General features: G+C 32.0%; 6 protein-coding genes across 7 annotated transcripts; 1 reads left to right on the forward strand and 5 right to left on the reverse strand.

The window, feature by feature from the left end:
* The first annotated feature begins 2070 nt into the window (after positions 1 to 2070).
* LOC132719788 (uncharacterized) lies at positions 2071 to 6062 on the forward strand. The gene is made up of 2 exons (XM_060703721.1): positions 2071 to 4083; positions 4685 to 6062. Exons 1-2 carry the CDS (start codon positions 3597 to 3599, stop codon positions 5413 to 5415), a joined length of 1218 nt encoding a protein of 405 aa, XP_060559704.1. The 5' UTR covers positions 2071 to 3596; the 3' UTR covers positions 5416 to 6062.
* Positions 6063 to 8542: 2480 nt separating this feature from the next.
* Positions 8543 to 18070, reverse strand: LOC132719865 (adhesion G-protein coupled receptor D1-like). 2 transcript variants are annotated; one of them, XM_060703908.1, is made up of 11 exons: positions 17995 to 18070; positions 16823 to 16973; positions 16135 to 16204; positions 15870 to 15936; positions 14756 to 14841; positions 14226 to 14352; positions 13689 to 13730; positions 13443 to 13511; positions 11314 to 11356; positions 10926 to 10996; positions 8543 to 10654 (listed from the first exon to the last, which is right to left on the reverse strand). In XM_060703908.1, exons 2-11 carry the CDS (start codon positions 16911 to 16913, stop codon positions 10487 to 10489), a joined length of 834 nt encoding a protein of 277 aa, XP_060559891.1. In that variant the 5' UTR covers positions 16914 to 16973; positions 17995 to 18070; the 3' UTR covers positions 8543 to 10486. The 2 variants fall into 2 exon arrangements, with proteins under 2 accessions (XP_060559891.1, XP_060559821.1); XM_060703838.1 differs by lacking the exon at positions 17995 to 18070 and having other exon boundaries at positions 16823 to 17984.
* LOC132720008 (adhesion G-protein coupled receptor D1-like) lies at positions 18054 to 23042 on the reverse strand. The gene is made up of 7 exons (XM_060704021.1): positions 22275 to 23042; positions 21469 to 21556; positions 21010 to 21121; positions 19367 to 19410; positions 18958 to 19084; positions 18530 to 18633; positions 18054 to 18100 (listed from the first exon to the last, which is right to left on the reverse strand). Exons 2-7 carry the CDS (start codon positions 21522 to 21524, stop codon positions 18067 to 18069), a joined length of 477 nt encoding a protein of 158 aa, XP_060560004.1. The 5' UTR covers positions 21525 to 21556; positions 22275 to 23042; the 3' UTR covers positions 18054 to 18066.
* On the reverse strand, positions 21970 to 28917 carry LOC132720418 (sushi, von Willebrand factor type A, EGF and pentraxin domain-containing protein 1-like). The gene is made up of 13 exons (XM_060704592.1): positions 28907 to 28917; positions 28372 to 28424; positions 27626 to 27799; positions 27249 to 27422; positions 26842 to 27015; positions 26435 to 26611; positions 25693 to 25803; positions 24932 to 25023; positions 24312 to 24515; positions 23838 to 23909; positions 22844 to 22940; positions 22275 to 22415; positions 21970 to 22031 (listed from the first exon to the last, which is right to left on the reverse strand). The coding sequence occupies exons 1-13, from the start codon at positions 28915 to 28917 to the stop codon at positions 21970 to 21972; spliced, it is 1542 nt and encodes a 513-aa protein (XP_060560575.1).
* A 70-nt stretch (positions 28918 to 28987) lies between these two features.
* Positions 28988 to 32176, reverse strand: LOC132720508 (sushi, von Willebrand factor type A, EGF and pentraxin domain-containing protein 1-like). Its single transcript, XM_060704695.1, has 5 exons — positions 31975 to 32176; positions 31536 to 31709; positions 31018 to 31191; positions 29702 to 29875; positions 28988 to 29342 (listed from the first exon to the last, which is right to left on the reverse strand). The coding sequence occupies exons 1-5, from the start codon at positions 32174 to 32176 to the stop codon at positions 29149 to 29151; spliced, it is 918 nt and encodes a 305-aa protein (XP_060560678.1). The 3' UTR covers positions 28988 to 29148.
* Positions 32177 to 38307: 6131 nt separating this feature from the next.
* Positions 38308 to 43175, reverse strand: LOC132720601 (sushi, von Willebrand factor type A, EGF and pentraxin domain-containing protein 1-like). Its single transcript, XM_060704797.1, has 6 exons — positions 42983 to 43175; positions 41818 to 41991; positions 41304 to 41477; positions 41043 to 41216; positions 38663 to 38837; positions 38308 to 38475 (listed from the first exon to the last, which is right to left on the reverse strand). The coding sequence occupies exons 1-5, from the start codon at positions 43173 to 43175 to the stop codon at positions 38782 to 38784; spliced, it is 771 nt and encodes a 256-aa protein (XP_060560780.1). The 3' UTR covers positions 38308 to 38475; positions 38663 to 38781.
* Between the last annotated feature and the right edge of the window lie 23795 nt (positions 43176 to 66970).

A 66970-nucleotide genomic window follows, 5' to 3' on the forward strand; every position in this document is an offset into this window, starting at 1 on the left:
ATAGTAGCATGTCATAATTATCCAGCATCTGAAATTTCTCGGCAGACATCTGAAATCCCTTGCAACTTGTCTTGCTGCTTTATTTTGCTTTTATCTATTAAAATGTTGCCTGTGATAGATCAACTAAAATCAGTGTCTGATGAAGGCATTATTAACCTAAGCGTTTTATCTCAGCAGCTTTAAATGTTTCAATATTCATCAATACTTAAATCAAATGTTAAGTCATGTGCAATAATTCCCCACGTAAGTTAGCTGAATAAACCTCAATGACCGGTTAAATCAAAATAACATAGATGAGAAAATCGGCACGATCATTTTATCGACATGACTCTAAATTCACAATATATGATTGACGAATGTTCTTTCTCAGGGTCAAATCAACACACCTTTTATTAAATATTACTATTTTGTGCTATATTGCAGAAGTTGGGAGTTCTGGTTATTTATGACGCTTTAACCGCTTGAAATTTGAGACTGTATGTTGTTAGTATATTAAGTCTTTATCTTAAATGTGTTTAGTATCTATTTCCTGAATAGCTCAGTAGGTAGAGCGCAGGACTAATAATCTTGATTTCGTGGGTTCGATACCTACTCATTTCACTAGCATTATTAATAATTTTGTTGTTTATTTGATGTTTACATAATTTTTCATGTTCAACAGAGAGTTCTTTTCATTTTCATTCTGGGATATTCTTTCTCTTAGTAATTCAGTATTCTAGTTCATTTGAGTTGTGGGCAATTGAATATGAACTATGAGTTAAACTTCAGGACATTTGTTCAATTTGAATCGTTCATAATTGTGAGTTAAATTTTACTTTCATATTTTTTTTGTATTTTCGTAAATAACTGGTTTTTTTTCTTTAATTAAAACTTGTAAAATTAGTTGCTGCGTTATCTTCACTGTTGTGTTTAGCTCGTAACAATGTTATTTAAACTATTTAACGTATGGCGTGACAGGCTTTAAGGATTATCTTAAATGGCTTGAATTGAAACCATTTCCTGATAAAGGAAGCAAATATATTACTGAATTTATACCAATTAACAAAATTAATTATAAGAACGACTTTTATATCTTCATCTTTAGAAATTCACTCTATTTTATTATATACTTATATAGGAAATATTAGGAAATGAAATAAAATGCGTATTTTTATTCCGTACTTTCACTGTAAATTTTTTTTTCCACTGCACTAAAGCATATTTTCCGTATTTTGACTGGTGTCTTGCCGGACTACTTTCTTCTATATTCATATCAACTAAATGATATACAATAAGAAAGAACGAAATCGATTGTATAACTATTTGATAATCTAAAGAAACATTTTTTAATAAAAAAACAAAAACTTTCTGTCCTAATCAGTTGTATGCTTCAAAATCAGAATTATGAGTTTCTTCTGCATAATGTCACAAGAAAACAATATGGAATTGGAAATTAAAATAGACAAAGATACAGATGAGTTTTAGAAAATGATTAATTACATTTGATTTAGGCAGCCATGGACATACAGCAGGATGACATGTCAGTACAAGAAAGTGAAGGATGAACCCACAATACTGAGCAGAACATTAAATTGCTGCAGAAGTTATTGAACTTTGTGGGTTAGAATAGGCCCTGCTGAGGAGTTATCTACACATGTGAGTAACTTTATCTTATAACATTAGGAAAAAGCATGGACAGGAATACAACCCAAACTCTTCTGTCTTTTGAAAGTTTGTTGGAATCATAAGCAACATATTCTTTAAATTAATTTGCCATACATAATTCTTCATAAAATGTGACGTATTTTGTCAAACTGTTTAAAGAGCTACATACATTATACTAGCAGATGACTACTGCCGCGTGTTCAGAATCAGTTGTCGCACCTTTGTAGATTAAGTAAGATCAACTCTTCGGCTATCAATAAAGCTTGAAATTATCCGCTACAATTGGCATTATGCGAAATCTTGTATTTTAATAATGCTTTTTATAAGAGGGGAGATACTCATGTCTTATTATAATGTTCATTGGGTTATACTAGTTTCCTCCCTTTTTGAAGCCTCTTGAAAGGGTAAAAGCTTTTCCTATTTGTTCGAGTATTTTCAATCATAATGTTTAATTTAAACGATCAAAATATTGTAAGTTTGTGTTATTATGTTATACGAATATACTATTCATATTGACATGCTATTGAAATAGTTTATTTGCATGTGAAAATGCTGAAAATTTAATTTTTATTTTTCATCGTTAGAGCACATGTTCCAAAATGGAAAAAAAAATGGCTGCCAAAAAAAAAAAAAAAAAAAAAAAAAAGATCGTAATATAACACCAATATGCTTTAGCCGATAGAAGGGTAATGCACAGGAAAATTAAATTTATCATGGAATGATTAATTATGCAATTCGCACACCTGAATATGGGATAGGCCTAAATGAAATTGCATGTAGTTGATGCACTGAAGACGATATGTCTTAATACCGGATATGAGTCATATCCGCGGATATGACTTTAAATAATTGATATGACTTATATTTAACACCGAATGTTAGTATAAATTATAAATTGCATGTTTTTATTATTATTTATTTAATTTTTGTTGCATATATTTGTATGATAATTCCGATTTCCGGAGTTATAAATATATGCACTAATGTTTGACTTGCCAATACGCCATATGGGCGCGCAGTCAAAAAATTTTTTTTTGTGCCAATGGGCCTTTATATTATGCCACATGGGCTTTTGTATGCATATATTTGTATGATACTTCCGACTTCCGGAGTTATAAATATATGCACTAATGTTTGACTAGCCAATACGCCATATGGGCGCGCAGTCAAAAAAAAAAAAAAAAAAAAAAAAAAAAAAAAAAAAAATTTTTGTGCCAAATGGGCCTTTTATATTATGCCAAATGGGCTTTTGTTATACATTATATTTGCATGATACTTTCGATTTCCAGAGTTATAAATATAAGCCCTAATGTTTGACTTACCAATACGCCATATGGGCGCGCAGTCAAAAAATGTTTGTGCCAAATGGGCCTGTTCAGTATGCCAAATGGGTTTTTGTATGCATATATTTGCATGATATTTTCGATTTCCGGAATTATAAATATATGTTCTTATGTTTGACTTACCATTCGCCATATGGGCGTGCAAAATAATAATAATAATTTGTGCCAAATGGGCCTTTTTAATAATGTGCGTGCAGTCAAAATTTGTTATAAATCCCAAATGGGGTTTTTATCATTTTATTTATATATAGATATTTATATATATAGATCTAAATATATTATTTGTATGAATCTATAAATTTGGAGTAAACAGTATAATTCTATTTCAAGATATATTTAAAATCACAAAACAAAAATGTTTTATGCCAAATGGGCATCAATTATAATAATCAATAAATTCTGTATGATTAATATAGTTACTTTAAAGTAAATTAATATGTATTTAATTTTGACTCCATTAATGAGGTCCATTAATAATATTGTATGCCAAATGGGCTTCTATTCAGATTTATAATGTGTTATGCGTTGCGCACATTAAATGGAGGTTTTTATAACATTTATTGAACTTGTAGTTATCATAACATTTATTTTGATTTCATAACTGCCAATATGCCACGTGGAAGAGGTGCCTCACGTCGTCGTGGAAATCTTAGGCAACAGGTTGATCATATGAGAAACCAGACCCGTTCACAATCTCACCCTAGGCATGTTTCACCTTCCCAACCAGAACCACAGCACAGGGCAAACTTACATGACATGGTCAGCTTACAACAAGCACAAGATACCCCCACGTACCCTCAAGCTGTACCACAACACATGAATCAAATGCCAGTTTCATTAAATCAACCATCGGTTTCGACCATGCCACAGCAAATTCTACACCAGCAACAACAATTTATTCCTACAAGTACATTGTATCCTTCATCAGGAGCTCAGGCACAATACATGATGCAGTTTCCTGGTGCCCTGCAACCACAGTCACATCTACGCATTCAGCAACCTCCGGAACAACTGCAGTCTCAACTACCTATGGAGCAACAACTGCAACCTCAGCCACCCTTGGAACCTCAGCCATTATTTGAACCACACACATACGGTAACTTTAATTCTGTTTCTTCTGATATTTCTCTCCATGTTTCAGAAAATTTAAAACAGAAAATTTATAATGGAGAATTTTTTGAACTTTCTCAACTTCTTTCAAGTAGCTCAAAAAAAGATCAAGAACTACATATTTCATTTAGTAACGATAAGATTTCAGTTCTTCCAAAAAAATCTAACCAACAACAAGTTGTTTCAATAGAACAGTGGACAGACTGTTTTTTAACTTTTATGTACATTTACACAAACCGTCACCCGGACCAAGCTAAGCAACTTTTGCATTATATGCACACAATTCGTATGGCATCTAAGAGACATAAGTCTGGGTGGTTAATATATGATGAGCAATTCAGGCTCCGTAAGTCGAAACATCCTTCTTCAAGTTGGGCAGTTATTGACATTGAATTATGGATGCTGTGTTTGACAGCACCAGTCAATCAAACTATTCAGCCAGTAACTTTGAAGCCTTGCTTTGAATTTAACAATTATTATAAAGGTTTTTGCCCAAAATTTAAATGCCCCTACCGACATAGATGTTTGAAATGTAAAGAATCTCATCCATCCATTAATTGTATAAAATCAGTTTCTGGAAATTTCAGGGAAGGACAAGCCAGTCCAAGAAGATTCGTTGCTCCACAGAGAACTGTGGGCTTTAGGCCAAACACCAGTAAACAATGATTTATTAAAATTTCACCTAGAAGGCTATGATAATCAATCAGATGCAAAATATTTACTTGATGGTTTTACTTTTGGTTTCAAGCTCCAGTATTCTGGTCCAAGACTTCCTATAAATTCAAAAAATTTAAAATCTGTTTCCTATTATCCAGAAGTTTTAAGGGATAAACTTTTAAAAGAAAAACAACTTGGTCGTATCTTAGGCCCATTTAATAAAAAGCCATTACCTAACCTTAGGATAAACCCAGTGGGACTTGTGCCCAAAAAATCAGGTGGCTGGCGTCTTATTTCAAATCTTTCTCATCCTAACGGTTTTTCTGTTAATGATTTTATTGATCCGGATGTATGCTCTGTACAATATTCAAAATTTGATAATGCCATTGAAATTATACAAAGTTTAGGTATTTCTTCCCTCATTGCTAAAAAAGATGTTAAATCTGCTTTTAATTTATGTCCAGTCTACCCTGGTGACTTTGATTTATTAGGTATCTTTTTTGATGACACATACTGGATTCAAAAAATGTTGCCACAAGGAGCATCTATATCTTGTGCAATTTTTGAAAAATTTGCAACATTTATACAATTTTGTGTTTCAAAAAAGGCAAACTCTAATAATATTGATCACTTTCTAGATGATTTTTTTCTTTGCTGCTAAAAATAGAAATCAATGTCAAATGCTTTTAGATGCTTTTGATAGTATTTGTTATGATATGGGAATTCCTGTTAATGATGAAAAAACAGAAGGCCCAACCACGAAAATGGAATACTTGGGTTTCGAAATTGACACTGCTGAGGGCACCATTAAAGTACCATCAGATAAAATTGAAAAAGCTAAATCCATGTTAGAAGAAGCTTTATGTTCCAAAAAAATAACTTTGAAGAAATTACAATCAATGGTAGGTCTTCTTAATTTTTTCTCAAAAGCTATTCCATCTGGAAGGGCATTTAATTGCCGCTTTTATGCAGCCATGTCTCAAGTTAAGAAACCATACCATTTAGTAAGACTTTCTTTAGGCATGAAAGAAGATATTAGAATTTGGTTGCTTTTTTTATATAATTTTAATGGTCAAACCATTTTTAGTGACCTTCTATGGACACCTGACAATCAGCTTGAATTATTTACTGATGCTGCAGGTTCAAAAGAATTAGGATGTGGGGCATATTTCCAGGGTAGCTGGGTTTATTTCAAATGGCCAGATTTTTGGAATAATGAAACCATGAGGGACATCACTTTTTTAGAAGTTGTCCCTATCTTACTAGCATTTTTAACTTGGGATTCCAAATTGAAAGGAAAAAAAGTTATTTTAAGATCAGATAATCTTTCTGTCGTTGACATCATCAATAAAAAATCTTCCCGCAACTCTAGAGTTATGTATCTCATTCGTCATTTAATGTTAGCTCTTTTACTAAATAATGTACAAATTAAGGCCAGACATATATCTGGAAAGAAAAATCAAATTTCTGATGCTATTAGTCGATTTCAGTGGTCAACTCTATGGAATTTACTCCCAGAAGGAGCCTCAAGAACCCCATCACCAATCCCAGAATCCTTCCTTCAACTCTTCAACCAGAAATAGGCAGGTTAATTCATGCATCTTTGTCTGAAAACACCCATAAAACTTATAATAGCGGAAGAAACGCATTTGACACTTTTCGTATTAACATGCATTATGGAAGATGTTGGCCCCACCGTTATGGCATGTTGTTGAATACATTGCCTATATGTCACTAAATAATTATGCTTCTAAAACAGTAAATTGTCACCTTGCAGCTGTAAGTTACTATAATAAGATAAATGGTTATCTTGACGTAACACAGTCTTTCATTGTAAAACAAATGCTATCTGGTTTAAATAGAATTCAATTCCATAAAGATAACAGATTACCAATCACAATTAACTTGTTGCACAAATTACTTCCAAATTTGAAACATGTCTGTTCATCACAATACGAAGCTTGCCTTTTTTCTGTTGCTTATACTTTAGCATTCAGTGCTCTTTTAAGAGTCAGTGAATTAACATTATCAAACAAAACCGATTTATGTAAAGCTTTAAAATTTAAAGATATCCAAATCACAGCAACTACTATAAGGCTGTTCTTGCATGGTTCAAAAAATGACCAAATTGGCGAAGGTGCTGAAATTTTTATTCCAATCACTTATAGAAACAAATTTCTCTATGATGCCTTGCAAGATTATTTATCTTCTAGACCAAAAATTGATGGGCTTTTCTTATGCCACTTTGATGGTTCACCAGTTACATCATATCAGTTCAACAATATCCTGAAAAAAGTTCTACTTTTTTCTGGTGTTGGTACCACATTTTATAAATCCCATAGTTTTCGAATAGGTGGAGCAACTTACTTACATTCTATAGGAAAAACTGATGAGGAAATCAAAATATTGGGTCGCTGGAAATCAAATGCATATAAAAGTTATATTCGCTTGAATATTCCAGATCTTTACATATAGTTAATTCATTAAAAGAAATTTAAGATTATTTTTAGATCCTTTTCAAGTATGGGTGATTGGATCATCAATGATCCGAGATGCTTCGCAAAGATCTCAACTCAGACCAGATGGTGTTAATCTTGGCTTGGAGCACATCAATGGCTCAATCCTGTGGGATTTTCAGCCAGGCATGAAACTTGATCACTTTTTTTCAAGGTTACATAATTTAATTTTAACTAAACCTTTGCCACATATGGTTATAATTCATTGTGGTGGAAATGACATTGGTCAAAACAGCTTATCTTATATCGTTAATTATTTAAAATATCTTATGAAAGAATTGTTTACCACTTATCCAAATATTTTGTTTATTTGGTCGGGAATTATCCCTCGCATTGCATTTCGTAACGAATTTAATCATTCAAAGCTTGAAAAGGCAAGGAAAAGAATAAATAGTTCAATAGGGGGATTTTTTATTAAACATGGAGGTGGTTATCTACAATATCCCCAAATAAAAGAGTCTTCCCCAGAATTATTTAGGGATAGTACCCACCTGACAGACCTAGGTGTTGAAATTATGCTCAACACATTACAGGGTGCAATTTTTCCTTTGCCACATCTTCCAATAGTATACTCTGCTAATATTTTTACAAGATTTTGTCCATGGTTTTTATTTGACAACGTCCTGTTTCCGCTTTGCATAAGTTTCTTTATGGCGGGACACTCGTGCATCTTGATTTACTCGTGTCTTGGCATTTGCCAGCACGTTGTCTCTTTTTCAAAATATAAAAATTCACTTCCGACTGTCCGGAGTGTAATCAGCCATATGGGCTTTAGTAAAATTCACTTCCGATTGTCCGGAGTGTAATCAGCCATATGGGCTTTTAGTCATATTGTAATCATTATACTATATGTATTTCCGATTATCCGGAATACATATCCAGCCATTGGACAAAATTCTGCCAAAACCATAGTAAATAGTTTTTAATCTAAAAACTTGGGTTGTTATATATCTTTCCTATCTTAATAATTGGCATTATGCGAAAAATTGTATTTTAATAATGCTTTTTATTAGAGGGGAGATACTCATGTCTTATTATAATGTTCATTGGGTTATACTAGTTTCCTCCCTTTTTGAAGCCTCTTGAAAGGGTAAAAGCTTTTCCTATTTGTTCGAGTATTTTCAATCATAATGTTTAATTTAAACGATCAAAACCCACCCTAGTTAAATTTTAAAAAGTTGAAATATTTGTGTTTCTTACAACAATAAAGTCCGCAATACAAAAAAGAATAAAAGTGACCCAAAAAGATACAGTAAAGAAAATATTTATCTGATTCTTTATTGTGTAATACATCATGGTTTATAAATGATTGAAAAAAGTATAAATGAATATGGACAAAGTATTGGCACATTAAGAATTACAAGTAGTAAATTGTCATGAAACAAAGAAGCGTATATTGAGATTGTGTTAGTAGGTAACAAGAAATAAGAATACATTTTATAACCATATTAATCAGAAACAAATACCAACAGGAAACATAAAGTATCTGAAAAATGAATGAGTGCAACAACATAATACCGATGACGTCATTTCATGATCATTCTAATACGATTACACGTAAATGCACGCAGCCACAAAACATCACATATATCATAATATATAGAATTCGCTTACGTTTCTTATTGAGGAGAAATGTATATGATTTACACAAAACATTTATTTTTTCTAAATCGCCATATTAATAACAAGGTGAAACAAGGCAGTTTGAAGGACAGCTCAAACCCCTTCCGCAGCGGACATGAATGCGTACTTCTTGAGCTTTAACAAATCATGACCTTGATAGTAATTATTTGTGCCAAATTTTATGAAATCTTCCATGAAGTCAAAACATTACAGAGAACATTTTACATTGACCTTGTGGGTAGCAACCTGGATTTTGGTGATAATAATGGTGATGGTTTCTACCAAAATCTGGAAACAAAGTCATCTTAAAAATAGTGCAGCGTGTTTGGAGTGGACACGAAATATAGACTCTTTAATACTTGACCTTTTAGAATGACTTTGACCTTGAGGGTAGCAACCCAATTATTGCTCTCATAATGGTGATCAATTCAATATAATTCAATAGCTTTATTGTACAAAAGGCCTCCGTACGCAGTGTATACAATATACAATACAAATAAGCATTGCTGGAGATATAGTAATCGTCAAATTTCTAATACAATTATAAAGTAAAATTTGAATATAAATTATTCAACGCATTTAAGGAAATTATCTCTTTCTTTGCATAATGAATATACATAGCAACATTACATATCAATGACTCGTCTTTAGTTACTATCAAAGAGTAGAACTTTTCAATATTCGGATATTGATAAAAATACAATGGTATATAGTAATAACGTAAAGTTGCATATAAAGAACACACGATAAGAAAGTGATATCCGTCCTCTAACATTGATTCACAATACATACAATCACGATGTCCTCTATCAATATTAAAATGTCTACCCTTTTCAACCATTAAGTGATCACTTGTGCCAAGTTGTTTCAAAAGATTTTTTACCAGTTCAATATTTATGGAGCGGACTTGAGATTTAGACTTTTTAACACTTGAACTGTAAGTGTGATTTTGACCTTGGGTTTATCAACCTAAATATTGCGTTCTGCACATCGTCTTAAAATGGAAATCATTTCAAACGTTGTTGAGCGGAGACAAAAGTGTTACGGACAGACATACTGACAGAAGGACGGACGAACTGACAGACGGAGGCTATTCCTATAATCCCCTTACCGCTACGTGGAAGAGGATTATTAAAGACATGTTGTGTAACTGGAAATGGAAGAATTAATAATTTTAAATTGAAAACTTTATAAAGTTTGATAAAAATGAATCGTTTACATCTTGTAAAGAGTAAAATAAATGATATTTTATATAATCACACAAAACCTTTTACCAGACACTTTGATGCCGATGCCTTGGCTATGAACAGAGCTTTCTATAAGACTAATTGGTGGTAATTTGGTAATGGGCCACTTTATACAGCACAGTAATTTTAGACTCTTTATAAAAATTGAGGAAAACATTAATACTCGCACAATTCAAATAATATATACTAAAAATGTACAAAGCAACAACAAGGATATTGACAATGCTTTAAACGGTTATGTTATATAGATAAAAAAGCAACATCAAAGCAGATACACATGTTAAAACACTAAACTTTTTTCATAGTGGTTTACATCTACACAGTCTTGCAGAAAATAGATTAGCTTCTAAGTGACCACTGGATTTCTGTAAGGCGTTGACACTGGTTTTGAAACAAAGCTAGTTAATTTGTCACGTGATTCAACAGAAAATGTAGCTGCTCGCCTACCATTTCCATAAAATCCCAGCGGCGTTGCAAACTTTACATCCGGCGACGGGTATCGAGTATTTATCATCTAAAGTAGGAAGAAAATGTTTAAAATAAACAAACGATATTAAGTGAAGATAAACAAACGACATTTAGTGTGGAAAAAATGCAAAATAATCGGAAACATAACAAGACATAGAAAATATTAAAAATAGACGAAAATAAAATGTGAAACCAATCAGAGCCCCATCAATGTGAAATGAAATACAGGCTAAACATGATATAATAGTCTGGCAATTTTATTTGAACAAAACAAAAGGTGCAAAACATTGACAACAATAAATCTAATAATAACAAACCTTATCCTTCCAACCATCACTGTCGTTTTGAGTAGTAAAATTGCCACTATCAATAAATGATTTCCTCGGTTCTGGATAAACAAAAATTAGAATATAATAGTGTTTCTTAAATGCACTAGATTTATCTACAACAACAAAAACATCCAAACAGATACGGTGTTCAAACGATTTACAACGGAACAACTGCAATGTTTACACGACCAATTTTTGAGATGATGTAAGATTAAGACAACAAGTATGTTATGCAATAACATGAACTGTTATTTTCTATCTCCTTGGAACGTGAATCACCTTGAAATGTATAATAAACCATTTTCGGTTTACGAAAGTTAGCCTGTGTTGGATCTAAGAAATTCAAAACATTAAAATGAGACGTCACACTGTTTACCTAAAAAGTCTTTTGACTTCCTTTCATCTATCGAAGTACTCCTCTGAAAAATAAACAAAATTGATGGACTTAAAAGCAACCATCTCCTGTAAACAATAACCTATTACATTATGTATACAAAGATCGGCTTTTCAGTTGTCTGATATCATATCATATCCAAACGAACATATCTGTGCTATTATAGTTTTTATACGGCATATCAAATCTGGAATTGAATACGACGGAAGCCGACATTTCTTCAGCTTGTAAACTTTTTCAAATATTTGGCCCTTATCTTTAAAAAAGCGCATGGTAACGCTAAATTCAAAATTTCCTAAGAAAAAATAAAGACGGCAACTAAAGTAGACTAATTGACTTTCATTTGCGAGAAACAAACAAACGGTGAAAATTCTCTGAAAATCTATTATTAGGAAAGAACAGTAAATATACTCTGATATTAATATGTTCTGTTTCACAAAAAGTAACTTCTTCGCTAATCAGTGAAATACATTTCAAATCTACTTATGAAATAAACTGAAATTTACCTGTTATTTACTACATAAAATTATTTTTAGCCAATCAGATAATAGCATTTCAAAGCTTTCTATAGATCATATAATAAAACATATGTATAATAATATAATATTCTTTTTGCTAATATTTATATATCCAAGGACTTTAAGAGGACATTATTTTTATCTTTTTTAAATGGGTCAAAAACAGAAAAGGCCGGGTTGCATTTGCATAACAAATATCATGATGCTGAAAAAATTTGCCACTGATCATCAATGTCGAAAGTTTAACTTAAAGTCGGTAAAAAGGATGTGGATAAGCAATAGACCTGAAATAGAATCCCACGGTATGGGATCATGTGTCAATGCTGTATGCCAAATATCAAAAGGCTGTGATATGTAGTTGCTGAGACAACTGTTACGAAAATTTCCTACCATTGACCATTAATGTCGAAAATTTAACTAAGTCGGTAAACAGGAAGTGGATAAGCAATAGACCTGAAATCAAATTCCAGGATATGGGACAAGGTATCAATGATGTATGCCAAATATCAAGAGGCTGTGATAAGGTGTTGCTGAGAAAACTGTTACGAAAATTTCCTACCATTGACCATTAATGTCGAAAATTTTACTAAGTCGGTAAACAGGAAGTGGATAAGCAACAGACCTGAAATCAAATCCCACGGGTATGGGTCTACGTATCAATGCTGTATGCCAAATATCAAGAGGCTGTGATAAGAAGTTGCTGAGAAAACTGTCACGAAAATTTCCTAACATTGACCATTAATGTCGAAAATTTAACTAAGTCGGTAAACAGGAAGTGGATAAGCAACAGACCTGAAATAGAATCCCACGGTATGGGGCCACGTATCAATGCTGTATGCCAAATATCAAGAGGCTGTAATAAGTAGTTGTTGAGAAAACTGTTTCGAAAATTTCCTACCATTTATGTCGAAAATTTTACTAAGTCAGTTAACCAGAAGTGGATAAGCAACAAACCTGAAATAGAATTCCACGGTATGGGACCACGTATCAATGTTGTATGCCAAATATCAAGAGGCTGTGATCAGTAGTTGCTGAGAAAACTGTTACGAAAATTTTCCTACCATTGACCATTAATGTCGAAAATTTTACTAAGTCGGTAAACAGGAAATGGATAAGCAACAGGCCTGAAATAGAATCCCACGGTATGAGACCACGTACAATTCTGTATGCCAAATATCAAGAGGCTGTGATAAGTAGTTGCTGAGAAAACTGTTACGAAAATTTCCTACCATTGACCATTAATGTCAAAAATTTAACTAAGTCAGTTAACCAGAAGTGGATAAGCAACAGACCTGAAATCGAATCCCACGGTATGGAACCATATATCAATGCTGTATGCCAAATATCAAGAAGCTATGATAAGTAGTTGCTGAGAAAACTGTTACGAAACATTTTTCCCCGCCCGATTGCCTGTTCGCCCGCTGCCCGACATTCACCATACTATAACCCGGGTTTGCACCAGTGCAACCCGCCCAAAAATTCGATATAACCTCCAAATGTCTTGAAGAAAAAATAATTAAGTGTAAAATTAAGTTTGTATATATACGACATTGTTATAAATATAATACATTGTTGTAAATATTTTACGCTTACCAACATGCTTTTCAACATTTCTTTAACCGATGATCTCCGTCTATTTCTAAGCTGAATAGCCGTCTTTACCTAAAAAAAAAATTTGAATAACTTTCACCATTGAACATTGTTGTCTTCTCCTGAGGTTTATAAAATGATATGCTGATAAGCCAATACCATATCCTTGTTTAGTAATTCTATTAAACATTATATTTTATAATGATCCTAAATTTGTTTAATTTATGGTTAACGAATGCAATTACCTACCTGTTCATTTAGGATGCAATGAAATAAAAATATAAAAAATCCCTGAAAAAGAAAGAATAACGATTTAGAATATATTTAATATTTAATATAAGATAACATTCTTTTCTGAAATAAAATATTTTAAACAGCTAACCAGACACTTTTAAAATTCAACTGTAAAACATATGCAATATATTTAGTTACTTATTTTTTCCTTTTTACATAACATTATTGTTTTTTAACAATACTCCTAAAAGCAAATCTTAGAAATAAATAAGTGTAAATTTTAAATACATTTAAAACCATGTATTGGACACGAATTGATTATGCCTACTAGAAAAAAAACTGGAGAAAAGCGTAACTGCAAATTAATGTTCAGAGAGTAAATTTACAACTTCATGTTTGTACTTTACAAATGTATCTGGTAGTCATGATTAGATATGAACGTATTATATCATTTCACATATATTTTTATGAAGTTTATATTTTTTGCTAAATGGCCAAGTAGCAATAAAATAGGGAAAAGACGCATTTCTCTATCACCACATATTAACCTACCTGAAGTCCATTTAGTATTGCAAAAATATACTGAATGAAGTAAAAGCTATCATGCACGTAGAATATTCCTAGAATCCAGGACACCCCCATAACAGGAAGTAACACACACAATGACCGGAAGCTTGTTCTGCATAAATAATACATAAGATTTTTATCAGACAAGATGGTATCGGTATTATTATCTGTTCATTGTAGAGACTGATATGAAGTAATAATCTTACTTATAAGAAACTTAGTTTACTCATTTGAAACACATGAACTAAACAACCACTTTTATGTAAACTTGTTTTATTTACCTGTAATTATACTAACATATATTGATTTAGGTGTGAAAAAGATGATAATCTGAACACAACATGTGACCCCCTTCGACATGAAAATGCATACATTTTTTACGAGAAGGACACAAATGAAAGTTATTAATTGTTCATATAATTAAACTGATACTCAACATTTTCGATCTTTATGTTTTTGTGAAATATACATTTCCATTCAAAATATAATTTGTTGCAGTTGTGAGTAATATTTACTTTATTTTTTCCGAAGCTGTCTTCGTCTCCATTGCTTTTGTTTTGAACATTTTGCGAATCACAATAATTAAGCAAATTCCATTGAACTGAAATAAAAATGAAAGCCGCTTTGATTTATTTGAAATGAAATGCACTGAAACATGACTTGCCTCACTTCTAGTTATTTGAAAACATTTGGCAAAAAGGATGCTGCATTTTCACACAAAATGACTTATTTAGGACATTGTGAAATTTGTCCATAGGACACTTATGTCCCTACTTCATTGGCTCTCTAAGTGAATTATTTGAATACTCCTTTGCATATTTTATAAAAGTCAAATGGTTTCGCAATCCTATGATTTCACGTATTGATTAAAAACGTATTTCATGTGTAACAGTTAACTTGACCTAATGATCCCAAAGTCAAAAGGTGTCCCCTTCATGTCTTTGGCAATGTAAATGAACTTATAGCAATTAATAAGAGAAATGTGCACATTACTAGGTTCATAAAACTTAGCATTATTCCTACTCAAGTTATCAAAAGAACGGGTAATTTACAAATCTTGTCATAGTGAACTTAGCCTTTGACCCTATGACATTTAAATCAAAAAGGATTATATACTATTCAAGATCATCTTCCACACTTATCTCTAGTCATAGCTTATATGCAACCGTGACCATAACTGTTAAGATGTGTAATAATAAGTCATTATTAACCTCAAATTAAATAGTGTCTATTTCAAAGCCATAACCAACATACAAACAAAAGCTTTTGAATGTGATGTTAACAACAACTGTTAACTTGACCTTTGTCATACTTAAAAATCAAAAGTGGTAATTTCCTTGTTATGCTAACCACCATACCGATTCAAAATACTGTTGGAAAAAGCGTTTTCTTTTTATAATTCGGACAAGCTATCAGTAGTCAAGGCCATAGTGTCTGAACTTTGACCTATTGAGCGAATAAATAAATAGGGATAATCTTCTTGTCTTAACCAATCTCCACACCAAATAGACTCCATCTCAAATTCTAGCTATCAACGTTTCTAACCTGTAACGTCAAGATTGACCAGTTAAAGGCACGTTATAATGTTATTTAACAACGCATACACATTGAACTCTTGATCATACTTACAGTAATTATACATAATGCAGGCCCAACAAAGGACCAAATCAAGCCATTTTCAACTGACAACCAGCAACTAAAATAAATAAATAATGCGTTGCAAAGATATTAAAATCAACCAAAATCTAATAATTATTATCTGATAACAATACTATGTTTATTCACATCAAACTTTTATAAATTGCATGAGATATAAACAAAATTGATTTTAAAGTATTTATCAAGAAATTACAAGTCTTGTTTTTAATTGTTTTAAATAAAAGTAGTTTCTTACAAATTGTCGTTGCCATAGCCTTCAGCTTGTGTAGCACCGAGAGAAATTACCACAATAATGGCAGGTATCACTGTAAACACAATAACATGTGCAAAACAAACACTTATATTACCTGTCAAAAGTATTTAAACAGATTTTAAATGATTACTGTTGGGAATAACAAAGCTGATATAAAGTGAATCAATAATGATAGGGCTTGTAAATATCAAAGAAAACATAAACATTTGCAATGAAAGTGCAGCAATGACATTTTGTTGCTGATTATACAATGGTATTGTTAAGTGTTGAAAAAGAAATGTTATAATAGTATAATGTATAATGACCCCTGACGAGATATTTTTCGATAAAGAATGTTTCAATTGTTTCTTTATTCAGATGTGAGACCATCTACATTGACTATTAAAGCTACGATCGATCTACGGTTTAATTACAGACATTTACGGACATTTATTTTAAGAAATATCTTGAATTTTTCGATATCAATATGGTAGAACACTCGAAAGAATTGAAAAACAAAAGGAAATGGCTCACTACCATCATCAGATTCATTGATGAGAAATAAAGTAAAATAATACAAAGTTCTTACTTATTTTGTCTTTAGTTGAATTTCATTATTTAAAATTATTACATAATATTGTAAAACCTCAACAAAAATTAAATTAAAATCAGAATTTAAATTCGGATTTACCCCAAGCAAATATAAGCATGATTCGTATTCTTGACTTTGTTTTGAACACATATAGTACAGTGATAGCTATTTCAATGCCTTCCACCAGCATAATGCAGAACACAACCAAATATATATACTGTAACACAGCAGCAATGACAGCACATGCGACCTGCAGGTAAATACCTCATTTAAACATATATGTATATAACACTGACATCAAAATGTTTGAATACAGTTACACGCCTCAAGATAATTTTACAAATTAATAAAAAAAATCAAAGCACATTTAAATGAAATATCCATAATTCAAAACACACCTTGCATTCATATTCTTATTAGCATACATTTTATCCCCTTACTACAAGTGTATGGGTTATGTTTGCAATTTTACCTGCTTAAAGTCATTTTGTGGATATTTAGTTAATTCACTTCATTTGCACACTCTCTTAACAACAAGTAAGCACATTTTTCATTTCATTTTTAATAACAAAAAAACAACTAAAATAAATATGGAGACGTTTTGCTTTACAGATTTATATATAAAGAAATAAATATGCAAATTTCTACAAATTGATCTGACAATAACTATGAAGTCGTTTCGCGTCTATTATAAAATAAATAATCATGCAAAATTTCAAAAAGCAGTATGTACATGCAAAAACAACATTCAATTTTTATATAATTGATATAAAACATAAGTCATTATCACATAAACGAAACAATACATTTATTACTTGATATGTAGAAATGTCAAACGCTGAAAACATATACAGATATCTAAGTTACATTAGATAATTTACAGTTTAATCGTACGTATGCAAGAACATATTATATAAATTAATACATTGGTAAATTTTAGGAAAGTTGTGATCGTACAAGGAAATACAATATCTTCTCAGTTGAAGCTAAGTTTTAAGCTTTAAAGCATGACTAATGTGCATGCCTTAAAAGAATTAATTCAAATATTTCCCTAAAGCAGAGCTAAAAATATATAAACCTAATATTGGTGACTATGTTCTTGGTGACTATGTTCAATGAACATTTTCCCCTTAAGATCTTTGCTATCATTAATGTGCCTTTAATAAATAAATTAATATTGAGAATCTGGTTATCTTATTATATATAATATATGGATAAAGGTTTATTCAAATAGATATCGTATTTAAAAGTCACGATTAATAACTTCTTACACTACTTTCTGTCCTGTCGACTCCCGCCAAAAATAGAATGTAGGAAAGTAAAAGGGCTAACACACAAATTTATCAAGGGGCAGTGGTGCGATCATTCCGCAGATACCTTTGGTTCAAAAGAAAAGGAACATATTTTATTTAAAAAACATGGATGTATGCTGTATCTTAATAATTTTATCGAGTTGAAACAAAACAATTATAACATATGGTTATAATATTATAGAATACTTACGAATATTCAGCGGAATATGTTAAACATACATTTTGATTTCATTAATACCTTGTTATAGTTATATTGAATATTCACGATACATAAAAACCATGGTGTTTTTTATTGAGGTGTGTACATAACTTTCTTAAACAAACTAAATAAATAAAACTTTTACACAATAGTTATACGTGCATGAATCCACACATCAAAAATCAAAACAACTTAGAAATAAGAAGATAAAAGAAAATTAATTTCTTAGTCTTGGATTTTGATCTTAGTATTGGATTTTGATACATTAGACCCCTAGTAAAAATTAAATCTTACTTCCAAAAGAAAATGTAAACGATAAGGGTAACTGTTAAACATGCTATTGAGATCCCGATACCGGTTATAGAAATTATTCGGAGTGCTTTGAATGCTGCATCTGCCTAGAAACGTAAGAATTAATGTGTTATACAATACATTGCTTAATAACGTTCCGTGTTCGTGATAAACAGTTATCTAGAATAATTAAAGTACATTTATACCAATACGGAGTTTTAAATGTGTACTACTAAATAATGGAGTAATATCTTAAACTAAAATAAGTACTGTGCAACTTTCTAATAAATGTCTGATGTGCATACATCTCATAATGTTATTTCACCCATATTATTTTTAATTATAACAGGTAAAACCCTTTGCTTGATATCAGGCAACAAGAACATAAGTGGATAAAACAAGTTTGAACATCTAAATACACACAAACATACCTCCAAGAAAGGGCTCATCAAAACAGCAAAGTTGGTCAGATGGTCACATAGACAAATTGTGTAGTTAGTATTTGTAGATTTTACAATACACCCATCTGAAGACCAAAAGCCTTGTCCAGTGTTACCACTTTAAAAGAATAAAAACATTATGATATAATAAAAAGAAGACTTCAGCAAATTTCAGTCATAACAAAAAAACATCAAACATCCTAAAAGTTTGTTCCTAGAATTTTGAATTTCAAATGCTTACTTACAGAACTAACCGTTTTAGCACCTGCTTAAAGTATATAAATTTGTTATCTTCAAAACACTTAATGATATCGACACAAAAGTCATTCATAATATTTAATGTAATTTGTTAAACAATCCATGTGTTATATCGTATACATTCATATCGAAGCTTACTTACTTTGGAAATTCCCAATACGAACACAATGGATTGGAGAAATTAGTCTGAAATATGACAGGAACATCTTTTTTAAAATTTGAATTGAACGAGCCTTTGGTTTACATATATATAATTCAAGGGTCAAAGAGAGAATTAGCATCAGTTTTGACAGCCTAGAAGTAAAGGTTAACAACATCTTGCAGGATGATTCAAATGAACAATGGCTATAATATTAACTATGATTTAAGTCTATTAATTAAGTGCATGGCATTGGGAACACTCAACGTGTCATGCATGTAAAATGCTACTAGGTGTTTTATGAAAGACAAAGTCTTAATAAACACTAATCATATAAATGCTAAAGTATTGACGAAGATGACCCCAGTTGATATCAAGACAATATTTCAGTTTAAATTACTTGTAAACACGAAATGTCGAACGACACATATGCCCCACATTTTAGCCTTTGTCTCACATTAATGATAGTTTTGTTATAGAAACTTGCCATAAATGGGTACATGGAAGTGTTCAATTAAGGCAAAAATAAAAAATAATGAAAACTTTGTGATTATAGTTTTCAAGATAATGTGCGGAAACCATTCTGTCATTTTAGGCACCTGTGACAACTAGTGACCCAAAATCAATAAGGGTTATCTACTACTTATGACCAATCAATATTAGAAAAATGAAGACTTTGTGATAAGATAATAAGATGAAACCATACTATCATTTAATAATCCTGTGACCTTAACCTTTGACCTAGTGACCCAAAAATCAAAAGGGTCATGTACTAGTTATGACCAATTACAATGTGAAATATGAAGACTTTATGATGACTATTTTTCAAGATAATCAGCGGAAACAATTCTGATATTTAAGGCACCTGTGACCTTGACCTCTGACCTAGTGACCCGAAAATATAATTGTGTCATCTACTGAATATGACAAATCACTATGTGAAAATGTAGAGTTCGTGATAAAAAGTTTCAAGAAAATCTGCGGAAACCATGTGGACATTAGCAAAACAATATACCCCTCTTCTTCGAAGGGGGGGGGGGGGCATAATTATGTATATTAAAGATACAGAAAAGACATAAAGCACAATGTATCTTAATGAAAGGAGAAAACAACATTTACATTGACTTAAACTGTTTTACATTAAAGTGTTTCAATCTTCAATTGATGATAATCTTTTATTAAGCAAAATACATCAACTTAAAATCTTTAAGTAAAATTCTTGAGACGATGCTTTTCTTGCAAATCAAGCAAAATTGCCGTTGCAAGGAAAACCTCTTTAACATCTCTCGTGTAAAAAAAAGTAACGTGCATTAAATGACGACATTCCCGCGTGCCGTTTTTAAATGAATTAAGTTCTAAGAGTGATGTCATTTTTCCGGTATGAATTAAGTTGTAAATTTATATGCTATAAGAAGACAAAAAGTGAGAAGTTAATGCGAGTCTTTCTTTAATAATTTTTTTCTGAAATATGATACATATTTTGTGCTGTACTGGAAGCCGTTGTAAGATCCTTATAACATATATTATTGCTTTTAGATACGCCTTGTATATAGCCATTATCTGTGTCGATATATTTTTTACAAGAAATATTTTTATGATCTAGTGTTTTACAGCTTTTCCAATTTAATAGACTTTAAAGTTCCTACCATGTCATGAGTAAAATTCAATTGGAGTGGTGGGTCCAATTTATCCGACACTCGTGGTGAAATTGTCAACGAAAGAATGGGTGCATTTATAACATCATCAGTATCCTCCGCACTGTAACAAAACAAATATTTGGATTCAAAAATTAGTTTGAGATATACAACATATATATTAAAACATGTATTCATACTGGTAGGTATTTGTAAAATATATACTGATAGTATAGGAAAGGTAATGATTACAATACGATATAACAAATCCTACTTTTGAAATAAACAAAACGTAAGCGTCAAATAGAAGTGTATATTATAATATAACACATTCAAGTACAACTTAATAAACAACGTTTGAATTGCATGCTTTTAGACGTATTACATAGCTTGCCTACATTTCATTTAAAAATTGTGTATTTGATCAAACAAATATTACACAAAAGTATGTTAAAAAAAGAAAGCCATTACTTGTTATTTGTATTGTTCCGATTGTTTGGCAAGATTTTCGACAAATCTCTATACATGACGGCTGTTGTAGCGTATTGCACTGATGTATCTGAAATAGAGTAGAATGTGCTGTTAAACATTTTTGAAGTTTATATATATTTAATTTTCGAAAAAATAAATAAATGAATGCATGGTCGATGTCTGCGGAAGCGGTATATCTTTCCTTTGAAAAAGAAAATGTTACTTAAAGAACGTCAATCAAACACTATTTAAATTTTTGACTTTATTTCACATATTATAAGATATAACCAATGAACTTTCTACGTTTGAACTATGTCATGTTCCAACTGAAATCACTATTGGATCAAGGTCAAAAAGATATCCTCATCAAATGCATATAATATCTCATATAGCCTTGTTTCCATGACATTGTTCAGAAAATCCGATTTAAATGCATATAAAACCTATATAGCCTCGTTTTCATTTGCATTTAAAATTATCTATATCATGTGCATATCGTACTCAGTCAAGCCTCAATTTTATTTTCTTGGTCAATAAATCATTGTACTTGAAGTAGCAACTTTCTGACCAAAATGTCAAAAAATAATAATGTGAATTAAAGCGGTCATTATAAATTGCTGAGAACTGATTGTTTTGGACCCGCACTCGGCTCTTTACTCGTCTAAAAGAACTCTGTATTGTACTCAACATTGTATCATAAACTAATAATAGTATAAACAAAATGAAAAAGTAAATATGGAGTTATGTGACGAAACGAATATTTAACAAATAAATGTATGAAGTATATAGGTAGCCTGAAAAAATACTTTTCAACGCGGCTGCTTCTAAGCGTAAACTGCTACTGGCCTGTTTAAACCAGTCGGTGTTTGCATCATCTTTGTCCGACACTGTTTTGTCTGGATCCGGAAATGATACACCTTTGTTAGAAACTTTCTTTACATCAATCGCTGTAAATGTACAAAATCAATGTTATGTGCATACTTTTGAAAATGATTTTCAATTAACACAAAATGGTAAGTAGGATATTGTGCCTGATGTTTTCTGGTCACGTATGAAACTGTTTAAAAATCTGGAAACAAAGTGATTCGCGGTTTCGATGATTACCTGCAAATGTCCTTAGTAAAATAAGAGAATATTAAATGTATCAAACAGACAACACTTCGTTGTATTTATGAAAAGGTCTATTATCAACACAATTTTATCTGTTTAAGTAAAATATAATAATAAATCCATTGGCTTTATTTTCTGCATGTATTCTAAGAATATTTTGAAAATAGAAAAACGAGTCTCTATGCCTTTTATCAAGAATACCCAAGATAGACAATAACAAGACTGGCTGACTTCGCGTATACTTTTGATAAATTTTTATACTTACGGGGAGTGTTCAAACTTAAACGCATCTCAGCACGTAAAATATGATTATCTATAGGTTTCACTTCTTTATTTTCATTTTGTTCTCTCAAAGTAAATACCTCAAACGGATACAACGTATACAATGTTTAAGTGTCCTAGTCCAATGTTTGAAATATGATAAACAAGATCAACAATGAAAGGCGGCGTTCAATGAACGAAACCAGTGGTAAGATCCCCAGGCGGACCCCAAACAAAAACAGGACATGGCACAAGGCAGAGCACGGATACTAATAGTCTTTTTAAGTACACTATGAAGACACTGGAATATTGAGCTGAACAAATTTTCGGCCTGAAATGTGTAATTAGCAAGTCACAAGGGGCAAGGTCAGATGAATACGGAGAAAGGGTAAACACAACGATCTTTTCTGCTTCAGAAAGTTTTGCACTTATAAGCGCTTTGTGCGATGACACGTCGTCATCTAGCTCTACCAAATTGGCTCTCGTATTTAAAACATACCAATATTTTTCTTTAAACCAATTAGGGTGCCTGGTTTAATTTTCAAAACCAAAATTCAAAATTTGAAATTATCGGGAAACCCTAAACCCAAAGGGAAAATAAAACTCCCTTTTAAGCACTTTTGGCTGACTCGTTTTTTCCTAAAAAATTTTGAAATTTTTTGGGGTTGGGTAAAAAACGTTTGTTTTAAAATTTTTCAATAACCCAAAAATATGCTCTTTTAAAAAAATCTTTGTCGTGAAAATTTTTCTAAAGGGGAAAAATAACAAACTTTAAATAAAAAATTACAGACAGGCTTAATTTACTCCAGAAAATTTGAAAGTGCAATAATTTTTTGGGCTTGACACTTTTCAGTTTTACTAGGGCTAAATTTATTATTTCCAAAAAATAAATACCAGTTTTGTTTGATATTTTTTGTACATTCATGTAAATTAGTCAATCATTTTAATTGGATACTTAAATATTGTATACAAAGGACGTAAACTCGTCCAATACATACCGACTGAGAAATAGACTTCCAACTCTCTTGATTGGAATCATCGACAAGATTACTCGCAATTTCTAGGAATTCCTACCGTAGAAAACAAAAATTGATTTAACATAGCAAGGAAAATTATCAAGCTACACTCTATGAAACAATTATGTTTAAGTGAGAGGAAATAGAGTTACACCAATCTTATTTTACTGTATTATAATATTATAATTGCTTTATTAAATAACAATAGTTATGTTAGTTGTTGTTTGTTGTTAGTTTTGAAAATTCAACAATTTCAATTGCATACAAAATTAAATACCTTTATCCGCAAAGATATATATGAAAATTCAAATAACAAATTTCATTAGTGAATCCAAATCTTTACCACGATAGCTCTCGTTCTCAAGATAAATCTCATTCAAATGTCTTAAATGTCTTATAATTAGATCTTACATGCTACTGATACTAATTTTAATAAAAATTGTACTCATATCATACATCAGTAATGTTTTCATTTATGATTCCAGAAGAATTTGCCAACACATCCGCTACTGTCTCAAGCGATGAAGATAGAACTCTTAATTCGCCATCAGTTAAAGTATTGTTGTTATCAGTTGTTTCATTTACTGTTGTCACTTTTAAAATTTCCTCCAAGACAGTATCAACTTCATCCCCGGTTGAATTTTTGCTCAGCTTTAATACCTAAGTGTACATAATAAGTCAAATAACACTAATTCATTTTGTATGGTTTTTAGTCATTTGGTAAACTCCAGTTTTATTGTTGATGTAGGACATTGCAAGACATAAGGTACAACTTTATTCTGATTAACGACACACCTGGGCGGCTGGGTAGACCCTCTAACCTTCAATAAGCTAACTAGATAGCAACTAAGTAGTGGTGAATTTTTTTTTTTAATTTATTTATATAAACAGTTTGTAGAAGGGCTAACTTCAATAAATAAAACGCATTATTTTAGTGACATAATAAATGTGGATAGTTTTCAATCTTTAAAAATAAAGTCATCAAAATAACAATGGAAGAAACAATTAACATACAAAATTATCAACGTTCCTGTCGCTTAACTATAACAAGAATAAAATTGTATTGACACACTTACCTTTTCATTAACTTTTACTATCGATTCACGAACACAATTATATTGCGGCAAGTTCCACACTCCGCCAGCACCACATGTCCTAGATATCGAACCTAAAGATTTGTTGTACTTAATTATATGTATATTATTAATCAAGCTACAATACTTTGGATTTTAAGGCAAATATATGAAATACGTTAGCAAGATATTCTAAATCAGCTAATTTTTCTATTATGCCAGACTTAATTTGGATGGCTCTTAATCTTTAGAAAATAACAGATATCAGAACAACAATGTAATAAAAAATAAATAAAACCATCAACTTTTTTGTTACTTACTGAGACTTTGGATAGTTTTTATTGATAGAAAACTAAGTGTTTTAGTAAAAAGGAGAGACTGTAAACTATACATGTATAATATAAGGTCTTACTTACAATATCTGCGTTGAATTATTATCAAAATAATTAAGTAAGATCGATAAGAGTTTACAATGAATGCTAACAAGTATTACTGATTTGTATGTGTGCTGTTTAGTGTGTGCTTTATGTTCAAAATATGTATAGTTATAAATCCTGCTGGTATTTATAAATTGGAAATGTGGATGTATGGGTGCGGATGTGTGTGCGTGCGTGCGTGTGTTTGTGTGTAGAAAAAACAACTCTTTGTGACCATGCTTTTGTATTATCTGGACAGAAGTTTATTATATGTTATGTACACTTTATTACGGTATGATCAGAGAGAAAAAATAAATTATAAAGAAATAAAAAAAGTATAACTGATACCTGTAAATCCGCTTTGGCAACTTTCATTCCTAATATTTCCAGATATTGTTTCTTTCCAAGTTAGTCCTCTACTGTCTACATTCTCCTTACAAGTTTTAGGTGTTTGTACTTCTACAGGATAATGAAGAGATAATCATATGTAAATTCGTGTAAGATCTAAACTAGTAATAAGGTCTAGCTAAGAATAACGAAAGCAGATGATTAACGCTCTAGAGAATTAGCAATCACAGACTGTAATATGTCCAATGAATGTCTGCATGTTTTTCGTAGTCAAATATGATGTTGTGCAATTGATGGTCTCAGACTTGATTTCATATTTACTATATGAATATTACTTCCTCGAGGAATTGGTAATTTGTTAAGTTGTTCATTCTTTACAGTTTAATTCGTATTCGAAATTATTTCTTTCAAATTTATTACGATCAAAGTTCATATTGAACATGCAAGCTTATTTTTGACAATAATGATGGTCGTTTGCGGCAGCCTGCTTAACTTGATTTGCATAATATCAATTGCTTATAACGCCAGACTAAAGTGAAAATATAATATTGCATAAAACAAAATTAATACAATGTGACTAGAAAGAATTCAACTACAAAATGTTTTCCTTGAGGTGAAAGAACCGCCAACAATCTATTCATTGTGCGCCTCTATCAAAAACATACCATGAAAAATACTTTTTAATTGAGTTTGTTTATATATATAACTAACTTCATATTTAGTTTACTAAAATATGAGCTACCTTTTAGCAAACAATCAGGCTTCGTTTTACTCCATTTTCCGTTTGCATCACATATTCGAGTTACATCACCAATAATATCAAGACCTTCATCACATGAATATGTGGCAGTTGAACCATATGTTGTACCATTAGAAGTATTGATAGTACCATTCATTAGATCATCTGGTCTGCCACAATCTGATTTAAATAAATAAGTGTCTTGACCAATTTCATAGAAACATTCATTTAAAACCTTTACATTATGGTAGAAATTTAAAAAAAAAAGTCGACACTTAGCTTAATACAGATTATAAAATTAGGTGTTGCAAATTATGTTTTCAAGAAAAAGGGATTATGAGTGTTTTCTATGTTTCGTACTTCAAAATGTTTAGTAGATTTATTCACTTTGTATTGATACAAACACAAACCTATTATTGAACAGATAGTCGTATCCCAAGTCCCATTTCTACGACATTGTATAGCAGTTATACCTGCAGTATATCCCGTGTCACAGTCAATACGAGCTATTGCACCAAAAGAATAATTTCTTTCTTCTTGTAAAGTTATTTCCCCGTTTTCTATCGTTGGTGATGGTTCACAAACTAATATCATAATGTAACAAAAATAAATTCAAGTAAATTCTTGTTCACTGTTCAAATCAAATAGAATTTTTTCTTCTTTTTTTAAATAACGTTGGGATATATAATAGATTAATCTAGAGGAAGGTTAAATTACAATATTTTTCAAAAAAGCTCGGTTCAATATTAAAATAGTACGAAGCCTTCACTACATTTAAACAGGTAAAAAATAAACAGTAAATTGTAAATGTTATTACCAATTAAATCGCATGTAGCAGTATCCCAGAACCCGGTATCACGACACTGTATGGTTGACACAGAAAAATTATAACCAGTCTCACAGGTTATTTCCGCTAATGCTCCATATGTAGTATTTTCTTCTTTGAGCAAAGCTACGTTTCCATTAGACACTTTAGGGGCCACACTACAATCTAAATTATAATTAAATTTTAAGACAATTACATGTAAGAAAATATTTTCTTTAAAAAGCTTCCTCGTAGTTATTCTTTTTCATTATAACAACAAATAGAAACAACACATCTTCTTTAAAAATTCAAAATATTTTCTTTTCCAAAGAAAAAAGTTTGTCTTGAAGTTTTCTAAATTACAAAATAAGATATGATCAAAAACATACCTATTAAAGTACATGTTGCATTATCCCATTCTCCTGTATCTAGACACAGTATAGTATCTACTGTCGCGTTATATCCTATTGAACATGATACATTCGCTATCGCTCCAAACGTGGTATTTCCATCTTGTGTAAGAGTAACTTGTCCATTAGCGATGACCGGAACAGCCTCACAATCTTAAAATAAATACCATGCATGCTCTATCTTTCCTTATTCTAAACTGATGTGTGACAACAGGAATGAGTTCAAAGTAATAGACAAAATTTTTCGTGAATATGCTGAAATCTAGAATATTTGAATACCAACCCAGCTCTTACCACGCGACCTGTCATATACAATTCATCACCACTTGCGCAAATTATTAAGACTGTCAAGTCAGAAACAAAATGTAATTCAACTCTCAACCTGATGTTAGTCTTTGGCCACTCAGTTTTGCCCGAGACATGTCGTGGTCCAATGATGGTTTATCCTTTTATAAAGTGGATCGATGAAAATACTTGTATATAGATAATGTTTCTAATTGGGACTCGAAATAAGATCCAATTTTTGACACTTGAAATCCAAAAATGTCCATACATACACACGCACGCACGCTCCAACGCACACACGCATACACGTACATACGTCCGTACGTATGTACATACATACATACATCTTAATAATTGATTTCACAAACAATAAATAAAAATTCAAAATATCAGAGGTATGAGAGCATCCATCCGTTATATCATAATAAATAGTTATTCACTCAATATTTCACACTGTTGGGTTTCCCATTTTCCAGTCTCTACAAAAGGACACCTGATTTGTCAGTAGGCACTTCATTAATTTTGCGAGTATATAATGGTCGTCATTTTATGCTTCGTAAGTTTTCCTATTTTTTATTTTAAAACTCCAAGGTCACTATAATCAATAAAGTATCACGATAGTGATACAAAATGATAATATAATGCGTGAAAATTTACCAAGTAGATGACATTTAGTTGTTTGCCATTGTCCCGTTTCTAGACATTGTAATATGCCTATGCTTGCATTGTAACCTGTATCACAGCTTACATTTGCAAGTGCGCTATACGTTGTGTTATTTTCTTCTAATAAAGTAACAGATCCCTTTATAACAGTAGGCACGTCTCCACAATCTTAAATTATAACATATATAAGAACAAGAAGAAAACATATTTTGGATAAAATTTCGACACACCGCTTTACATAAATTATAACTTGTACATTATATTACAAGTTGTGTTAGCAAATTTGCCAGTATCACGACATTGCATGATTACCAACGTCGCATTTAAGCCAAATGTTCACAAATTACATTTGCTTCAGCGCCGCAAGTGCTTATCACATTTCCTTTAAAATTTTATTGTTAGGGGTTTTATAGAATTAGTTCCTATATTTCAATATGTCAAAAAGTATATTTTAAGTAATAAATGATATTGTGATTCTCTGTCAGTGGAGTGTTTCATTTAAAAATCTATTTCGCATGAAACTCAAAACGTTTTATATAAAAAGAGTGAAGAAACTAACACGAAAACTTCATACTTATAATTTTACATGAAGTATTATCCCATTTCCCAGTACCACGACACATTATGGTTTCTTTAGTCGCGTTATTGCCAATATTGCACGTCACTTCAGCTAAAGCACCGAATGAGCTATTTCCGTCCTCTTTCAAAGCAATGCTTCCATTATCAATTGGTGGAAGTATTCCACAATCTGCAGGAAAGTAGATAAATATAAAACTTTGATTACTTTATTTTATATTCCTCTTGAATATTGAAATAAAATACGCTTTATTATCGGAAAATGAGAAATGGATAGTTCTAAAAGTTGAACGTACATATCTATTAAGGTACAAGTATGTGAGTCCTATAAATAAAAGATATGTCGCAAAACCTTCAATCAGAGATATTGTCAAGATATTAATTCAAATAATTCAAAACAATGGGGAAGTACATGTTGCATTAATACGTGTTTATAAACTAAAACATGAATTTTAATGACAATGGCATAAATGGAATCAACTCAAGCTTCCAAAATTATTTCAAGTGATCAACATTAAAAACATTACATACCAATTAAACAACATCCAACGACATCCCATTCCCCTGTTTCGCGACATTCGATTATATCAAGAGTCTCGTTGAAGCCATGTTCACATACTACCTCCGCCAAAGCTCCGTATGTGGTATTTCCTACTTCTTTTAGGTCAATGGTTCCATTAGATATCGTTGGGACATCTCCGCAGTCTGCAAATTTATGAAATAACCATGATAATTACTGTAACCCAACTAATATTAGCGACAATATACTATTCGCTATATTTGATGACGGCAATAAAACGCAAATATAAAATTGCAGGATTATGTCTACAAGATTTCGTCAAAAAAATGTAAAAAGAAATTATGGTTTACATATCTTGTCTAGACTCTGTTGATAATGACTTACACGAGCGAATATTAGAATTTCATGGGGACATGTTTGAGCACAACAGAAATGTAAAATACATTGTCGTAAAAAATAAAAACTCAATTTATTAAAGATCCTGTAACACAATTTTTATGGTTTTAATTCATAAATATGATGTTCAAATTAAGATTTGTCAATATTGTTAGTTCTAATAAGCATTATTTATAAAGGTATTACCTAATTTAACATTTCATGTAAATAAAGGGAGGTAATTAGAAATTCATTTTCTATAAATTTTAAGTTAAATTTTCCAATAAGAAATGAATGCATGTTATTTATTGATTCAATATAATGTGCACAATATTTGCAGTACACATTTTACATATTCTTCGATGTTTGAAAATCGTTTTATTTGCATAACTATATACATATATATTATTGTGCAAGTGTGGTATACACATAATAACAATATCAATCACAAAACGTACAGGATCTTTAATAAATAGGTTTCTATTTACATCGAAGGCAGTGTCATAATCAGAATTTAACATACGTGCACATTATGATCATAGTGTCAATCACGAACGTACCGGTATACTTCACGGAACATGAATTTGATTTTTTTAAATATCTTAACGTTTTTACATTAATAAATATATATTAATTGTTGACTTAATTTACATATTTTCATCACACTCTTACTAAATGTTCCGTAGAGTAATGATATCATTTTAATACCAGTACATTATTTCAAATGCCAAGTTAAAAAAAATAGTTTATAAAACAATGTTTGAAATAATTCTATACAAACATAAATTGAAATAATAACTCCGCATCAGTCGTCTATTCGAAGTTGCTTACTAAAATGACAATTCAGCATCGGTCGGATATTTCACTTAAAATTATATTTTCCGTTTGAAATAATAATAATATGTTTAAATTAAAAAGAAAGAAATAAGGAAAGAACACGTAAGCTTCATACTTATAATTTCACATGAAGTATTATCCCATTTCCCAGTATCACGACACATTATGGTTTTTAAAGTCGCGTTATGGCCAATGTAGCACGTCACTTCAGCTAAAGCACCGAATGAGCTATTTCCGTCATCTATCAAAGCAATGCTTCCATTATCAATTGGTGGAAGTATTCCACAATCTGCGATAAAGTAGATAAATATAAAACTTTGATTACTTTATTTTATATTCGTCTTTAATATTAAAAAATGCGTTTTATTCACAGAAAACAAGAAATGGAAAGTTACAAGTATGTTCGTCCTATGGCTAAAAACATATGTGGCAAAACTCAGAATAAGATATTTTCAATATATTTTAATTTGTTAATTCAAAACAATGATAGAAGACGTCATGTCTTGTGAATACATGTCGAACATGCAAATATATAATTATTACGACAATGACATCAAGGGAGACAACTCAAGCTTCCATAATAATTTCACAAGTTTAGTATAACTAGTGATTAACATTGAAATCATTATATACCAATTAAATAACATTCAACGGCATCCCATTCCCCTGTATTGCGACATTCGATTATATCTAGAGTTTCGTTATAGCCATTTTCACATACTACCTCCGCAATAGCTCCGTATGTGGTATTTCCTACTTCTTTTAGGTAAATGGTTCCATTAGATATCGTTGGGACATCTCCACAGTCTGCATATATATGAAATCACCATAGTAACTTCTGTAAACAATAGCATGCATATCTTCAAGCTTGATATTTCCCGAATAAGACATTTTTCTACATTTTGTTAAAATCTTAACATTTTAATTGTCTATAAATCATTTACAGCATATTTTGCACTAAAACAATTAAATGGTAATTTCGTTCTGCTTTAAACATTCGAAAATAAAATAAATTAAAGGTAAATTAAGACCCAATAAATTTGGACAAGATGTTTATTATATATGTATAAACCTATTAAGTAACAAGCAGGAACATCCCATTCTCCGGTGTCGTGACATTCTATAATGTTTATGGTTTTATTATAGCCTGTGTTACATGTAACTTCAGCTAAGGCGCCGTATGTAGTATTGCCTTCATCTATAAGTGTTATGTCTCCATTCGATATTACTGACACGTTTCCACAGCCTACAAAATCATTTTTGATGTAATACATTGATTTTATTTAGGCTTGGATTTCTTCAAAAACATATTTTACATTTAGATACAATTAAAAAGTTAAAATGAAAAACTTCAGTTTGTTTTCATTCTGTTCGTTATATAATATTTTCGTATTATAACAAAGCTTAACGTTTCAGTAATTCGTGTCCATATTACTTTTCGTATCGTGTTTTAATACTACGAAACAGTCTGAAAAAGTGAGATGTCTTTGTCTCGAGTAACTTATTTGATATAAGAAAAAGAAATGTAAGCAGTAATAGTGTTATTTTACACCTACCTAAGGAACAATGATAAAAATGTCAAACTTCAGTTGAAGTCTTGAACAGGATCAAGTCAAAATTTGTTTTCACAAATTTAAACTATATCATTGATTAATAAAAGTAATAAAAAATACAAAAATCGTTTAAAGCGTTCAAAAAGTTAAAAACAAAAAATTATCTCCCTTATTAAATCGAAATTAAAGCGTACCCCAGACCCCGGAAACCCGGAAATGTAGGGAACCAAAGAGGGTTTAAATGGGCCAGTTCACGGGTTTTATGTCCCCCAAAAGACCAAAATGTTTTTTTAACAACATCAAATAAAGCCACTTTTCCCCGTTGAAAACCCTCAAGGAACCGGTCCCGAAATCATTTTACATATTTGCAAAAAAAACCTTTTCAATAAATTTTTTATTTTCCCTAATGAACACCCTAAAAAAGTAAAAATTTTTTGATTTTTAAAATCTCCCGGACAAATACTAAAAAATTTCGGGTCTATCTCCCCTTAAAGAATTTTTTAAAGAAATTATGAAAAAACTGAAATTTAATATTAAAACAAAAAACCCCAAAAAACACTTTCCCAAACCCTTTGTGTCGGGGTAAAATATGAAAAAGGGAAAAAGATTTGAATAGAGTGGACTAGATGGTATGGTTTATTGTTACAGTATTTTACATGAGTTTTGTTTAAAATATTTAAAAATTATAAAACTTATAATTTATATAAAGTTTAACCTGATATCATTTTACGAAAGCAAATGCACTTTTCTTTCAATTTCTGTCCTGTTCTTTAGATCAAAACTATTACGAAATTTTCAAAAACTGTGTACTTAGGAATCTCAAATGGTTTGATATTACTTAAGAATCGATGTACCTATTAAATAACATGTTGTATTATCCCATTTTCCTGTTCCTAGACACAGTATAGTGTCTACTGTCGCGTTATATCCTGTTGAACATGATACATTTGCTATCGCGCCATACGTGGTATTTCCATCTTGTTCAAGAGTAATTTGTCCATTAGCGATGACCGGAACAGCCTCACAATCTTAAAATATACCTCAAAATGAATTGCATTTTGAAAATGGTCTGACAATAATGTTTATTTCATGTATATTTTTTTTTTACATATATAATAAAATGTGCATGATATTTTAGTTTAAAGATTGTATTACTAAGACAAGTATTTCAACTATAATAATTTCTTCATCCATTATTTTTAAATGATTAAAAGTTACCTAATATTTTACACTGTGGAGTTTCCCATTTTCCTGTTTCAAGACAAAGTATTGTTTCGGAGGTTGCATTGTAGCCACTGTTACATATAACTTCGGCTTGTTTACCATATGTAGTATTTTCAGATTCTTGTAATGCCACAATCCCATTTAAAACGTCTGGCACAGCGTCGCAATCTAATCAGTAATGAATATTTGTATGTTCAATCAAATTTATGTGTTGACAACCCATGTGCGAAATTTCAGATTATTCGGAAACTCTGATTTTCAAGAATAATCAATTTCATTGTTTAAGATGACCCAAAACTTAAATTAAAATTTGGGATAAGAATCGCCCATACAATCGATTTCAATTTGATACTGGGTATATTAAAGTTTGCATGTTTCTCCGTTTTAAGTGCAAAAGTAAAAATCTGATGAATTTAAAATTATATATTTTATTATTGATTTTTTAATTTGTTTGATACTTTAATGGAAATTCTGTCTGAGCATATGCCGACTTTTAAGTTTAAGTTGTGGAGAAAAATTCAGGTGCCCCTCCGTATTTCATTCAGGCACGAGCGGACCTACATCATGCAAGCAATGTTACTTTCTAACGTAACTAAAAATGTGTCCATGGACCACGGGTGCCCCTATTATCCATTATTTTGTCAAATCTACTGGGCTTTAGGGCAAAAAACGTGACACAAGTTTGGGAAAAATGTTTTTTTAAAAAGACCAAATCACAAAAAAAAACCAAAATATGAATAAAAACCCACAAACAAAACCCCAAAGGGGCCAAAAACATAAAGCTGCCCAAATTTTTAAAATTACAGGAAACCCCAAGGGCAAAAAATTTTTGAGCTATGCATGAACAATTATATAATTCATTCTAAGTAAAGATCAATAACTCTAATAAATCAGAAAAATCCTCTTGCAAAATCACAAGGTGCACAGCTTCATAGTGATGTTGATAGTCATTTATTTTTAAAGTTGGTTGATTTCAACTCAAGCACTTAAAGTACACATAACACTACGTTTTTTGAATGTTTTTACTACGTCAATGGCAATTACTCTACAAATACTCTATAAATCCATAAAACCTCAAATTGCATAACTACGTATGTGACCAGCTTTTCTGTAAAGTTTCATGACTTTAGATCAAATACTTTTGAGATATATCGTACATGTTCACGTTAAGAATAGCAAATTCGTACTACTAGAAATTCAGGGGCAAGTAGAAATGTGACCATAGGACACGGGTGCCTCCACACTCCATTACTGTTTTGTCAATCTTATGACTCTATGTCAAAAATGTTTTGGGCTACATGTGCCACAAGTTAAAAACTAAAAATCTTTTACTGAGTTAAGGGCAAAAACTTTACAAATACTGAATAAATCTACAAGCGAACTCCAAAGTGCATAAGTACATATGCTGACCAACATTCTTGTAAACTGTCAAGCTTACAGGTCAAATACTATTTGAGCTATGCATAAATAAGTTGAAAATTGCAAATGTATACTAAGACAATGGCAATAACTTTAAAAAAATCCACGGGCAAAATCCCAGGTGCATAGCTTCACAGTGGCGTTGATTTATTTCTGTAAAGTTGGTTAATTCTAACTCAATCACTCAAGGAACAAGTAACACAACATAATGAGACGGTTTTAACTAAGTCAAGGGCAATAACTCTACAAAACTGGATAAATCCACGTGCACAACTACACATGCTGACCAACATTCATATAAGGTTCATGACTCTAGGTTAAATACATTTTAAGCTAAGTACGACACAAATTAAAAATTGCAAATTTTCGCTAAGTCAGAGGCGATAACTCTGACAAAACAAATAAATTGAAAAGCGAAAACCCAAGTGCTCGACTTCACATGCTAATTAACATTCATATAAAGTTTTATGACCCTAGGTCAAATACTTTTTGAACTACGTGTGACACAAGTTGAAAATTGCAAATATTTACTAAGTCAATGACTATAACTCTGCAAATACTAAAATAAATCCACAAGAAAATACCCAGGTGCACAGCTACACAGGCTGATCAACATTCCTTTAAGGTTTCATGACTCAAGGTCAAATACTTTTGAGTTTCGTGAGACACAAGTTGAAAATTTTTAACTTTTACTAAGTTGGATGGACGAAGAGACGGAAGTTCTTACGGGACAGTTATAATGTTGCTACTCTATTATTCTCTCTTTTTTTCTGTTCTGTTTAGCCACATAATGAAGATACTACATAAAACATTACGGAATAAATGACATCAAAGAGGAAGAACATTTACCTATTGTCCCTCTAACCACTTTATTATTGTCCCGTTTGTGCGGACGGATGGATGGATGGACACGGGTAAATCTAAATGCCGCCCCCCTTCTAAAGTGGGGGGGGGCACAATAACTCTAGAAATACTGAATAAATCCACAACGGAGACCCCTGGTGCACAACTACATATGCTGACCAACATTCCTATATTTAAAGTTGCATGACACTATGACAATTACTTTTTGAGCTTCGTGCGACACAAATTGAAAATTGGAAATTTTTTATTAAGTCAAGGGCATAATTCTGACAAAACAGAATAACTCTAACAGCGAAACATCAGGTTCAAAAGTTCACATCTTGATCAATATTCCTGTAAAGTTTCATGACAATAGGTCAAATACTTTTTGAGCTACGTGCGATAAAAGTTGATAATGGCAAATTTTACGAAGTCAAGGGCAACAACTCTGACAAAACAGATTAAATTAACATTTTTAAACCTCAGGTGCACAACTCCACATGCTTAGCAACATTTCTGTAAAGTTTCATGACCCTAGGTCAAATGCTTTTTGAGGAACGTGTCACATAAGATGAAAATTGCAATTTTTTTTACTAAGTCAAGGTCAATGATTACAAATGCTGAATAAATCCATACGCAAACACCCAGGTGCACAACTACACATGCTGACCAATATTCCTATTAAATATGATAAACAAGATCAACAAGGAAAGGTGCTGTTAAATAAACGCAACCCTCCACACACACAGCAAACAAGAAAATCGGCAGGGAGCCCAAGGAGGACCCCCAAACAGAAAACAGGCAGGGCATAAGGAAAAGCAAGGTAGGCTAAATCAAAAGTTCCTTGGTTCCAGGGTCAAATAGGTTCTAGCTACGTGGCAACATAAAAGTGAAACAACCTACGGATGGAAATGGACGGATAGACGGAGGTTGTAATCATTTTTTTATAATGTGCTCCACTTTAAAAAGCTATTAAAACAGAAATGAAATGAACTTAAAAGAAAAGAAAAGTTTACCTTTTTGTCCCTCTAACCACATAATAAGTGTCCCGCGAGAGCGGACGGACGGATGGACCCGACAAGGGTAAATCTAAATGCCCCCCCCCCCCCTGTGGGAGCACAAAAAAATAATCAAAAAGCCGAGCAATGACACTTTTTTGTTGAATTTTACATTGCACTTAATTTTGCAGCAAGACTTCAAGTGCTCTTCCCTCATTTAGACATGAAAGGGCACGCGAGTAGTACCACCGACGTTCCGAAAGGTAGCTGAATAGGTTTCTCTCATAAAACTAATATTGAGAAAGTTTTTTTTTCCGATCAAACATAGAATATGATTGGTTTCTATTTGTAGATAACTTAACAACCTATGTCGTCTTTTTTATTTCTGTTATTATTTGATAAAATACTTGTACGAACATATATTTTATTTATTAGTGACTGTGGTTAATCTTTTACAGCCGAATTTAAACACCATACCTATCAAATTACATCCAGTAACATCCCAGTCACCAGAGTCCCGACATTCTTGATATTTTGCGTCTCCCTTATAACCTGTTTTGGGATGTTTACTTTCCGCAAAAAACGCCGTTTTGTGTTTTCCCTTTCCTTTTTGGGGGGTTTGCTTTCCCTTTTGGAAAATTGAAAGGTAGGTTACCCCAGTCTAAATTAAAATAAAAAAACAAAAAAATTTTTAACCCGATGAAAAGATAAAATAGAATTGTGCATTTTTTAAAATCATCCCCTTTTCCCGTAAAAATTCCACTGGTAGTGTAAACAGTTTTTTGCCTAGAAAAAATCCCCGGGTTGGTTTTTTTATTTAAGACTATGTTAAATTTACATCGTTTCCCCTGAGTTTAAAAAAACAAAAATATTTATCAACAATACTATAACTGTTCAACACCTTTAGAAATGTGATACTAGTGTCTGTTTTCACATGTAAAATAGTCATTAGATTATTGACACAAAAACTATCAGACTTATAAAACAGCACTTAAGATTTCTTTTTTTTTTCACTACTTTATTCATAATAAATAGTTTATGTATTGTGCAACATTTTGATAATAACAATATTTACACGTTCAGAGCTTTTATGACTCACAAAATGAAAAGATTTGAATGGGAGGGAGTCTGGAGGAGAAGGTTTCTTCATTTAATATAAAACCAGATTTGTGAAAATATTTTGCCTTGCTTATAAAGTTTCACCTGATTATGAATATAATTCAAGGAAGCAAATTAAGTTTCCTTTCTTTATCTTTCCCTTTAATTAAAACAAAACTGAATTAAACTATTAAAACCGATTTCCCCTAACAACTGTGTCTACGTATGTCAATGTTTCTGTCACGTATAGGTGAATCAATTTACCTATTGAATTACATGTTGCATTGTCCCATTCGCCTGTTTCTAGACACAGTATAGTGTCTATTGTCGCGTTATATCCTGTTGAACATGATACATTCGCTATTGCACCATACGTGGTATTTCCATCTTGTGTAAGAGTTATTTGTCCATTAGCGATGACCGGAACAGCCTCACAATCTTAAAATATAACTCAAGATAAATTTCATTTTTAACATGGTCTATACAATTGTGTTTATTTCATGTATGACTTTTACACATTTAATAAAAATAAATATGATATTTTAGTTTACATTTTTATCACTAAGCCAAGTATTTCAAATTGAATAATTTCTTCATTCATTATTTTTAAATGATTAAAAGTTACCTAATATTTCACACTGTGGAGTTTCCCATTTTCCTGTATCTAGACAAAGTATTGTTTCGGAGGTTGCATTGTAGCCACTGTTACATATAACCTCGGCTTGTTTACCATATGTAGTATTTTCAGATTCTTGTAAGGCTACAATCCCATTTAAAAACGTCTGGCACAGCATCGCAATCTGGTCAGTAATAAATATTTGTATATTTAATCATATTTATGCGTTGACAGCCGACGTGCAAAATTCTAGATTATTCACAAACTCGGATTTTCAAGAATAATAAATTTCAATGCGTAAAATGACCCAAAATTAAAAATTGGGATAAGGATAAAAATCACACATAAAGTCGATTTTCAATTTGATACTGAGTATTTATATTTTTGCATGTTTCTCCGTTTTAAGTGCAAAATTTAATATCTGTATGAATTTAAAATAATATATATATATATTTTTTATTTAGTTTGATACTTACAGAGCACATTGAAGTTTAAAGATGTACTATGCTCCAAATTTGATTTCAGAAAAATATTAACAATGGATACACATTCTCATTATATATATAAAAATAAACATGTTTTGAATTAATAACAAAGTAGAATATGCTATTTTGTTTAACTCTAAACACTATAGGTGGTCATAATAAGAATATAAATTATATTAAAAAAACTGGCATTATTTTAAGGAAAAGACAACTTTACTTGACCTGTAATAGGGAAAACAGCTTCCCATTCATAAGTTTATTCATTCTTTTATCCAAATCAATATATTCAATAAGAATTTCAAAATATTTCAATAAATTTCTATGTTAAAAATAATTTACTGAAGGATGAGCAAGGTATATCTTTAAGTGTTGGAGGAAAATCCTCAGGTGCCCCTCCGTATATCATTCAGGTACGAGCGGAACTACAGTATGCTAGCAAAATAGCTTCCTAAAATAGCTCAAAATGTGTCCTTGGGACACGGGTGCCCTGATACTCCACTGTTTTGTTAATCTACTGACTCTTAGGTCAAATTTTCTTGGGCTGGGTTTGACATAAGTTGAAAACTGAATTTTATTTACTAAGTAAAAAAAGAATAAATCCACAAGCAAACCCCAAGGTGCATAACTACACATGCTAACCAACATTCTTGTATACTTTCAGGACAACAGATCTAAGCTTTTTTAGCTTTGCATGAATAAGTCTATAATTCATACTCAGTCAATGACAATAACTCTAATAACACAAAAAAATTCAACCTACAAAACCACAAGGTGCACAGCTCTTCAGTGTTGTTGATCATCATTCCTGTAAAGTTGGTTGATTCTAACTCAAACACTCGAGGAACACATAACAACAAACTTTTGGAATGGTTTTTACTAAGCTAAGGGCAATTACTCTACAATACTGTATTAATCCATAAAACCCAAAACTGCATGTCTATATTATGCGACCAGCATTTCTGTAAAGTTTTATTACTCTATGTCAAATACTTTTTGATATATACATGCTCAAGTACAAAATTGCAATTTTTTACTAATTCAAGGGCAATAACAAAACAGAATAATGCCACAATTGAAATAATAGGTGCACATCTTCACATGTTGAGCAACATTCCTGTAAAGTTTCATGACCCTAGGTAAAATAATTTCTAAGCTACGTGTGAAGCAATTTGAAAATTGCAAATTTGTACTAAGTCAAAGTCAATTACCCTGCAAATACTGAATAAATCCGCACGCAAACACACAGGTGCTCAACTACTCATGCTGACCAATATTCCTATAAGTTTCATGGCTCTAGGTCAAATATGTTTTGAGCTACGTGCGACACAAAATAGAACCGATGGATGGACGGAAAGACGGATGGACGGACAAAGGTAAATCTAAATTATCCTCTCCCCCTATAGTGGGGGCACAATAATAATAAACCCGAGCAATTATACTTTTCTTTGTTGAATTTTAAGTCCAACCAGCACCTTCCAGCTTTGCTTTTGCAGAAAAACTTTAGGTGCCCTTCCCTTATAAAGACAAAAAAGGCACCTTAGTAGAACCACTAACGTTCCGAAAGCAAACTGAATAGCTTCCTCTCATGAAAGAATCCACAGTTCCTATCGTAATTTGAACCCACAGCGGTGAAAGGCAAGTGGAAGTATGACATATATGTTGGAACCATAATAATTCAGCAAACCATTGAATACATTTTTTTCCATTCGGAACAATTATTGATTCCTTGTATTGTCTCTTCTTCATGCTTGTTTTAAATAAAAGCGCCAAAGGTTTTATGTAGTTAGACTTTACTTCTGCTTTAAGGTGCTGTTGAAAAAGTTATTCCATATCGTTCTATTATAAAATAAGAATTATATTTAATATGTAAAACATATTTTTTCTTTTATAAGTTAATCACATACCTAGTATCTGACATCCAGTTATTTCCCAGAGTCCCGTTTCTAGACATTGTATTATGCCTTTGCTTAGATTGTAGCCCGTTTCACAGCTTACGTTCGCAAGTGCGGTATAGGTTGTGTTATTTTCTTCTAGAAGAGTGATGGTACCTTTTGTAACAACAGGTACTTCTCCGCAATCTAAAAAAGAAAAATAATAAATCATAATAAGTTAGCTAATGATTCTTAGTCATTTCACACCAGATATCATATATGAAGAATACTTACCAACTATTTCGCAACTAGTTTTATCCCATTTTCCAGTGTCAAGACATTGTATTGTTTCTGAAGTAGTATTATAGCCTTGTTCGCATGTAACAACTGCTTCTGTGCCATAAGAGCTCAGTCCATCCACTTTTAACACTACATTGCCATTATCTAGCTGTGGAACAGTTCCGCAATCTAAACAATTAATAGAATACAAAGTTGATAAAATGACTTGTAAGGAAATAGTAGGGAAGGCTTCAAACTATGAATGATCATATAAATTAGCAAGATTAACAAATTCTAAACTGAGACTGAATGTCGCAGAATTAGACATTAATAACATGTTAGTAAACTTAAATTGAGAAATGCTTTTTTCGATTAAACATAAAATATTATTCGATTCCAATATATTTGTAGATAACTTATCACTCTAGGTCGTCTTTTCGATATGTTATTATAAGATAATATGATTGTACTACATATTATCAATTGCGACTGTGGTTAATCTTTTAAGATGATTTTTATATCACCATACCTATCAAATTACAATCAGTAGCATCCCAGTCCCCGGTGTCCCGACATTCTATGATTTTTAGCGTCTCATTATAACCTGTTTCGCATGTCACTTCCGCTAAAGCGCCGTAAGTCGTGTTTCCATCTTCTATAAGGGTTATGCTTCCATTCGATATTAATGGTACGTTTCCACAGTCTGTTAAAATAAAAACGAGTTAAATTAGTTAACAAGATTGATCAAAATAAGATTGTGCGTGTCGTTATATTATCGAGAGTGACCGTTCCACTGGTAATTATAGCAGCATTTTCGTCTAGAAATCGTATAGGTTGATGTATACTGTAAAATATATGTTACATCGCTTTACAGTGTTTTGCAATGCTGACATCTTGATTTTTCTCAATTAAGCAGCAAGAATACTGAATCTCATTGTTTATATACTAAAGTATGACAAAAATAATAAGAAGCAAATTCTTAGATGTACAACTTCACATGCATAAAGTTTCATGACGGTCTAAGTCAAATATGTGAATTACGCACAAAAAAGTTGAAAATTGCAATTTTTTCTATGTCAAGGGCAATTACTTTACAAATATATCGACAAGCAAACCCTCAGGTGCATAACTATACATGCTGACCAACATTCCTTGAAAATTTCATAACTCCAAGTCAAATACCTTTTGAACTTTGCGCGACACAAGTGGAAAAAATCAAATATTTTCTAAGTCAAAAAGAATAACTCACCGCGATAACGTAAGCTGCACAACTTCACAAGCTGATCAATAGTCCTGTAAAGTGTGTTGACTCTAGGTCAAAGACAAATGTAAGTGTACTCCCCCCAAGAGTTGGGGCATAAAAATACTAAATAATGTCTCAAAGCACGTTCATTAATTTGCAAGAAAGTTAAAACATCTTTCTTCAAATAAGCATTTATATACAATGACGCTACCTAGCTTACGAACGTCGATGGTCCTATTCAGGTACCCGTTCGTGCCTGAAACAATGCAAAGAGATTAACCTGGAAATTTTTTCAATCGATAAAGCTCGAAAGCTACAATATGACCTTATAGCGTTGGTGCAACATAAAACAAGACCAAACCAAACAAATCAATGTCGTTACAGTCAGCATGACACTGTAAACTTTAAACTTTTGGATAAAATGTCTCTATAAAACAAAATAAGTACACACCAACAATATCACAAGTCGTGTTATCCCATTTCCCATTATCGCCACACTCTATGGTAGGTAAGGTTGTATTATAGCCGGTGTTACATCTAACTTCTGCAAGAGCACCATAAGAGCTATTTCCAGCCTGGTTTAAGGTTATGGATCCACCATTAATCAACGGAACAGTTCCACAATCTGCAAAGGTGTTTATCATGTTTATCAAACATCAAAACATCTATTCTACTTAAAAAGAAGTATCATTCATTTTTCAATACAGTTTATCAATAGTAACTCATAATGTAATTACCTTACCAAATTATATAAGAATCAAATCAGCATTGTGGAAATAATCTTGTTTATCAAAGTCAATATTGTTCTGACCAAACAATTCTAAAGGGTTTGCAAGTCAAATACGAAATGCACAAGCTTTTATTAACATGTGATTGGTGCTGCATTTCATCTGTTTTTGCATTATTATGAATGTATAAACTTGCCAATAAGATCACATGTAGGTTTATCCCATTCGCCAGTATTGTTACATTCTAAAATATCTCGCGATTTGTTATAACCTGTGTCACATATCACTTCAGCTAAAGCACCGTATGTGGTATTCCCGTCTTCTACAAGTTCTATGCTCCCATTCAAAACTGATGGGACTTTTCCACAGTCTAAATAAAAAAAAACAAAAAAAAAAACATCGCCATTGTCTAAAAAAGACATTAAACTAAACACCAAATATGCTGCATAGAATTACAACACAATGACAGGGAATAAAGATATAAATACGAATTTGAAATCAAATTAAGTGGTGCTTGTCCTTGTTGTGAGTTACATGCTCATAAAAATGGCCTTACAAAGGCAGGTAACTGTAAAGGAAGAAATGTGACCTATACTCGAAACATTGTTACAGTTATGATTCTCTTTAATAATGCATATTTTAAATATATTCTTTTCACTTGCTTATCTTCTTCTATGTGTAAAAACTGGAAAAATTCTGTAGGATTTTTTCATCTTATAACAATTTACATAGTAAAATTGAAATTGATGATAAATTAGTACAACGAACAATACATATACCTAACTTACAGATTAGGTAGTGTTTTATTGCAACACTTTCACTTTTATAGGTTGCATACAAGTACATAGGTATTAAAGTGCAATCAACATGACTAGAGTTGGATGAAACTGACAATTTTCCATGAAAAGATTGAAAAATGTACCTATTTATAAATTCACTGACGCTAAATCAATGGTCTTCAAATAAAGTTAAAAAAGTAAAGAAATATCCTTGTGATTTACAATCTGATTTAGAAAACAACACACCAATAATATTGCAAGTGATGTTTTCCCATTCCCCTGTGTCCAGACAAACTATGGCATTTAATGTCGCGTTATAGCCTGTGTTACATGTTACTTTGGCTAAGGCGCCGTATGAGCTATTTCCCTCCTCTTGCAAAATAATGTTTCCATCATTTATAAACGGCACATCTCCACAATCTGCAACAATAACACCAATTTTAATACAAGCAGAAAAAAATCTTCCTTTTTTTCTTTTTTTTTTGTCATACAATTCAGAAATACGTGCATTCTTTCTTTTCTTGTTTTTCCTTTTTGTTTCTTTTTATTTAAACAACAACATTTTTTTTTTTTGCATTTTACAAAAACTTATCGTTAATAGGTAATACTATATATCATTTAATTTATCTTTTAACGAATTTAATTAGACTTGCTGTTGTTGACATGATGGTACGTTCTCTTGTACCACAACAAGATATAACAATGGTGATACAAAAGGAAATATCAACTGTTGCATATAACAAATAATTAGGTAGTATCACAAACCAACAACAGTACAAGTCGCGTTTCCCCATTCTTCCGTATCAAGACAGTGTATAGTATCTAGCGTTGTGTTATAGCCTGTGTTACATGTTTCTTTGGCTAAGGCGCCATATGAGCTATGTCCCTTCTTGCAAAAATATGTTTCCATTATTTATAAACGGCACATCTTCACAATTTGCAAATATAACACCCACCAATTTTGTTACAAGCACAAAGAATTCTTCTTTTTTTTTGGTTATACAATACAGACAACTATTTTTGTTGTCATACAATACAGACAAGTATTTAAATGTTTCCTCAGAAAGCAACAAAATGCATGTTTTAGTCAGAATAGATTTTAAGAATCTTACAATGGCTGCCGGTACAGACCGAAATATCTTACTCGAGGGTAACTGTTTACGGCGGTAACGAGGCTCTACCGAGTTTCCACTGAACAATTACCCGCGAGTTAGATATTCCCGTCTGTACCAACAGCCGGCGTTTGATTTTTTTTATCGTGCATATTACATGTCAATTATTTTCGGATCATACATTTTGAAACAGTACGCAATTCTTTTCTTGTAGTTATGCATGAACTTATAACTTCATTCATAAAGGAAAATTGACGTCATACTGAGAACGTAATTCATTCATAAAAGTCGCGCGGCAATGACATCATTTAAAGCACGCGACTTGTCTTACATGGGCTGTTAGATAGAGTTTTCAAGCACCGGTGTAAACGGTATGATATGCAAGAAATGTATTTGAAATATTTAAGAAATTATCAACGTTTATCTACGCATGATAAGTGCGATATCATGATGAGATCATGACAAAAAATATAAAAGACAATGACAATAAGCAATTTTATATCCGACCAACATACAGATTGTACTAAGCACAATTTTTCTTACCTATTATTTCACAAGTAACACTTTCCCAAGTTCCGTTACTAAGACACTGGATATATTCTTTACTGGAATTGTATCCATAGTCACATGTCACGTTTGCAACGGCACCATAGTTTGTGTTGTCACTGTCGATCGGTAAAATTGTCCCACGTTCTATAACCGGTACTGTATTGCAATCTGGTTTTATTGTACGTTTAAATATGAATTCATGTCGTTTGTCGAGGATTTTCTTAAGAATTACTGGGATACACACATTTTCTTTATTTATGCGAACATATAGAGTATAGAGCTATATTTTAAGACAACTTGATATAAATTCTCAGAAAGGTAGAAACTAATATTAGTAGAAATTATATGTTTTTTATCACTAAATAATATTGTATGTAAACAGAATCAAATGATATCATTGTTTATCAATGATGTTGTGATGCAGCATTCGCACTTGAGAAATTATGCAAGCATATTTCTTCAACACAAACACTTTTGGAAATATCATTTTTTACAATTCAAACAATAATTGTTTTAATTACGTGCAACTGACTTATAACTGTATACACCACTGCATTATTTTAGATATATGAAATAAAGTGTCCTTTTCCCGTCATTAAAAACAACACACATGTACATGAATTTTGCAGTTACAAAATACCACAATGAGGGACAACCTTACTAGGGTAAACATAGAAAAATGCTGTATAAACATACTTGCTACAATTATTGTGAATACCTTTTATTTTGCAGTAGTCACGTATACGTATTGACCATGTATCAAGTTCCTGACATGTTATCACAGGATTACTGCTTTCAAAACCTTCTATACAAGTTAATGTAGCGTTTGCTCCATATGTCGTTACTCCTTCCTCGTCAAGTATGTACTCTCCATACGGACTATGAGGTGGAAAGCTGCAGTCTAAACGATTTCAGAAATAAAACAAAATTCTTAGATTTATCACAATATGAAGAAAATCAGTCAGATGAGCAGCACGCTCCAGTGTTCTTAGAGCTCGATAAAAGTGTTAAAGCAAATTAGACAAGGTTGCATAATTCTGTTAAACTGGTGGACTATGTATAACGATGTAATTCATGTTGGAAGTGAAAACTTCAAAAATGCTTTTTTGATAAACATAAATATAACATAGATTTATAGAATTTCTTTTGAAGGTAAACTGGCGTTTAGAAATGCATTAAATATTTGACATTGAAGATGTATTTAATGTTAACAGCGAATATGTTATATATTTTTGGCTCACGTCGACCCAAAAATCCAGGTGAGAAGGAAAGAACATTTTCCAATAAATGGTCGAGCTAAAAAGGTTTACCTACGCCAATGATGATGTAAATGTAAAATATGTATTACTTGATAGAAATAAATGTCTTAAAAAGATACCAACCTGAGATACTGCAGGTACGTATATCCCATGAACCTGGCACTCTACAGAAGATTATAGCAACCTTTAACGACGTATTATATATGTGATATCCATTGTCACATACAACAAAAGCTACATCTAATTGTGTATATTCATCAAATGTGAGAGTAGTATTACCATTTAGAACTTCTGGCACCTGTCCACAATCATCTTTTAAGAATAAAAGTAACATATGATAAAATATGATAAACAAGATCGACAAGGAAAGGCGGCATTCAATGAACGCAGCCCCCACCCGACCCAGCAACAAGCGCCAGCGGCAAGGAGCCCAGGAGGACCCCAAAGAAAAAGTAGTTGTGTATAGAAAAAGAAAAATAAACAAGACATATTTTATGACTTTGCTATTGCATTTCGAAATACCTCGTAATACATCTGGTCTGTCTGAATAAAAGCTTATGTAAACTTTGAAAACAAATTCGGGTAATATCTCTGATTTGCAGTGACCGCTAAATGCCTGAAAATCTGTAAAACGTGGGTTTAAATGAAAAAATAAAGTCGCTTTGGCTGGAAATAATTTGCCCAATGATATTTTTTTTAATTTGAAATCCATGACAAATTCTGCAAATTAACTCATGACTGAGAAAGCTGTGACTTGTACAAATGGTACTTTAGTACGATCCCTCAGATAAGTTCTTACAAAGGTTGTTAGCTTTGTCGCGGAAGGACTTAATGTCTCATTCCCACGACAGATAGATTGCTCGTTCACATGAGTAAGTAAGTCGTTAACCTCGACATAGCTAACGTATAACACGGTTCCTTTTTGATAGCGCTATGCTTTCTTTTGTTGAAATGCAAAACGTAATGTAACTGAAATCTTTTTTATCTCATTCCAACGAATGTCTCGACGGAACGAGATAAAAATAAAAAGTTTAATTAAGGTACTGCTCAAGCCGGTGCTAGGGGGCGTGAGGGATGTTGCACGTTTCAATTATCCCTTGTGTACAGACTCAATCAAACCGAGTCTGCAGTTCTCTTTTGTTGTGATTAATGCTTCCGAGGGATCATTTTGTTTCCAGATTTTTTTAGCAGCAAGAATATGCACGTCACTTCTGTGGCACCATTCTTAACGGACATCCGGGATAATTATTATTAGCGCAATCGTATCATATGTTATGTGACAAATATCCGAAAAATGTAAAAAAGCACACAAGAAATTGCAAATAAGACGTATATTACGGCGTAAAATAAATGTCGTCATATTTAAGCCGTAAAATTGCACGATATAATATTCGTTATACTTCTGAGTTAGTTATAATAGTTATATTCATAATCCATTGAAGTAACACAATATGAGATAAAACGAACGAGGTATTTTGCCAGTTTGCTTTAGTTCATGAATATTATGTAAATTATAAAATATATCGTAAAGTTTTACTACAAATTATTTTATCATTTTTTCTCTTTATCAACCAGCCAAACCTCTGCAGCTAACGCAATGCACAACTGGTGTACATTTTGTACATTTCTAAAAGAGGAAGCAACATTGTATTTTCGACAAGTGAATCAGACTCGTAATATTTGAAATAAAAGTGACATATAGCAAATGATATATAGAACATTACGTATAATAAGTTGTGGCTAGAAATAATTATCCAGATGTCCGTTTAGTTTAAAAATCACACAATAGAGTTAACAATTCTTACATATAACAGAAATATATATAAGTTCTTATGTATGTCTCTGCATGTAATTAATTACTAAATCCGGCAGTGATCGCCCAATGAATGAATGGAAATTAAATGGGACGTAACTCGGTTGCATTTGATCTAAAGTGAAATTTTATCACTGAGTTTATCATAGATAATACAAACAGGAAGTGTATTTAAAACAATCATTATACAAAACAGCAGTGCAAAGCAAATTATTTAAAGAACAATCACAAATCAGTATACAAAACAATTAGGGTAGTCATCTATTGCTCTTACATTGCTTCAAAAGGTCGTAACTTCGGAAATGTGAAATGCTAGTAACTTAATGTAAACGCTTAAATACCCCTGGCACGTTTTGTATCTGGCTTCTTGGATGAGATATTAAAATATATAAGTGCAATGCAAGTCAAAGTGTTTAAAAATGAGTGAAAAGATTAGGTTCCCGTACATTTGATCCCAGTATATTGTCAAAGGAAGAGTAACTATTAGAGATTTTCATGATGTCAAAGAAAATATCATATAAATAAGGTTCGTTTTGTGCCAATTTAGGCAGATCGTACTTGCCAAAGAATGAAGAACATCCTTTCTGAAAGAAAACTCATTTTAATGAGTTGAGTGGTTTAAACCCAACATGTAATACACTTTTTGAACTTTGCATTAATTCCAAATCTAAAGCTTTTTGTATACATTGCTTGCAATCTATACAGAGTTATGGCTGCATTTCAGAAATTAATAGGGTAAACGGCTATGCTAAACAATATCCACTTCCGGATGAAACCTCGATACAAGTACATTCCCATTTTGCAGGATTGTCACATTTAGATCACTTTTTTATAAAATATTGTTTGCATAGTGGTCAATAAGCTTTGGAAGTTGAAAACTATGCATTTTCAGTTTAAAGAAACATTTCTAAACATGAAAGCAAAAATATGAAAATTACTATTTCATTGATAAAAACATTGTGTAAACCTACGCTTCAAACTTCGTATCCACGCATGTGCGTGTAAGAATGAATGAATTACGACTGACTCTGTATAAAAAATATGTCCAACATCAAAAATAAATATTAAATCAAACAACTAAACCTTATTTACTCTTAAATTTACACTTGCATATTTTTTTCTATTTCAAACTGTTTTACAAAACAGCATATACAGATATATTATATGTTTTTTTTTTAGTAGTTTGTAACATTGAAAGCGTCTGTATGAATGGAATAAAAGTTAACGTTCTGACAACGTAATGTCATATAATTGCATATAATAGAACCCTATCAACATGGTGGCATCGGAGGAAAATGCAATTTTTTGTTGCATACCTGCACTGTGAAGTATTTCTTCAACTTAAGTGAAATATATCACCAAAAAGTCATTTTCGAGAAAGGGAAGATTCGTACACAATATTATTCGATTTGAAGATTCGTACTTAATATTATTCGAACTAAGGATTCGTTCTCAATATTATTCGAACTTAACCTTCGTAAACGGTTTTATTCGAACTGACAATCATGGCAGATACGTTTAGACCCCCTGGACATTTAGATGTTGAAAATGGTTACATATCACATAACTTTATCAAATGGAAGCGCCAAATGAAAATTTACTTGACTGCCAGTGGAAATGCTGAGAAAGATGGAAAGATACAAGTAAATATCCTACTTAACGGTGCTGGACCTAAAATTATAGAGATTTATGATCAATTTACATGGACAAATGCAGAACATAAACTGAAAGTGGACAAAGTTTTTGACAAAATAGAAGGCTATTGCAATCCTAGAAAAAATGAAGTGCTAGAATCACACGTATTTTGGGTAACAAATTCAGATGAATATACATCTTTTGACAATTTTCTTACAGAGTTTTGAAAGCACGTTGAGTCTTGTAATTTTGATACACAGAAAGAAAGAATGCTTAGAGATAAAATTGTGTTTAGCAGCAACGGAAAACATACAAGAACTGCTGTTAAGAGAAGAAAATCTGGACTTTGAAAAAAGCAATCAAAATATGCCGAGATTACGAACAATCGAATAAGCATGTGAAAGAAGTTCGCAATACAAATGATCAACCAATCAACAAAGTTAAGAAGACATATTCATCTAATTCTCATTAGGGCACCCGTCCAAAACAACAGTTGAATCGTCCTAGTCAACCGCGTTAGTATAACCAACCAGTGGTAAAGAAACAACAATGTACACATCAGAATCGATCACAATGTAAATATTGTGGATACAATCACGATTTTAGAGAAGAGAAGTGTCCAGCATAGGGTAAATTATGCGATGGGTGTGGCGGTAGACAACATTTTATAGAACAGTTGTAAGAAAAAACACAAAATTGAAATTGAATCATCAAGTGAAGATGAGTTTTGGTTACAATGTGTCGAAATAGGCCAAAAATCCAAAATAAAAGCAAAAATGATTGTGAAGTTGATTTTCAAAGTGATACAGCTGCAGAGATCAATACAATTAACAGAAAATATGTAAAGAAAAGTCAAGTAAAGAAAGATTTCTCTAAACTTAAAATGTGGAATAGGTCAACAGTTAGTTCTCTTGGTGAAGTATACTGACTAACAAAAATCAACTGTAACTTACTGTAAATCAGTATATCTACGTGTTAAAACAATTGAATACATTTAATTTATATGCAGAAAAATGCTTATCTGTAAATGCATATATGCAGACAGTAACTTCCAATTCTACATGTATTCTTATTTGCATATTAATATTGAAACGTCTCAGCATGTAAGGGACTCGAACACCTAGCTGACTCTAGCTTACCGTTCTTCCAACTGAGCTATCCTGCAGGTTACGCATAATTATCTCCCCTTAATAGTGAACAGCTTAAATAATGCATGTACATATCTTTGGACAGATAAGAAAATAATATGGTGGCAGATTTGTGCCTTGGCATTTATTTGTTTCGCAAGGCAAAAACACAAAAATACAACAAATAAACCACTTTGTCATACTTTCTTGTTTTTGCCTGACACACAGCTAACATTTTAGTATTTTGCCTGGCGGGTTGGCTCTTTCCGAAACCTGGTGGTTCAGACCCGTGTGCCTACATTAAAAAAATCAAAGGGCTGCAGCTCTATGGTATTTTCTGATCTTTGCAATCTAAATCATACTGACTATCTGTATGTACTTTCCTGTATAAGTTTATTTTTGGCGTCCGCGCCGAAGCGCGGCGCCTATTGGAATGAAATGAGATTTTGTGAAAGGGCGACAGCAACTTCTCGAGCCTTTTATAGTTGCCAATAATAAAAGCCGATCATTCCGATCGGTATGAGGGTGCTTGATTATTAATTAGTCGCGATATGTACAATGAATGGCGAACTGGAGAATTTCGCAATGCAAACATTTTCAAATGAAATAACCTTTTCCGTCAATAAATCGCGCTCTTCGGGGTATTTTTGCTTATCATTTTGTAGTACACAGTGGGTTATTATGGTATGTTATTCCGAAAGCTGTTAATAGAATGATGAGTTGATGACCTAAATATTCCGAAAATCTATTTATAGAGGGATGTACTCCTATCGGTAATTCCCGGTCTCTCCCGGGATTTACTAATGACCGGCGAATAGTACCACACGTTTATTGTCCGGTCTCTCCCGGTTTTGGAGTAGATGTTTGATATTGTTACAGAACAGAACAAATATTTTAAAGATAAATAAGCTTTTTTTCAAAATGAATGTTTGTCACTTAGTTTGGTTACAATAATTAATAAACACATATCAACTCTCGAATTGATTGATTATTATTATACATAAACATACAAGTCGAAAAAAAAAACCAACAACACAAATCGTATGTTATATTTTATCAATATGAGATAAAAACAATAAATATGTACAATAATTGAGAAAAAAATGTACATTTTTATGGCATTAATATGACACTATCAACTTTAAAACATTTTATTTAATTTGTTATTCGTGTTTAGTAAAGATTCCGAGGAATTATTCAAAGTTACAAATCAGATTTTATGAATTATTCAATTGATTGATAATTTAAAAAATTGTAAAGAAAAAAAACAAATGTACATGTATATGGTTTAAGAATAAATAATATTATATATTGAAAGATTAACCATAACTCACTGACTTTTGCCAGTTAAGTTTTGACTTATAATCGTCAGTCAATATGACAATTGAATTCTTAAAATAGTAGTAAACGTAAAAACTCAGTATTAAAATAGCGCATAAAACACACACAAAAAAAGAAAACAATGTTCATAAAATTTGTATTTTTTTTTAATTAAAATAGAAATTACATTTATTGTATAATAAACAACTATGCTCAACATGATCAACATGGTAATAATATAACAAGTGTCATATTGTTACTTAGTGTGAACAGATACCTTAAGAGGGGGTCCTCGCTAATAGCGATAACATAATAAGGGACAATTACACAAGTATGGTGTTGATCATGCGTTACACATATGGATTATAAATGATTGTATACATGTGTATCTGTTGCTATTAATAACCACGATCATAAAGAAATAACAAGTACTATTCTAATTTCTAGCATGCCGATCAAAGTTATAAATAATGAACAATGACTTTCGTCCGTTCATTCAAAAGTGATATACAATTCTGGTAAAACCAAATGAACCATTGAAAAGTTTATAAGAATATCTTGTCATCATATATCTACTAGTTCATCTGCACCTGCTATTTGGACGCCCTTTGATGCTTTGCATCAATGCTTTTCTTGTTATATACTATAATTCATCTTACGCAGCGACAGCGTTTTGATTTTCTTCTATTACAGTTTGAGATTGATACATATGGAATTTTGCATGAAAAAAAAATAGAATTGCTTCGACTAGGATTTGAACCATAGGCCTAACACACCCTCAACGAGACCGCTTACCTCTGCACCACGGCGAAGTAATACATATGTACCTTGAATAAAAACGAATACATTATGTTATTCTAAATTGAGAATTTCCATTTCGTGTTCGCAGTCCTTATTAATTTCGAGGTATTTTGTTTACGATAAACCTGTTGTTTAACACTGATGAAAATAATTTAGCGAAAATCTTCTCGCCAAAACAGTCCGACATGTATATATTCCACTACTCGACAGTCAGATTTATTTGTGTACTACGCTCCGGAGTATTCATTAATCGACATAGCTAAAAATAGCATTTTCATTGATTAAAATGATATTCATGATAATCCGAAGCTTTACGGAAATAGCCGAACATTTTTCATTGGGTTAAAAAGATATTCATCCGCGAAATTTGTGATTGTAATCTCATATTTCTATTGACTAATCTAAACTTTTAATGCACTGTAATTTGTAAAATGCCTACATTAAAAATTATTCTTTCTTTAAAATTGCTGGTTTTTAAGCAGTTTTGAGTGAGAACTACTTTGCGTTGTTAGGACTGTAAGGAAATTTTGTGTTAGACCGTGGATGTTAGCTATGTATTTACTGATCTTACGATCAGAAAATACAATAAGATGGGAGATGTCCTTTACACACTAAAGACACGTATTTGAATTAATAAAATATGAATTCAGTATTTGATATTTTTGAGACCTGATATTTTTTCTAGACCTTCTTTTCCCTTTATTTAAATACTGTATAATTTGTGTTGAAAATTTTTTGTCCCCTGTGTTTTTTGTAAAATTCCATCATGGCCCTGCCTATAAAAATTTACACCAATTTTCCCTCAGTACTGAATAGGTCTATACAAAGTTGAAATATTTATTTAAAATCAAACCCTCAGTTCAGGCTGAGCCACCTTTAAAATTCTTTTCCATAACTTTTTAGAACTATAATATAAAATTGGAAAAATTTACCCCAAATGAGTTTAATTGCAGGGGCAGCCCAAATTTAAAAGCCTTTAGTAAAAAAATAAAGGGTTGAACTGGGTAACCAGTGAAGATAAAAATATGAACTAAACAAAATAGGTACATTTTTATTTTTAAATTGGGTGTTTATATAGTTTTGCAAAAAAGAAATTTTTTTCCCCTGATCCCACAATTAATTTATTTAGAGTCCTGAAGATCTTTTTAAGATGAAATCTTAACTGAAAAACCAGGTTTAACTGAATACATTGCAATTATAAAATTCCTTGCCACAATAACTAGAAGGTACATAAAGTCAGTCAAAAAAAATTATATCCATATTCATCATTCCTGGACCTCTGTCCATTTGATGAATTGGTAAATTTTTCATCTTATTATGTTCTATTTGTTAATATAAAAGAATTTTTTATGTTAATATACAGCTAGAATAGTCTGTAATGACTAAGATAGACATATAAGGACAAACTATTTAGTAAACATGAGTTACATCCCTCCAAGTGGACAAAAAGATAAAACCCATAAGAAATTGCCATATCTGACAGACAGCAAAGTTTTAAAATTCTGCAGGCTCAGTATGATAAGGCCCATAAGGAGGTAGTGGTAATAGTTGTGGGTCAAGAATTAAATAATATCATTTTCAAGGGATGTTCCTGATATGATTTACTTTTACTAATGGGTCATTATCAATGAATGTTGCTTTGACTTCTATGCCCATGTATAATAGATTATTGACATTGCCAGCTAGATAGCTCAGCTGAGTGAGTCAGTACAGCCCACATAATTGTATAATATTCTGATTCAGGTTTGATTCCGGTTAATCTGCACATTTTTTCTCACCCTGTGATATTTTTACCCTGTTATTTTTAGGGTCCAATATAAGTCTATGATGGTACATAACTCAATCATAAGTCAATTCACTTTGTAACTTAAGGGTTCCAATGAAAAAGGACACATTTCAATATGCTGGGGGTTATGTCAATGCATAGAACTATAAGACTGAAAATGTTTAAGCTGTAGAGCTGCTGTATGGCATTCCAAGGGTTCTGGGGTTTTTTTTGGTAGTGCTGAGTTATGGTATTCTGAGTGTCTCTGGTTTGAGTTTTAGTCAGACTGCATTTTATTTTCTCACTCTTTGATTTTGTTAAATATTTTCAGCTCATTTCTGGCTAGACTGAATATATTAATGATTTATTTGTATTAAATATTTAAATTATTGGCTATATATGTGACTTTATTTTTGATAAAGGCATTGTAACAGTACTACTTCTTAATTTGACCTTTTTTGTATAGGGGGAGAAGCCCTTAATTTACTCTTACCAGTAAGTTTTTATTTGGCCGATGATGATAGCTTGAAAAGGATTTAGATTAATGAAATACTACATGTATCATTCTTTTCCTATTGGATTGTAAAATATGTATGGATTGTCATTTAACAGTGTTCAGCTGGCCAAACATGTAGGAACTTGCAGACCAAAAACGAGACAGGGTGGTCTGTACCAATACAGACCTGCGAATCGGGACAGGGTGAACTGGACAGGTAGTGATGTTCAGAATTCCCCACTCAGAAAGGAGTAACTCAACGGTCCTGGTCTTCAATTACTTTATTTGCTTACTTGGAGTAAGAAGGTGCCGGAGACAATAGTATGGTATCACAAAAAGCGCAGTCTGTTATAAAAATCAATCCTAAAAGATACTATAAAACTGAAATTCATAGATTAAAAAAGAAATTTATAAAGTTCTTTTAGTAAACATAAAAATAAAGATAACGGGTATTTAATTTTTGATATATAGCATATTTAACACATATAAAGGTGCATTTATGCGCATTAAAAATTTCAATTTTAGTGTTAAAATACTTTCTGATGCACTCAGTAAATCCACATGCTTTAAACATGATTTACTAATCTTTGGATTCCCACACTCCTCCCTACCTAGCTCCAATGAGATCCACTAGGCGGACCATACCATGTACCTTACCTCATATTGTTTGATTACAGTTTGGAATGAAAAAAAAATCATAGTTTATTCTAAATATTATAAAGCTTTTATTAAATTTCACAAGGCTTTCAAGAGTGGACACATCAACATTGTAATTGTCATTTTATTTTTTGAAAATGTTTTGACTGCCGTTCTGATGCATGTAGATGCTTCGTTGACATTTAGCGATTACCCTCTTTGTGTATGTGTGTGCATGCGTGCCTGTGTGTGTAAAATAATATAGTATACATCTTTCGAAAAATATCTTGTCTAATTTCAACCAAACTTGGCAGGGTTGTTCAATGATGAAGGGCTTTAAAGTTGTTCAAAGACTTAAATAAGCCCTAGAGCATAGATATTTTGCATAAGGCATGATCTGGTAGATTTTCACATTATACCCCAGGGGTCAAATTAGCCCTGCGCTATGGTTCATAGATTTTCCTGATATGTATGTAAATAAAACTTAAAATCTTCTCCTCTGAATTAACAAAGGCTGGAGGTTAGATATTTGTCATGAAACATTGGATAGTGAACCTCTACCAAGATTATTCACGTTACAGCCCAAGGGTCAAAATTAGCCTCACCCCTGGGGTCATATATTAAGGTTTTCCTTATAAGTATATAGCAAAAATCTTTTTAAAAAATCTTCTTATCAGAAGGCTTAAGTCTTAGAGCTTAAATATTTGGTAATTAATATCATCAGTACGTCCTTCACCAAATTTGTTCAAATGTTGACCTAGTAAAATAGCACTAGGGTGTCATAACTTTTCCTTAAATGTATAAACATGTATAGAAAAACAATTAAAAAATATTCTCCTCTGGATTGAAAAAGGCTTGATGTTTGATATTTGGTATGAAACCTTTACCTGTGTAGTAGACCTCTATCACTATTGTTCAAATTACAGGGAATCTTAGGTTTTCCTTAAATGTATACATGTATACATGTATAGAAAAAAACTTAAACAATATTTCCTCTGAATTGACAAAGACTAGAGATAAGATATTTGGCATGAAACATTGTGTAGTAGACCTCTACCAAGATTGTTTAAATTTAAGCCCTGAGATAAAATTTGCCTTGTGCGAGGGTTGGTGGAGGGAGTCATTAATTTTCGTTATCTACTTGTAGTAAAACAATAAGAATGTACAAGGCTAGAGCTTAGGGCTTTGATGCCTAAATTTTGACAAGTGCAAATCCTTTTATTTTGAATCAATTCTTGCACTATGGCGTGCATTTTTTCAAGTGAATGTGTTTTGCATGTAAACGAAAATGTTCACCTAACTTTAAGTCTTGCTGAATGATTCAATTCAACATTTTTATAGACTACAAACCTGCATGTTGGTCTTGTTTTTAAAGTAATAGATAAAACACTGAAGACTATATTTTACTATTTCAGTATTGTATATTTCAGATAATAAACAGGTCTTTGCAAACTGATATCTGTATTGCTCTTCAGTTTCGCAAACCATAAAGTGTCGCCTGGAAAAACACAGCACTAGTCTGTAGGAACAACACATTTGTCTTGTCCTATTAATAACTTGAGAAGAAATTAGCCTAGATTTGTGTTCGGAATTGACTGTTACCAGAAGATGACTTCTATTGAGGTCAGAAGATTGAAATCACATGGAATTGATAACAATAATAGAGACCGTATTGTCAAGCAATGTATACTTCAGTGCTTGCAGCGCTTTGATTGTAACCCTTGCCATAGTGAGAGGGAGCCATCAATCAAGACATTTCGTTAATAAATGAACACATATTTGTTTTTGTTGTTGAAAATGTGTTCCTGTTTATATAGATATGGACTAAAATAACCTCAAATTGTGATTTAACTATATCTACTATATATCCGGTACAGATATCAGTACACAAAGTCATGTGCATATCACGATCGAATGTCGCACCATTTCATTAAAAGGTTCACAAAAGAGCCATTTGTTTACAAAATAGTTATTTTCATCAGACAAAAAACTTAACTATTTAAATAAAACTTAACAATTCTGCTATTATTTTGAAAGTGAATGCACTTGTACATAGCGATTTAATTATTTCAGACCTAAAACAATACGTACATTGGGTCCATACTTAAACCCCGATAATGAATTGACGTCATGTTATTTGTTTTACTTTTCTTTTACTTGTGAAATTACAATGAGCACATTTTCCATGAGTATTTCAAATATTGTTACAAACAATAGAAATGTATCATCTTGTTATCTTATGCAATGTAATTGAGAAAAACTTTGATCGTGTTTTAAATAGTTTAATATGAATATTACTGTGATGAATAATATTTTTTGTTGTGGAACATTGTTTTTTATATATATAAATATGTGTAATATCAGATAATGTATCTTACATTTGTCAACATCATCCATACACAATTCTTCTCGTATGTCATTCTTTCGAAGTCTGTTGATATACCTTTTAATGAAAACTATCAACGTCATTATCTATTGATTTACAGACCTTCCTACAGAGCAATTCACTTTGAAATTAGTATGAAAGTTTTCGTTAAATATACGAGGGACATATTTTAACTAGTTTTCAACACGATTTGCACTTGAAATGACATGTATAATAAACCGTCGGAAAGCTATTTTCACACGATATTCATGTGCAATAAGAATTTGACACATGTGGTTTTGTACTGGTTGTAAAGATGGCTTATTGCTGAGTTATTGGGTAAATGCTCATTAGAAATAATATGCTGTAGTTGTTGAAGATGCGTTGTATACCGTGGAGAAGATAAGTGACATGTCGAACCCTAAAGCGTCATATGTATTTCAATCTGGAACAAAAGTTAAAATTGAGGGAAATGTGTGCCCGTTGGATCCCGCAATTGCTTACATCAGACCAGAAAAAGGAAGGACTTGAAAAAGCCTCGACCTTATTTACTAACTAAAAAGATCAGGACCCTAGTCGCTGGAAAAAATGTCGAAGGGGCTTAAAGTTGGCTTTATTTTTTTTTCAACCCGATAATAAACTCAGTCGCAAAATATTGGTAGGTGAAAACAACGATCTTGAAATAGCAGGAGTGGTAACGATTTATGTATTCTCGTTTTTGACAGTGATGGAATAGTGTCCCGTGTCGCTGTGCCCTAGAGGGGTAGTGTCACTGGAACATTCTACATGACCATGTTCTCACTTCTTAGGTTAATCATTAGATTTCACAGAACCCAAATACAAGGGTGCGCAGGATCAAACAACTCAATGATAAAAAATCTGCGCACCGGTCAGCCTTGATACAAGCCTTTTTAGAATAGCAGACGATTGAAGTTTTTCTATATCTCACTAATAATTCACCTCCTTCCTTGTGACAAATGGTTTAATCCGTAAATCAAAATTTGCCTTCGATATCACCGGTTCGAACCCGTAGTGCCGTCGGTAGCACTCATTACCAGTGTACAAAGCGTACACGCACAGAACAGTTCAAAACTGCTTTCGGATTGATTCTGATGCTGGTTTCATGTGTAGAGGTCCATGATTAATATGTTAATGGATTATTTTCACAAGAATGCCCTATTTTAATAAACGCGCTTCCGTCGCCACAAATCAAAATATGTCCTTCTTATAACTTGATACGTTTTCAATCTCATAAGTTTTGCAGATATATAAGGGTCAAGTTTTGATAACAACAACTCGTAAAAAGTACTTGGGTATGTTACCTTATTTCTTATTTACAAATGATGTGACGGAAAAAAGCTATTCGTTAGTGTTTTTTTCTTGGATATTCAGAACTACTATGCAACAGAACGAGGAACAAAATACATCAAAAACCACCTGACAAAATATTTGCTAAGTTTAATCAGACAGAATATCAAATCTTAGAATTGATTTCAAGTACTTAGTAAGTGTAACAAGCAATTATCATAGTATTTTAAGCAATGCATAAGTCTCATACCGGTTAGAACCCAAGCAACATTCTGAAGGGCTATTGGCCATTCACTTATGTTTCAATTTTTCTCTATTGAAAGTAAATTTGTTCTTTAAACAAGATCACTGGAAACATTTTTTATGAATAGACAGACAGACAGACAGACAGACAGACAGACAGACGGACAGACAGACTGAAGACAAGCTAAAGTTTTTTTTAAACATCCCTGTTACCAAAATATAACATTTTTGAAAACAAAATTCTTAAGGAGGACATAACTCTTGAAATAAAGATGCAAGACGTCATACATGATGTGAGTGTAACAAAGAACAAATAGTAATGAAGGTGTTGATAATGAATGTTTATTTTGAATTTGAAGTAATAGAAAGTTTAAAGAAATCAATGAATAAGAAAAATTCAAAGTTTAAGGAGGAGAGAATTCTGGAAATATGGATGCTAGATTTGTAAACCTTGTCATTTATTATGATGTATGTTTTTGAAGTAAAGCCTATAGGTAATGAAGAAGTTGGAGTAAAATATACCAATTTCTCGAAAAAATCTAAGTTCAAGGGGGACATAATTCTGGAAATAGTCTTCCTAGAGTATTGCACCTTCTCACATATGATTTGAGTGATAATAAGAAACATATATTTGAAGTTTGAAAGAGATACATTAAGAAATAAAGAAGTTATAAAAAGAAAATTCATGGAAGGTAATTCTGATAATTCTTGTGCTAGAGTGAAAACCTTCTCTCGTATGATGTGGTTGATGACCATAAACTTGTATTTGAAGTTTGAAATAAACACCTTAAAAAATAAAGAATTTATAGTGACAAAGCCTATAAAAACTAAAACCAAAAATCTTGACGACGAGATTGCAGACGTTTGTTAAGTATGACAGATCTCAATATTCTCCCTATAGTCCAGATTAAAATGTTGTGTATAATATCCATACTGCCATCTTTTCATATTTAAAGTTTCATAAAAATGTTAAGCTCTTTTTGTCGAATCACAAATATTTTTAAATTTGCCACATTTTAAGCCTATTTGTTGCAATGACAACCAATTTTTTCAACATAGGAACAAAAGAAAAAGACATCCATAATCTCCAGACTGCCATCGACTCATATTTTTAGTTTCATAAAAATATATTCAGTTCTTTTGTCATTATCACTAGATCCAGTTTATGTGTTAAATTTGCCATATTTTCAGTGTATTTGTTGCCATAGCAACCAGAATGTTCAACATAGGAAGAAACGAAAAAGACGTGCATTATTTCCATACTGCCATCTATATATAAATATTAAGTTTCATAAAAAATATTTTCAGCACTTTTTGCAATATCACTTGATCCAGTTAAGGTGTAAAATTTGCCATATTTTCAGTCAGTGTAAAATTTTGACTTTTATGTCATGCACGGTCGCTTAATACAAGTTTGACTGTATTTGTTGCCATGGCAACCAGAATTTTCAATTTAGGAAGAAAAGAAAAAGACGTGCTCCATACTTCAGTCTATCCAAATATCAAGTTTCATAAAACATATTTTCAGTACTTTTGCGTTATCGCGAGATCCAGTTTTGTTGACGGACGGACAGATAGACGGATGTTCTTAAGGACTGTACTTATGTGGCTACTCTACTGTTCTCTCTATTGTTTTTTTTCAAGCCACACAAAAGAAAAAAAGCCACATAAAAGCATTACGGAATGAATGACATCAAAGAGAAAGAAAAGTTACCTATCGTCCCTCTAACCTAATAATTACTGTCCTGTGTGTGCGGAGTGACGGACAGACGGACAGATGACGGAGGGTTAAACTAATTTTGATTAGAATTTTTAAAAATATGAAAACATTGTAAATCTTATCCTAAATCTGACTATCCCCATCCCCAAAATCGCACTACATTCACACAGAAAGTATATATACATGTATTATGTATATATGTATATATATATACATGTATTATGTATATATGTATACGCAATATCATAAAAAACAGTATTTGCAAAAGAAAGAGTAAACGTTATTTGTTATGATATAAATATCTATCGGTCGTTTGGTAATTCACCTTTTTCTAAGAAAATATTGTCATTATTTCCATGTGCATTTTTTTGTTAATTTCTGTTAATCGAACTACTAATATCAGAAAATCTAAGGCTTTTTGTTCTTTAAATGTTATATTTGAATGAAAAACATGTACATGTGTTGTTATATATGATTAAAAAAAATTTGTAGACGTTAGTATGGAATAAATTCAATATCAGGAACTTTTTAATCATTAAAGCGTAATAAATTACAAAAAGTAACAAGAAACTTCCGAAAATTGACTTAGGTCAATATTGCCAAAAGATAAGTTATGTTAAAATTATTTAAAAAAATCCTTATCTGGCACTGGTCACAAGCAAAATCATAATATCACTAATACCAGTACAGTATTAATGTACCAACAATTAATTTTTATATGACATTTGTGTAAGATTCATTTTAATATAACGGTATTACATACATGTTATCGATGTATCAATGCTCACGCTCTTATCATGTCTGTCCGCCGCCTATGAATATGTAATATGTTAACTTTATATATTTTAATGAAATAATTAAACTGAGTGTCAGACCTGCAGAAGGGCCAAGATGGTATGAGATGCATGTTTGAGTCAAAACTAGAAAAGTTCAAAACAGACATAGCGGAAAACATTGACACAAAAGTCAGGGCCTTACGTGACGAGTTATCAATGGATTTGTCTCGTGAGAGCAACCGTATCGATCATATACTTAAAACGGTTCAATCAATGCAAACACGTCTTGAGAAAATAAAGTCTAAACCAGATTTGCCTTCGGGAAACAACATCGAGACATACAACACGAATAACAGTTCATGGCATGGTAATCCCTTGAATGACCCTGATCGCTGTATTATTGCTGCCGGATTACCTGTTACCGAAGGCGAGGACCTCATACCAAAGGCAGAGAACATCATTAAATGTCTAGGCGATCAAGTATCATCTAATGTGTTGATAACGGCAGCAACGAGAATCCGGGCCAGATATAATAATAGACCGCCGTTAGTGAAAATAAGCTTCCAAAACACAGAAGAAAAAAATATGGTGCTCAGTTACAAAACGAAACTAAAGGACACAGAGAACTACAAAGCTGTATACCTTAAGAGTAGTAAATCTCACGCAGAACGCCTTATAGAGCTTAACGCCAGAACAATACTCCGCAAATTACCTGGAGGATGCGATCTACGTGTGGACGCCAACGGACGTATTAGAACTCGACAACAACAACAACAACAACATAATGACTAGGAATCAAACCGGCTTAATGAATTGATTAAAATAGCGCATCTAAACGTGTGTGGTTGGACTAATCAAAACAATGACTTACGTCAACGTCTAATAAAGTGTGTGAATGCGGATATATATTTCTATATGTGAAACACATTTAGCAAATAAATCTGTAATAAGTGTTGAGGATTATACTTGGTACAGATTTAATCGCTTGGAAATACATAAAAATGCTCCTAAGTCTTCTGGCGGCGTAGGTATATTAGTGCATCAACGTAATCAAGAAAATTTTGATATATCAGTTATTGATAAAACTGTAGATGGGATACTAGGTTTAAAGCTGGTACATATAGAAACAGGTTACGAATTAATAGTGTTTTCATGTTATCTACCACCGGAAAACTCTTCCAGAGGTCGCGATGCGCAAGGATTTTATTCACATTTACTAGCGCAGATATACATGAATAGTGAGGCAGACAGTATAATTATAGCGGCAGACTTTAATTCCCGTATTGGATCTCTATCCGACATATTGGACGATATTGATACCATTCCTAAACGAAAAATTATAGATAAATCTATTTATCAGCATGGTCTTGAGTTGCTAGAATTCTTAAACGAAGCCAAATGTTGCGTCATTAACGGTAGATTCGACGAATCACATGATAATTATACCTCTATATCTCGAAAAGGTAAAGCGGTAGTGGACTATATGTGTGTACCGCACGATGTTTTTCATAATTGTTGAAATTTCCAGACAGTAACTGCCAATTCTATTGTTGAAAAATACAGTCTTCAAGGGTTATTAGGAGTGAGGTCACGTTTACCGGATCATTGAGTTCTATTGACCGAATACGGTTGTCTGTCTATCAACCCACACATGAACAGTCAAAATATCGGAAGAATGTGTACATTTTGATGCACTATATTTTTGTATTTGTGATTTCATTTCCGTTATGATAACGTCACATAGATTCTCGTATATCAAGTGAATATCCTGTTGGTTTTCTCGACAGCGTTCAATTTGTGAAAAAAAATTCTAGTAAAGCTAATCTAGATAACTCGTTATTCATAAAGTCTTCGGTGGAATATTTTGCACAATAAGGAACTAATTTTCCTAAAATGCACAGAGAATCGACACGTCAAAACGGTATTACGACGCGAGTACATTGAATCAAGAAATGAGTTTGATAAAGTGCTGCGACAAAGTGAACGCGCATACAGGAGAATGATGACTACTGAAATTGAAGATATGTGCTCAAGCAATCCCAAAGATTTCTGGGAAAAAAATAAAACGTTTAGGCCCTAGAAAGACACTGCTATACCTATTGAAGTAATTGATATTAATGGCATCCCGATAAATAATGAAGGAATAATATTTGAGAAATGGAGGATAGACTTTCAGAATTTATACGCATGTTCAAACCAGGACCAGGATGCATTTGATGATACCCATTACATTCAAGCAAAAACAGACGGAACTTCTTATTGAAAACAATTTGAATGATCCATTGTATGAGCAAAACGAAGTTTTGAATAGTAATATTATTATTGATGAAATAACTAGCATCATTATGAATGCGAAATCAAAATCTGCGACCAGATATGACGAAATTCCCTATAGTGTACTTAAATTCCCCCCTGTTATAGGAGGTTTACAACAACTCTTTCAATTAGTGTTTGATACCAGCATAATACCGTCTATCTGGCGAAAAATATTATTTGCCCTATTTTAAAGGACAGTTCGTCAGATAAACGTTTACCAATGAATTACAGATGTATTAGCCTGTTGTCATGTGTCAGTAAGCTGTACAGTTCATTTATGAATAAACGCTTAACGAACTTTTTAGAACAGAATGACATTTTAGCGGATGAGCAAAATGGATTAAGAAGAAATCGATCATGTGAAGATTCACACTAAATAGCATCGTTCGTAATAATGACAAAATATTTGCAGCATATATTGACTTGCGAAAGTGCTTTGACTTTATCGATAGAGATATGATGCTGTATAAGTTACTCCTCACATAGATGGTAAAATGTACAACTCAATCAAAAGTATCTATGCTCAATCTACGTCATGTGTCCGTATTAACAATAAAACTAACAGAATGGTTCTCATGTGGACAATGGCCTCAAGCAGGGAGACAATTTATCGCCAACAATTTTCGCAATTTTGGCTAATGAGCTGGTAAAAGAAATAAACGACCTTGACCTTGGGGTCAGCATCGACGATGACACAAAACTATCTATTCTCTTATACGCAGATGATATATGTTTGATAGCCGGAAACGAAGAAAATTTACAAGCCATGCTAAATGTACTACATTGCTGGTGTAAAAAGTGGCGTGTGCTTATAAATACAGAGAAAAGCAAGTGCATGCATTTTAGAAAATCTCGTGCTGTGCAGACTACATTTAGTTTCCATGTAGGTGAAAATATTCACGAAACAGTGGATCGATATAAGTATCTTGGTGTTGTTCTTAATGATAAAGGGGATTTTTCATATCACTGTGAAGCTTTGGCACTAGGTGCTGGTCGTGCAGTGGGAAATATTATTTCTAAAATACATAACTATAATGTTATGTATGCAACATATTACATGTATATAGTTTGTATCTGACCAGTTGGTATTTCCAATATTATCATTGTTCTATTTTTAGAACATAAACTACATGTATGTACCAGAACTTTCTTAACTGTTGTAGAAAAACTCATGCATTATATTTAGATAGACCTTTCTGGAATTTTCTTAGTTAATATATATAAATTGACATTTTTCATTACCTTTACCTCTTTAAGTCATCAGTTACCTCTTTAAGTCATCAGTTACCTTTTAAGTCATCAGTGATCTTTTAAGTCATCAGTTACCTTTTAAGACATCAATACATTTGGAGTATTTTTCAACTTGGATATTAAGTGATTTATTGGAGCTTGGATTATTTTAGAATAGTTAAAATTATTCTTGTGGATTTTATTGTGGGAATTTATTCTAAAGTGTTCTTGGATTTAACCTGGATTTAACTGTGCTATTCAAAAAGGATCATTCCAGGATCAGACTAGACATTTAAGATTTCATTTTTATTTGGACTTCAGGTATTTGTAAACGTAATTTGTTATTTTATTTTTCTTTAATAATTTTTCTATTATAAATTTGTTATTGTTACAAGTTTGTTGCTGGCTTTTCTTTCTCGTTACGCCTGGCTCGTAACAGAAATTGGGGGCTCGTCCGGGAT

This window comes from Ruditapes philippinarum, unplaced genomic scaffold (genome assembly GCF_026571515.1).
Source record: "Ruditapes philippinarum isolate M1 unplaced genomic scaffold, ASM2657151v2 ctg2376_1_1_1_1, whole genome shotgun sequence".
Lineage (NCBI taxonomy): Eukaryota > Metazoa > Mollusca > Bivalvia > Venerida > Veneridae > Ruditapes > Ruditapes philippinarum.

Coding starts and splice junctions, on each gene's coding strand:
- LOC132719865 (XM_060703908.1), bottom strand. CDS start 16,913: ATGCTGGTGGAAGGCATTGAAATAGCTATCACTGTACTATATGTGTTC. Junction 16,205..16,822: donor CATGCTTATATTTGCTTGGG/GTAAATCCGAAT, acceptor TTGTGTTTACAG/TGATACCTGCCATTATTGTG. Junction 15,937..16,134: donor GGCTATGGCAACGACAATTT/GTAAGAAACTAC, acceptor TATTTATTTTAG/TTGCTGGTTGTCAGTTGAAA.
- LOC132720008 (XM_060704021.1), bottom strand. CDS start 21,524: ATGTATAGAGATTTGTCGAAAATCTTGCCAAACAATCGGAACAATACA. Junction 19,411..21,009: donor TGAATTTTACTCATGACATG/GTAGGAACTTTA, acceptor GTCATATTTCAG/ACTAATTTCTCCAATCCATT. Junction 19,085..19,366: donor TCGTATTGGGAATTTCCAAA/GTAAGTAAGCTT, acceptor ATTCTTTTAAAG/TGGTAACACTGGACAAGGCT.
- LOC132720601 (XM_060704797.1), bottom strand. CDS start 43,175: ATGATAAACACCTTTGCAGATTGTGGAACTGTTCCGTTGATTAATGGT. Junction 41,992..42,982: donor CACGACTTGTGATATTGTTG/GTGTGTACTTAT, acceptor TTATTTTAACAG/ACTGTGGAAACGTACCATTA. Junction 38,838..41,042: donor AACTGGATGTCAGATACTAG/GTATGTGATTAA, acceptor ATTACTGACCAG/ATTGCGATGCTGTGCCAGAC.
- LOC132720418 (XM_060704592.1), bottom strand. Junction 26,612..26,841: donor GACTATCTGTTCAATAATAG/GTTTGTGTTTGT, acceptor TATTTAAATCAG/ATTGTGGCAGACCAGATGAT. Junction 22,941..23,837: donor GGAAGTCTATTTCTCAGTCG/GTATGTATTGGA, acceptor TATCCGTTTGAG/GTATTTACTTTGAGAGAACA.
- LOC132719788 (XM_060703721.1), top strand. CDS start 3,597: ATGCCACGTGGAAGAGGTGCCTCACGTCGTCGTGGAAATCTTAGGCAA. Junction 4,084..4,684: donor ATTTGAACCACACACATACG/GTAACTTTAATT, acceptor TGGAAATTTCAG/GGAAGGACAAGCCAGTCCAA.
- LOC132720508 (XM_060704695.1), bottom strand. CDS start 32,176: ATGTATTACATCAAAAATGATTTTGTAGGCTGTGGAAACGTGTCAGTA. Junction 31,710..31,974: donor TCCTGCTTGTTACTTAATAG/GTTTATACATAT, acceptor ATATATATGCAG/ACTGTGGAGATGTCCCAACG. Junction 29,876..31,017: donor TACTTCATGTGAAATTATAA/GTATGAAGCTTA, acceptor ATAAATTTGCAG/ACTGCGGAGATGTCCCAACG.